The sequence below is a fragment of the Magallana gigas genome, chromosome 3 (genome assembly GCF_963853765.1).
Source record: "Magallana gigas chromosome 3, xbMagGiga1.1, whole genome shotgun sequence".
NCBI lineage: Eukaryota > Metazoa > Mollusca > Bivalvia > Ostreida > Ostreidae > Magallana > Magallana gigas.
In genome coordinates this window covers 55,638,875-55,699,822 of record NC_088855.1, presented here as the reverse complement: position 1 = coordinate 55,699,822, position 60,948 = coordinate 55,638,875, and the positions used below count along the sequence as shown (strand labels likewise).

At 34.4% G+C, this 60,948-nt stretch overlaps 3 protein-coding genes and 1 long non-coding RNA gene across 9 annotated transcripts; 3 read left to right on the top strand and 1 right to left on the bottom strand.

Moving 5' to 3' along the window:
- The first annotated feature begins 349 nt into the window (after nucleotides 1-349).
- Nucleotides 350-5,808, top strand: LOC105331222 (tyramine receptor Ser-2). Its single transcript, XM_011433332.4, has 2 exons — nucleotides 350-976; nucleotides 4,937-5,808. The coding sequence occupies exons 1-2, from the start codon at nucleotides 547-549 to the stop codon at nucleotides 5,659-5,661; spliced, it is 1,155 nt and encodes a 384-aa protein (XP_011431634.3). The 5' UTR covers nucleotides 350-546; the 3' UTR covers nucleotides 5,662-5,808.
- Nucleotides 5,809-12,253: 6,445 nt separating this feature from the next.
- On the bottom strand, nucleotides 12,254-16,584 carry LOC105331223 (uncharacterized). Its single transcript, XR_010712426.1, has 2 exons — nucleotides 15,244-16,584; nucleotides 12,254-13,791 (listed from the first exon to the last, which is right to left on the bottom strand). It is a non-coding gene; the product is annotated as an uncharacterized lncRNA (long non-coding RNA).
- Nucleotides 16,585-20,132: 3,548 nt separating this feature from the next.
- On the top strand, nucleotides 20,133-46,897 carry LOC105331224 (uncharacterized). Of its 4 annotated transcripts, XM_011433335.4 has the most exons (4): nucleotides 20,133-20,342; nucleotides 20,463-20,749; nucleotides 39,811-40,098; nucleotides 43,924-46,897. In XM_011433335.4, exons 2-4 carry the CDS (start codon nucleotides 20,653-20,655, stop codon nucleotides 44,292-44,294), a joined length of 756 nt encoding a protein of 251 aa, XP_011431637.3. In that variant the 5' UTR covers nucleotides 20,133-20,342; nucleotides 20,463-20,652; the 3' UTR covers nucleotides 44,295-46,897. The 4 variants fall into 4 exon arrangements, with proteins under 4 accessions (XP_011431637.3, XP_034338245.2, XP_065936562.1 ...); XM_034482354.2 differs by having other exon boundaries at nucleotides 20,133-20,749; XM_066080490.1 differs by lacking the exons at nucleotides 20,133-20,342; nucleotides 20,463-20,749 and adding an exon at nucleotides 34,848-34,878.
- A 567-nt stretch (nucleotides 46,898-47,464) lies between these two features.
- Nucleotides 47,465-57,670, top strand: LOC105317971 (uncharacterized). 3 transcript variants are annotated; one of them, XM_034482353.2, is made up of 10 exons: nucleotides 47,465-47,670; nucleotides 49,124-49,388; nucleotides 49,793-49,903; nucleotides 50,934-50,961; nucleotides 51,340-51,390; nucleotides 52,291-52,347; nucleotides 53,153-53,262; nucleotides 55,359-55,403; nucleotides 55,515-55,634; nucleotides 55,750-57,670. In XM_034482353.2, exons 2-10 carry the CDS (start codon nucleotides 49,175-49,177, stop codon nucleotides 56,943-56,945), a joined length of 1,932 nt encoding a protein of 643 aa, XP_034338244.2. In that variant the 5' UTR covers nucleotides 47,465-47,670; nucleotides 49,124-49,174; the 3' UTR covers nucleotides 56,946-57,670. The 3 variants fall into 3 exon arrangements, with proteins under 3 accessions (XP_034338244.2, XP_034338242.2, XP_065936560.1); XM_034482351.2 differs by having other exon boundaries at nucleotides 49,115-49,388; XM_066080488.1 differs by lacking the exon at nucleotides 55,359-55,403 and having other exon boundaries at nucleotides 49,115-49,388.
- Nucleotides 57,671-60,948: the final 3,278 nt, after the last annotated feature.

Here is a 60,948-nt window from a genome sequence, read left to right as displayed (position 1 = left end):
TGTAAAAAATACCCACTCCTCCTAATGCAATATAAAATACGTCGGATTATGTATATACCCGGTGATGAAATTTCATAATGGATACGAATTAGTAAATTATGTAGATTTTAAGCAGTTCTAATGAATGTTAAGTTACAATCTTATTAAACTATGTCTACTAAAATATATCTATTCGTTGAGGTGAACTACTTCTTTGTTGTTCTAACTGTATATTTGTTTGTCAGTAGTTTAAATTTATTCAGTTTTAACACCGAGGTCCTTTGTGACAGGGCTTTTCAGTCTGTCCTCGTGGGTCCTGCGCGCCGTGTGTTGTTAGATCTTCGGTTATCGATTGCTTTCCTTTCTCTTCAGATTCGTGACAGAGGTTCATCTTTGTAGAAGCTCTTTCACTTGTAACAACTTTATCGCATAAATTTCACCACGCGACAGGACCTGTACAGGGAAGTCAAACAGACAGGCAGCAACACCTCTCTGTTTGTCCCACAAAGTCCTCAAAGATTTGGAACCATGATTTTTTTCTAGGGTTCGCTGACCACTTTTCTCAATATGAATGCTTCGATGAGTGCGCTAACGATGAAGGACGATGAACTAGAGCCAAATGCTGAGCACATTGTGGAGGGGTGTCTGTTGACTGTCGTCTCTTTGGGCGCCATTCTCGGAAACACCACCTTGTGGATCATCATCAGTAGGAATAGGGAACTCCGGACCATCACCAACATGTTTATTCTGGGCCTGACCACGGCGGACCTGTTTGTGGCCGTTATAAACGTCCCTGTGACCGTGATTAGCCTGTTTATGGGCGGCTGGCCGTGGGGTGAGGCTGTCTGTAGGTTCTTTGGGTTTACAAACATGCTAACCCTGGTCACAAGTGTTATGTCATTGTGTAACATTAGCATCAACAGGTACGTGATGGTCTGTAAACCGATCTACTTCAAAAGGATTTACACCAAACGCAACTCCGTGCTGATGATTCTACGTAAGTATTTTGATGAAATCCTATTCTAATAGCATATGAAACATTTGCGAAAATGTTAATAAAAAAAGTACGTTGATTTATTGGTTTGGCATTACATATAGCTACAATTTGAAAAAAAAATACATTTAGTTTTACTGTAAAGTGCTAATGAGCACTGTTCTACCATAATCTTTACAAGAATAATTTATTTGACGTCACAAAATGTGAAAAAATACAATAAATCACGAATGTTATCCCCTGAAATCGAGCAATATTCGATATTTCAGCACGAGTTATTATTTAATTTTTCTGTTATTGGTGATGATTGTAAAAGAAAACGGACACCTGCTACTCAGTACCGTCTAAGCGTCAAAATACAACTAATTACAGAAAAAGCCCTCAATCAATGAAAATACAGTCTTTGAAATAATAAGCCGTATTTTGTTTTGGTTAAATTATTGTATTGTAACTGATACCCTTGTTTGAGTCCTTTTGATAGCAGAAGAAAATTTATGTATAAAACCAAGAACGTCCTCTGTGATGTACGTTATTTGTTACTCAAATTAATTCATCATTTAGTTCTAAAGACTTTTGTTGTGAGCATCGCTTTTCTTTGGTCCAATACCCTATCTTTAATCAATCTTGGTCAAACAACATATTATTCGACCTCAAAAGCAATTCCAAGACAATAATTCTGATACTAGTATTTGTCGTGAATGTTGGACCTGGACTGGTAGCCAATGTTTTAGTTGATAGCTTGATTGTCCAACAACATCAAAGAAATGGTTTTTACTATATGTTTGCCGTTTTAGGGAATGACTTGCCGTGACTATTTTGGACTATATGAACAGCCTTGAGAAAAAGAGCTTTTTTGGATATGTAGAAAACAATTCAAAACTTAAAGCTAAACTATATTTTGATTTTTTCATAACTATAGTTTATGTCTAAACGTATAACATCTAATCTTTAAGGAAGATCAGATGGATAATTGTTGACCAAATACCCCTCCGTCCCCACCAAATAAATGACCCCCCCCCCCCACAAAACAGAAAAGAAGCACCCCCCCCCCCCAAAAAAAAAAAAACAAAAAGAAAAGAAAATTATAAAACAAAACTTTATGTAACAATTCAAAAACTGGTCTTTTCCATGGAATATTATATTACAGTAATGGATATAGTGAAGTGTACCTTACAGAAACAACCGATGACTGAATGGCAGGGTTACAATAGACTAAGTCTAGATTTGTTGATGTTTGCGAATTTTCCTTTGAGTCATTATTGGAACTTGTTCTACCCCTGTGAATTCGATAATAATAAGAGATACTGACTGACAGCGTTCAACTAGCACAATAGGTGATATTACTGATTATAGATGATCAAAATCACATAAGCCCAATATTTCCAATTACCTACCAATGTCACTCACCGTCAGTTCATTAATATATTTCATTCATAACCGCTGACAGAACACAATATCTATAAGTGCAATTAAGAGTGCGCATATTTGAGCCAAATTAACCATACCGTGTCATAAACACGGGGAATCTGTTGAACTGTCCAATTTCAGTCATTCCGTGCCCAAGTAAACTATTCATAATTTCCCAACAAATGGTATAAGTACATCATCCTTCGACGATCTGTTCTCAAAGTTTAATTGTTTCCTTGGAGGCTAAATAGTACGTTAACCTGTTAAGATTAACATCGACAACAACAAAAAGCCTACAACAACAACAACAACAACAATAACAACACATCAAGTTTTGATTTCCCCTGTCAACCACTGCACGGTAACACATCAAGTGTTGATTTCCCCTGTCAACCACTGCACGTTAACGTCCTGATATCCATCTAATGTTGACAATCACTCAACATTTTGGTCAGTAGGAAGGTTTCCTTAGTCAAGGGAAACAACTGGTACGGATATTGTATATGTTTTTTAAAATGTGTATTTTGCTAAGGTTTCTTTTCTCAATTTTCCTTTCATTTTTTTAACACGTTCTTATTTTTAATAAAAATTTTCTCTGTTATAAGTGGTTTTGGTGGAGTGCAAAAAATTAAAAAAAAACCCATAATCAATTACTCAAACTCTTATCTAAGGCGTTTTATATGTACCAAAAGGGTTATCATAAGCTTTTACCTTCTTTGACTTCATGTAGAGGGTAATATTTTTTTTAATTGATTGCTAGTCCTTTATCATTGTTAATATACACAAAAACGACTACCTTTTTCAAACTAGATCCTATCACATATCATATAGTTATAATACATGTATGTACAGAAAAGAGATAAGTTTTTTACCAACCTAGGTAACTGTCGTTTATCCTTAAATAACAATTCATACATGTATACTTACATGTGCAAACTGGAAAACTTTATCGTTAACATGCATATACAAACTATAGTTAAAAAAGGATAACTATATCATAAACACACCGGTACAAAAAGGAAAACTTTATAATATTCCTGTACGTTCAAGGACAGTGCATACATGTATCTAAGAAAAGAGCAAACATTTTAGAATGTTATTAAGATTAGATTTAACAAACCTATGTGAACATTGTCTGATAAATTAATACATGTAGCTTCATTATAAAGGATAGTATAGCTCCCCTTAAGACACCAGAGATTATAATATATAAAAATATCATCGACTTGAAATAAACTTTGACCGTGTCATATTTTCAATAAGATGTTAAATATATAAGCTCGAGTGGATTTCGACCTAACGCAACGATATCTGACACTCTAGACTATTATGCTTCGCTGCTAGACATTAATTTTATCATTTTTAATAATTTTTTTTTATTTTGTTTAATTCGAAAGAAAGTACGCACATTAGGAACTGTCCTCTGTCTTCCTTATCGAGACAGAGTCTAATTATCTCTACCTTAGACATTTTGATGAAATTTCTTGCATATAGTTTTACTTCTATATCAGTTATTTTTAGATCAAAAATATTTTTTTACCATCCCGGTTTCCTAAGTGGTGGTTTCGAAAGTTAACACTTTCTAATTGTTGAATAAAGCGCTTTCTCCATATTTTTGTATTTCTGCCCTAGAGATTTCTTTTTCTTTCGAATATATGAAAACTGTAATTGTAAAAAGTCATCAAATAGTGAAATTTGAAAAAAAAAATGTTTACCTCGTAGATTGGTCCAGGGATAATATCAAAGTTGATTTTTTTCTCTTCAAAAAATTGCCATATTGTGAAATAAATATTGGTTTTTAAAAAATAATTTTTAACGAAATAACACTTTTAGCATGCTTAATATGTTTCTCTAAATGCTCTGTCTTTTAAAATTCATCGGCACCTCGAATAAATGAACTAATCATACGTTTTTCTTTTTTTACGCGTAGTTTAAAACACCGGGAAACGATGACATGTAAACGCCATTTTGGCTTTTTCTCCCTATTAAGTTCATTAAATCACAATTTTCAACTATTAAACGTTACATATAATGTAATTTTGTATAATAACAATTGAAAAGAAAGTTATGGCTTTGCTTACAGTTGCATGAAAATAAAAAAATGCGCAAAGTCATGCGCACTCGAAATGTACTCGGCCTCGTTAAACAATGTCTTAAGAATTTTCGAAAGCTCTCGAATACATGTCAAAACTAGTAGGCTCAAGGGATGTTCACTTATTTTAATAAAGGTTGATTTGTTGAAAGATAATTTAATAAAAAAAAATGAGCTGTTGCATAAACCGTTACAAATTAATGTCTAAGCATGAATATCAACAATCAATTAAACCTTATTATAAAGTTTCTCAAAGAGAGACTTCATTTGCGCTGTTATCCTGCGCGCAAGTTATTTTCTTGCTATACTGATTATAATTGTTTTCCATTATACAAAATGTACTATTTGAAGATAATGTATTATTTATTCTTTTCAACAACAAAGGCTTGTGTATAGATACTATTCTTTCTTCATACCGTGTAAAATATAGATTTTACATACAGTGACTGTTTTGTTTTTTCCAGTATGTGTGTTTGTGTCCTTGCTTTTATCAAGTCCGCCATTACTGGGGTGGGCGGAGTACACTTTCATCCAGAAACAAATGTTTTGTTTCTGTGACTGGACAAAAGCGCCATCTTACGCTTTCTTTATGATCTCTGTGTGTTTTGGAATTCCGTTTGGCGTCATGACGGTCTGCAACATATTTATATTTAAAACAGTGAGAGACAGCAAACGCCGGGTTACAGCAGTAGCAAATAGCGCCAATTCAACTAAAGTGGAAGACCCTGAACCGAATTCAAGTACTGTGATCAAAGATGACGTGTCAAAACCACATGATGTCACAGTTATCATAAACGACAGGTCCTCCACTTATCCTGTCGAAAGTGGCCGTGTAACATTTCAATCAAACAACAACATGCAAGAAGATGGCAAACAACTGAAAAGAAAAAACACCACCTTAACCACAATAAGAAAAAAGTCCAGATCTGGTAAATCTAGATCAGAGGAAATTCGGTTAGCGATGATCCTTGCTATAGTGGTAGTGATATTTGTGATATCATGGCTGCCGTATTGTTTCAGCATGTTGCTGGAGATTTTCGCCAAAGACAAAGTACACACTGCCTTCCACATGGCGACCATCATGTTGGGCTACTCCAACAGCGCCGTTAACCCAATCCTGTACGGGGTCCTGAACAAGAAATTTGGAGACGGCTTTAGGCGCCTGTTCTGCTGTTGTCGCAAATCGTGATTCCTTACAGAGATGGAGGCTAGCGCTACCACCCAGTATTAAATATGCACTCAAATTTCTTGTTCTGGTCAATTGTGATTAATAAGAAATGATTCGTTTTTATCTATCGATTATGTTTGGTACTTTGTTCATTGCTCTAAAATAGGATTAACAGTCAAAATAACATCAAATCTTTCAAATTAAACTACCTTTCTACAATTTTTCATCATTTGCACTATATCAGAGCGACATGTAAAAAATAGACTGTATATAATCTAAGTGTACCTGTCAATAGACGTTCCAAATATTAATCTGCCATTATATTGTATTGTCAACAGTGCAGATTACTAGGTATCGGCACTATCAGCACGATCTCAAATAGTTAAATTCTTTTTGTAATACATGTATTACTGTTTTAAATGTTATCAAATATGAAAATGTAAGAAGTTCTATTTTCTTTACATTTTGGAATCTTAAAGTCCATTTTTTAAAACTTTAATGATAAGAAAATATTGAACTAGAATACTCTATACATACAGTCAATGTTAAGCAATCAGCGTATTATAATTCAAATACTCTTTGGTATTGAACAAACATTGTGATTTTATTCTATTGATAAGCATATAAAAAAAATGACTAGTGAACGGTTATATTTATACACCATTTAATTTGCTACAATATTATAGAAGAAGATGTTATAAACAGAAATGTGCATATTCCTGTTTCATCTCTGTCCACTTGATGTTTGGTACTGTACACAGACGGGATCGAAGCAAACCTTCACTTGCGAAGCAACTTAACACGTTAGACAACTATCTTTCTTTATCGGCTGGAAACTCATTTAAAAAAAAAGAAGAAAGATTTAATGACTACAAACAACTGCATGTCAACTAATGTTAGAACATTAAAGAGCAAATTTAGAGAAATGCAAGTTTTTTTTCTACGTCTACAGTTAAGCTGTGTGTAATTTGATAAAGGCACAAATCATTTACAGGAAGAATGTTTGCTTCATAATTGAATCATTAAATTTTATTATTATTGAAAACTAGTTAATTTTTCAAAACTGGCTAGGAAGCGAAATACCGTGCATTGATTATGTATTCTTACATTTTTCCGGAATGTGTCCTTAAATGACGATCTTCATTTGCTTTCAGTTAAAATTGCTGGTTTCATTCTTTGTCATAACTGTGTATGAAATTCATTTACTCGCACTGTCCACACTGCCCATGAACAGGATAATGCATGAAGCTGGGCCGGTAGACGGGAACTGATGGAACCCAGTCGTAATCAATAGATTACAGAGGGAATGTAACAAAAAACAAACAGAAATAATACCAAACAAATGAATATTAATTATCTTTTCTGCTAGTTTACAATGGTATCTTGATATTAGATTCAGAACTGAGCTGGGTTTTTGTTACTGTCCCTTCAGCATTTTTTTTTTTTGGTTTTGCGGATGTTAAATGAATAGAAAAAGATGAGCCAAATGAGACAAAATTTGAGCGAAGGAAAGAAAATAGTATTATGAATGAACAGTTCTCGATACAATTGTTTACGTCATTTTTTTTTAACTAACTAAGCTAGTATGTGATGGGATAGAAACTCCTGCCGAGTATTGAATCACTACAATACATATACTTTTTATTTGCATCTCCTTGACCACATGAAAAGTGAAGAAAACTGATCCAAAAAAAATGCGATGTTGGTTTTAACCCATTGCATCCTAATGATACCAAATGAAATCAAATGATGCTCCAATAATACCTTAAAAGGGCCGTATTGGTCGTGGCCATACAGACTATAATGATCTTCTTAAAAAGAAAAGGACTGTATTAAGATAAAAGAAACTACTCTAATTTAGAAGCTAAAAACAAATGATTTTTTCTTTACTAAATAATAGTTTATAGCTAAACAAATTATGTCTGAAAATTGAAGGCAGGTCTGATGGGCAGCTCGCTGACCAGCCAGCCTCCTTAATGCAATTTAAGAACACTAGTGTATTTTATTAGAATCTTAGGAATTTAAGGAAATTCTACTTACTCTTGCTATTAGGTTAACCGTTTTCTGTCAGCTAACAGATATGGTTTTCAGAACTTTTAACGAATTTTGATGGCTTTTAAGGATATTTTATTCAGCCCAGTTCTTCATTACACTTTTTAGGCATCCTTGTGTGAATTAAAAAAAAACCCAAGTCCATACAGGTATTAAATTTATAAAGGGATTCATTGGCGTTCATTGGGTATCTATGGCATTGCATCTTTGGTACGAGTCATTTTAAACAAATACTTTGGGGACAAAAACTAGAACCCATAGCAGTGTAATGAGCTGATCACACAGAAGGTTATACCCCAAGCTACAAAACAGTTCAAAAACGTTTCCTTTTAATAGTCTTGTATAGTGTGGAAACATTGAAATACTGTTTAGGTTTATTTGGAATATCAAAGTATTCATCAGGGATATTTCAGATTAAGTTTATTAGGGTATACTATTGTGTACATTGTAAAATTATTGGGATTCGTAGAAATATCATTTGGTTTTTTTAAGACGATGGGGGAATAAGATTAGTCGTAAAATACAATTTAACATTTTTTCAATTAAATATATTTGATATGTTATAATACAAAGTTTACAAAAGGGTTATTTCTAACTATATTCGGTTTGAAATATTTCAAAAAACGATAAGAAAAAATTAATAATTCCTTACGTTTTGGTGGTATCGAGACAACAACCTAAAAAGCCAAGCTCTATAAAATCACCTTATGTCTGATGCTCTAACCACTGAGCCATTTCATTCACAACGATGTGCGTTGTTTAAATGCTATATGAGACGTTTGCCATGAATTTATGGACTTGTTTTATTTTTCTAAAACGCTCAATTATTGGGCTACAAAATGACATTTTTAAAGTATAGTGGGTCTTCTCTCCACATTTTTGTTGATTAAAATCGGGTTGAATTCCATTAAATCGCATTTAAACTTTGACAAAAATATGGAGCTCAGACCCACTCTTTCAGAAAAAGGCATTGAAGTTATAAAAAACGACACTGTTTGGAGGTTTTAACACGCATACGCCAGTTTAAATCAACCTATTACAAGTATCTAAAATATTTACAAACCGATGTTACGTCAAATATACACTGTTTATAATTATTTAAAAAAAATATCAGATGTAATGATATTTTAATTTTGAAGTATCTAATCATTCCTCATATGGGCATTTTACACGCCTAATTTACCCATCTTCTTTTAAATAGTAAAGATTCGTTATGGTATCGTTGTAGTTAAAAAAGACGATATTATAGGAGTATAAATGGACTTAGAGGGGGGTCAGTGGGAGTACCCTGGGGATCAGTGGGAGTAGACTGGGGATCACTGGGAGCACCCTGGGGATCAGTGGGAGTAGACTGGGGATCAATGGGATTACACTAGGGATCAGTGGGAGTAGACTGGGGATCACTGGGAGTACCCTGGGGATCAGTGGGAGTAGACTGGGGGTCAATGGGATTACACTGGGGATCAGTGGGGGTAGACTGGGATCAATGGGATTACAATGGGGATCAGTGGGAGTAGACTGGGGATCAATGGGATTACACTGGGGATCAGTGGGAGTAGACTGGGGATCACTGGGAGTACCCTGGGGATCATTTGGTTACACTGGGGATCAGTGGGAGTAGGCTGGAGATCAGTGGGAGTACACTGGGGATCAGTGGGAGTAGACTGGAGATCAGTGGGAGTACATTGGGGATCATTGGGAGTAGACTGGGGATCAGTGGGAGTACACTTTGGATAAGTGGGAGTACACTGGGGATCAGTGGGAGTACACTTTGGATAAGTGGGAGTACACTGGGGATCGGTGTGAAGAGAAACAACCCCACTCTATCCTCGCTGTGTTGTGTCTTATATTTGGGGGAGAGGTTGGAGAGTGGGGGATCCTTGTTTAAACATAATTCTCAAATTCAATTGAACAACCTATGAAATTTATAAACGAAAATATTTCAATTTCATCTCAAAAATAAAACTCCATATAATAAATTTAATATCCAGCTTGACATAATACAATAATTACTCAGCATTTTTCTTATGTTTGATATTGAAGCCCGATCAATGACTCTCTACATCCTAACATTAATGGGTCACTGTTTCGGCTTCGTCCGACGTGTTGTGTATTGTATCAACATGAAAGCTCTTCTGTTAACGTTATGAAATGAAGCGTGAAATTGACACGAAGTCTTATAATACCAGTTAAAACTCTTCACCGAGTACAAGCGATTAATTAGCAAACATCAGCAGGTCAGCGCTTCAGACTAGAGTATACAAAACATACAACACAGCTCTTACATCATGACTTCAAGGCTTGTAAAAAGAGTGTCGAGACAATAAATTAATTTTCAAGACCCATTACTTTGGAAACAGAACCAAACGTCTAGCGCATTTTTTAAATGACACATTACCATAGTAAAGTATTGTTTTGTACATGTCACATATATTAGTAATGGAACATCTGCTGAAACTGTAGAACTGCTTGTTTGTATTTTATATGGGTTGTTTCACCTATACTCTGCCCCGAGTTTTTGCTTCCACCACTTTTTGCTTGATATTTCAATAATAGTAAATACCTTTGTGCTCAAACTACGTTCATTCTCTTATATGAAAAATGTCAAGATTACTTGTTTTGAAACGCCCCCTCTACCGCTTCAGGTTTCAATGCACATCCAAAAATTGAAAGTCTACGGAGATTTTGAATTGCATCAGCCATTAATAAGCCTGGATGATAATGTTAAAAAATTGCGCGATGTATTCCGAGTGTATTCCGAATGGAGAAAAGATGTAAACATTTCCAATTACAAACCTCCGTAAGGAAATTGTTTTCGTTCATGTGAAATTTTATGAGTGAAAAGGGATAATTGTTCAATGAAGATAGCTTGGATATATTCCCTTTCATCGATTTCAATTGTATCATTTTCACAGGTATGTGTATTTTTTTTTTTTTTAAATCATCAAAAATTGATGGAAGCAATAACTTGGGACAGACTATAATAAAGAAGTGGGCCTTTTGTATAAGATACAAGTATATAGAAAACATGTGGTCCTTCAGGTTGTATTCCCTATTGGACTGTAACCAGTCGAAAGGGCTTCTAAACAACCACTCCCCCGACCAGATGTAGATCCACGGGGTAATTTTGCATCTTGATGTGCTTTATTAAAATATTAAAGAACCAATGAAAGCCTAGGCAAAACCAAATAATAATCCCAGTGATTGTTATATATCTGTTAACAAGTACATGTAAGTGGCACTACTTTCAAAGAATCATTATAATTCTAGCAATAAACAGAGCCGCCCCTGCTCTTTGTAACGACCTCTTGCCTCATGGCCAACACGTTTGAAGTGTCCCAAACTTTGAAACACCAAAGGTGCAATTGTTTTGATTTTGTCTTTGTTTTGCGGCCCGTGTACCCTAAACATTGCAAAAAGCGATGTAACCACACGGCATCGTATCCAATATCTAGCTCAGGGATACCCATATATCGAGAAGAACTCGTTAGCGCCGCCGCACGTGACAATGTTTTTTATGGGTGGTATTTTTCTGCCAGTTTTCCATTCTTTGAATCTCTGTGGCAAGGAAGTAATTAATCTCCCCCAAAAACTTATTGTGACATTGTGTTAATATTTAATGAGGTTAATTTTCAGTTTTGCTATTTCTCGCCCAAGGATAATCAAGGATGAACTATAATCGATCTTCAACAAGTATATCCATCAGTCGTGTCACTGTTTGAATTTTCCTCAAAAAGCAAGATACACATTATCATATCAATATTGTAATTTATTCAGTTCTTTGAACACGAAAAACTCTTAAAACTTCCCCAAATCAACGCCGTTTATACATGTTGTTACTCTACCGAACTGAACAATTAGTAGAGTTTATCACATCATTTATACAAGGCTACTAATTAGTTTGGCGATAAAAAAAAAATGCATTATACACCGCTGTTAATTCTTGCCTTCTGATCGTAAAACAAATCCGACCATATCGTGATCAGTCATTAACTTCATGAAACCAATCTGTTATCACAGAAGCAGAGAGAAATCAAAGAGCTTTTGCTGATCACAAAAAATAATTTTAATTGTTCAAATATGTATATAATACTTTTGGATGTTTATTCCAAAATAAAAACACTAATTAAAAGTACAGCTTTAATTATACTCTCTATTGAAGCATAAAATTAAGGCGTGTATGTAAATTTAAATGAGTGAACAAAATAAATGGTTTTTCTAAGATGAAATAAAATTTTGCGACCGTTATTGGTGAAATAAAATATTGGCTTAAAACTCTATGGGTTCCATACGGCAATGCATAGCGGTGTAGATGTCATCAACGGATCGTGATTATTGGTTTAAATTTTTTTTATTATATCAAGCTCCCTAGTTCTCAAAAGCGTAAGAACAAGATTCATTATTCTAAATAACGCCTGGTTAATAAAGTACTTACTCAAACGTCTTAGCAACAGCACACAGTTCATATAAACCTACCCAACAAACCCTTTTCTATTTCTGGCCGTTATGGTAGCATTGGTTTTGGTGTGTGGCAAATATAACCCAAAAATAATGATGCATGTTATATTATTACTATATGTTTATTAAAATTTCAATACATCAATTATTTGAAACTGCATTTTAAAACCGTTATTTTTTCCTTATGGGAAACCCAAAGTTGTTTCAAGCAGTCCACCAGCATGACGGTTGGGTACAGGATGTTGTCTTTCTGGCAGACGACCAGTGACCGGAAGTGACCGTTTTCGCCAACGTGATGAACACTGTTGCCTTTCCAGTTGGAAACAAGTATGGTGTTATTGAAATGACAAAACGCAACGTCGATAGGTATGAAATTACTGCTCTCGGGTCCGCCATGGTATTTAAATAAACAGTTGTGATGTTTGTCGATGGCAGTTAAAGTTTTCAAGCCTGGATCAGTTACGAAAAGAGCTCTACTGCCAGGATTTTCGGCTATCCTGTGGGGTTTTAGAAACAACGTCTGACCTTCGTATGACTGGGCTATTATAGTTTTCAATTTTCCTTCACTTGTTATGAGATAAACACGTCCTTCTTTGTCTGATTGACAGCAGACAGACACGGTGCCATCTTGGTTTGAACACAATATACCATGCGTTGTATAAGGCGACGCATCGAAAAAGACCTCAGTGCGGTCTCCGTCAATTTTCAGGATTCGAGACCCCTTATTTTCAGAGGCAAGGATTAACCCCGAACTTGTCGATGTCATGTTTTGGATATAAAATGGCAACTCTTTTGTCTTTTGCTTTTTGCCATTTCTGTCGTAGTAATGAATAACCTTAGCAGTTGAATATCCTACGATGACGTCATTCGAACTTGTTTGGATTATTCCAGAAACCTTTTGACCTTTTCGCACAGGAATGGCAGGAAATGCAGGTCTTGTAACGACTTTAACGTTGGTACTGGAGGGTTTCTTCTTTGATAAGTTGGAAGCTTCTTTGTTTTGGTTGAGCCCGGAATCCAAACTAAACTCCCATAAAGTGCATTGACATCCTTTTCGATTTCGTCCTCTGTGACGTTAAATTTGACTTCCGGAACCTTAAATGGAGGTTCGTTAGCAGGTTTAGCGTAACCCTTAACATCTTCAGCTAATCTTTTACATGCGTTTTCAGTTTGCACAGCTTTCAGTACATCGTTAGTTTCTTCGCTTGAACGTTGGTCACGAATATTTTCTAAAATATTGATTTTATCCAATATGATTTTTTTCTCGCGGTGTCCTCTGTCTTTAGCTTTCTCGATAAACTCGTCCAAATCCCGGCAAAGAATTTCATGATGAGCTTTAAGCTTGGCCTGGATGATGCTGTATCGTGATTCTAGTTGCCCTTTGACCTTTGATAATTCCTGTTCTACTGTGTCTGTCTGTGTGTCAATCAGCTCCAGTCGACGCCGAAAGTCTTGAATCATTGCGACTCCTTGCTCTATGATAGACGGTAGTCTGGATGACAATCCCTTGAGTAGAGAATCTGTCTCCTCTACGAAATGATCCGAATGCTCCTTTCTACATTTTTCACAGATTAATTTTTCACACGGATGGCAAAACCAAACAAGATCTTCTTTGGTGTGGAATGCGCATTTTGTGGACATCTGATGAGAAAGAAAATGATTCATGTATATAGAGAATGAACGAATAAGACTGATTCATTATACCTGTGTCTATATTTGTTGAACAATGGATAAAAGTAAGCATAATCACAAGCATTTGGTGTTACTCTGAATGACATTAAATTAGATAATTTGTCAAGTTCTTGTATCTGTTCACCGTCGAAAACTAACAGCCAGTCTGGAATGATTACTATAATTCGTCATTGTTATCTGAGTTTTCATCTGTAGTCCCTTGTGTATAATTTCACGGGGTCTATAAAATTTTCCACGCAATATTTTAAGCGACCGATTTCATTGCAAATAAAAATAAGAGGAAATGGTGATTCAGTAAGATGATATTAGATAAATAGTGAATATATCCTACAAATGAGACAGGGAAATTTGAATGTCAAGTATTCCCCCAAATAACTTACTACATTGACTGTCCCCTACGTACTATAAATTACTTCTCTTTACGGAATTGTATATTCATGACAATGTTGTTTGTTTGTGTAATCGATTCATAGGATTCATAGTGAAATCTCAATATTCTTGCGATAGAATATTACATGGTAATTATTCGATAATTACCATGTAATTCAATAGTCATTTTGAATAATCTATGCATAAATTTGTATTATATATACTCAGTAAATTGATTGGATTTACTTCTGACCTGAGTTCAGCGGGTCCAAGTGTACCAAGGGGCTTGGTTTTTACAAAAATAAGAAAACCTATATGCAGCTCATATTTTATTTATCTATCCAAAGATTTCATTGCATGGGGATTAAACCCATTTACATTTAATTAAAGTATGTCCCAAGTTATTGCCTTCTTTGTCTTTTGATGATTTTAATTAAAATAAACATATCTGTGAAAGAAATACAATTGAAATTGATAAAAGGGAAAATATTCAAGGTATTTTCATTGACACGTTTCATTTATTACTCACAACAGTTCACAGGAACGAAGCCAAATTTCTTAGGAAGATTTAAAATGGGAAATGTTTAATCTTTTCACCATTCGGAACACACTCGTAACACCTCGAACAATTTTTCAACGTTATCATCCGGGATATTTCGTGGCTAATGCAATGCAAAATCCCGGTAGTTTTTCTATTTTGGGTTCTGTATTAAAACCTGAAGCGATATAGGGGCGTTTCAAAATTAACATATAATCTGGAAAATTTTCATATTTAATTAGTGAATAAACGTAGTTTGAACACAAAAGTATTAATGAGTATCGAAATATCAAGCGAAAAGTAGTGGAAGCAAAAACTCAGGACAGAGTATAGGATAAGTTAGCAAAAGGCGTTGAGGGTCCTCAGCAACTCGTTCTTTTTACCAATAAACATGCAGATGATGGTGGCCAGACAATACGCACTCGTTACGTCTAGATTTCCATACCTGACAATGTGATATAGTGACTTAAGTATTCATTCTCTGTGGATCTTACCTTATAAAGTGGGACAAGCTTCAAAAGATGGGAAACATGGCGTATTGTAGCCGTTCAGTGAAGGTACAATGTTATAACACATCAGTACACCAGATGACTTATCTACTCGTACGTTGTAGCCACGACTTGTATTTATCGTATACTACCCGATTACAGACAAGTTTTATCTAACAGACACGCGAATGAGGTACATGTATATTATTGGAACCTGCATAGACATGCATTGACACGGAGATAAAACTTGCAACGCATTTAAAATAATTAGCCCTGCATTGCGGCATTAACCTACTAGTATCTTTAGGCAGAGATAACAAACTTGAAATATAAAATATTGTATTGAACTGTACAGGAAATCGCAAGTTAAAAAACTAACCAATCAGAATGAACTGAAAAATAAAAATGCTGTCAGCAGCTGAGATTCATGTCCAAAATAACTGACAGACTGTAGCGTGTACTATCAATTATATAGAAGTTTATTATCTAATGTCACGGCATGTACAATTAATTATACATAGAAGTTGATAATTTGATGTCACAGAAAAATGTTGTTGCGAGGAAAAGCGAGACAAATCTTGGACTGAAAAATTGAATTATCGCTCATATTCTAGTTATGTATCCTTTGCTAGCTGCAGAAACTGTAGCTCCTTGGGAAACTCGACATTGACGGTCCACGGTCCCTTGCTAATCCTTTGCTAAACGGACTGAGAAGCTATTTTAAATAGTGGCCTCTTCCTGCAGGCCATGAAAAGGAATAAGTTTGACCAAGAATACTTCAATACTGTTGACCTGACACTGATAAACCCTCATTCAAGTATAACCCTCATACAAAAGTATATGTAGGATCTATAGGCTTTATAGTATGAATAAACTGGAACGTCTTTTTGTAAGCATGTTTCAATATTAATTTCACCTTAACAGTAATTAACAGAACGGTAGAAATGTTAACCGTATTAGTGGCCGATTTATGATCATAGAAGTCCACGTTAAAACGTCATTTACCGACTATCATCAGTATCCAAATATTTTTCCAAAACAATTTGTTTAGAGAATTCTGTGAAAACTTGTATCATCCCTCTAACTATCGCCTTACTATGACCCAGAAGGTCACCACAAGGTTAAACTTGAACATTAAAAATACTACCTCGCGTCTACGACCAACCTATAGAAGCTTGTTGGCTAAACCTCTAAACCCTTCTCTGGTCATGATAAACACAAACTTTAACCTACTTTATATTAGCCTGCTGTCGTAAGGGTCTCTAGAACTTGAGATCTGAATAAAGGATTAAATGGGTTTTTATATGATGTTTTTTTTCTTGTGAGCTTTAATCCAGATTTGGGCCTTTTCACCCCCCCCCCCCCCCCCGGGAATAATTTTTTGATCAAACTTGAGCCTAATATCATGTCTAAAATCATACACAAGGATGTCTATGTAAAAAGACTGATATTACTGGATAACTGGTACTTGAGCACATGCTATTTTAAATTCACCGCTATTTTCATCTTTTTCCATTCATATTGTTTTGAAATGGGTCTGATTCGTTTTAAATTTTTTACCAAAAGATGCGCTACATATTAATATGGAGAGTTTGGTTGATGATGGCCAAATCATCTCTAGGAGAATTAGAAAACAGTCGCCGGAGCTTTTAGTTCGGGTGAGCTAAAACTATCTTAACTGATATATGTTCATTAGTTGTAATTAGTGTACTCTGGTAAGCTGCAAAAGTTAAAGAAAATAAAGAATGAATGACTTATTTCCTTTTCATTCAATACGAATCAGGTAGTGCCTTCAAACAAAGTAGTTCCTTTTATTGTAGAGTGTACATATCAGAATGCTCTACACATGTCAAAAAAGATTTGCAACTTTAAAAAGCAATTAAGTGTCAAATATGAATTATCATTGCAAGGAAAGAAATGAAATTGTTTGATGTATACCCTCTTTAAATCTGGTATATTCTCATCTTTTACTTTTTAAGTTTATCAATACAGACGTATTTTGCCGGAAAACGAATCGAACATCACGCCACAAAATGTTAACAGGGGAGAGACAATTTAATGAGCTTTCATTCAAGTGGTCCCTCGCTACTGAAGAAAAATAGGACCGGAGCAATGGACCTTAATATTAACATAACCGCCTTTGGAAAATGCATTAGTGGACAATACCCACAAATAATTGTTGAAATTGGCACATGAAAGTATAATAAAACAAATTGTTACATGCGCTTAAATTATGCGCGTACGGTTCACCGTAGAATTCACGTCGTTTCTATATAAAAGCATTAAATTTTCTTTAAAATTAAGACATTAAGTATAATAAAATAAATAGTACCTGTTTGGGAGGGTAACAGTTGAATTTGACACCCCTTGAAAACCATTGTAAACCTCCGCATAGCGTCTGTTTACAATGGTTTACAACATATTTGGATGAACAACGAAACAACCCTTCTATAAAAGCAGTGAAATTTTCTCTAATATTAAGACATTCAGTAAAATAAAATAAATAGTGCCTGTTTGGGAGGATAACAGTTGAAATTGGCACCCCTCGAAAACCAATGTCAACCTCCGCTTCGCGTCGGTTGACAATGGTGTTCATGGGGTGTCAATTTCAACTGTTATCCTCCCAAACAGGCTCTATTTATATAATGGATTCTTTTTGGTTACGTAACAAGTGTAGATTCATCGTGTGGGTGGGTGTAAAATGTCAGCAACATATGCCCGGAATTAATGCCGCGCGGTTTCTCATTTTACTGATTTGCCATTATGTAATACTTGAGATATGATTAACAGCACATATTAGGTAACATACATGTACCGTATTTGAGTACCACCTCTTGTAGTTTTATTATCGCTTTTTATAACGTCGGTATTAGGTGTCACCACAAATTGTCTAACTGTATATTTTCAGTAATTTAAAGTGAATTTGGACAACATTCAATTAATTTTCTTCCTTTGATTAATATTTTACATGGCTGCTCTTTGCAAAATTTTATGTTTGCTATCTCGGAGGGACAATAAACTTGCTACTGTGTTCATAGCCAGTACATATATATATATATAGGTATATATGTACACGTTTTTTCGAACTCTTTTAGAGGTTTTTATTCCAAGTTAAATACTTTTTCTTCACTTTATACACAAATAAACTGAATCTACATTTTAAGGTGTTTGGCTGATATAATTTTGTTTGTATGTTTGATAGAAGATTTCCCCATAAAATTGAATAACAAGAGTTGTTTAGAGGTTAAAAATCACACTATGCCTCCAACTGTTTCTTATTTTTTAAGTCATAAAATTCTTTAGATGCTACCTTCTCCTTAATATGAAACTTAAAACTCCTCTGACACTTATGGCACACCCTTAACTGTCATGTTGGGCAAATGCTACAAGAGCATGCAATGAAATTATAAAGCACGGATACGTTACAAATTGTATAGGTAAGAGGGTAATTGCTATGTCCACAAGTGGAGAATAAGTGTTTATTTAAAAAAAAAATTAAAGAACAAATCTAAACTCTGCAAATGACAAATCGTTTATTTATAAGAAAACTACGCCGATATTCTGTTTATCCTTAGTTTTGATAAAATTTTAAAAACCAATGTGTAGCCAAAAATAAAGTTTTGCTGTGGGAATGGAGTTAAATGAATGCGTTTGTCGGTAAAGGAATTGAAATACATTATACTAATGACATGTTTCCTTTTCAAACATACCGTATTATTTTTTGAATATTAATGTTTTGATTAAAACATTAAGAAAAATATTAAGAAAGGCAAAGGTGGTTAAAATAAATTAAGTTAGAATTAAATGGGATGCAGGCATTCATTTAGGAGTTGGTCGCTCAAAATTTAACCATCAGATCTACCTTAATCGTTTGAAATGATGTCATAAACTATGCCATATATAGTAAAGGAAAAATTTGAATATATTATAGTACTAAATTTTTAAACAGAGCTCTGATTTATACAGTGTAAAAATACCAAGATAAACCAGTTATCTTAATATTGGTATATGGGGAGTCGTTTATGGAAGATCGTTGTTGTTTCGTAACATTCAGAAATTGCTTATATACGGTGTATATATCAATATCACCAATTAATTACTTCTGAACTTTGCAACATTTCTTTAATATGAAATGCCAGTAACGCAGGTTCATTATGAGGATATATGAGTATAGACGTTTTTATGAAATTAAGTTTGTTTACTGCATGTATGTATGAGCGAAATTAAAACAGGAGAGTTTATGAGTGGGGCTGTAAGATAATGAACACTTCCAGGAAACAATGTAAACAAGCTGTCGGTGTGAGTTCTAGGAAAATATTACACCAATTTATTATACTTAAAATGTGATGAAGCGTCTACATATAACCGAACCTTTTCCTCAAAGAAAATAAAACAATACTATCAAGTTTCTATCTAATATTGGTCTTTGTAACTGATATCAACAAGCTTAATAACAAACGTGATCAACTCTCCTTTAGCTTTTGGACTATGACGTCTTAATGGGGGTAGGTACTAATGTACTACAAGAAAACAGTATCAAATAAGGTTATAAAACCATCTCGATGTCTGACTCTTCATCATTATGACTACATACGGGAAGATTTTATATTCGATTTATTACACAGAAGTCACCCGATTATGCTATGCGATAAAGACGCTGCCAGCAGGCGAAGTCATCTTTAGCTATTTCAGTACTTGGAGTGCTAGTGACATCATTTTACGTGGAGTTGAAGATTGAACAAAGAGTCATAGGAATACTTATTAAAGGAGGAACTAAAAAGTTTTTCAAAAGTTTATATCCGATGGCATCAAAATGAACAAGTTGATAAATCATCCTTTGACATTTAGGAGATCATAATCCCTACATCAGGACCCGTCATCTTCTTTTGTATCGCTCGTTTTATGATCATTAGAGTTAATGAGGTAAAATTGAACGAATAAATTTCAATCTATTTCAGACAAAAGCTTGTCGCTCGCTCACAGCCGCCGCGGGTTTTACTCGTGAAGATCAGAGAACACTTCACGCTGGAGATCTTGGGTCGGGATCCGGCAAAAGTCGGGATATCAGGAGATGTCCTTTCCTTAAGGCCCGGATTGTCTTCAAGGTACTACGTGCCGTTGGCATTTGTCTTATGAAGTCTTAATTTTGTAAGAGAATCGATTGACGAGTTATTAATTAACACCTTTAAGTTCCGTGCTATCTCGATCAAACCTTTCAATACCAGAGACGAAGCTCTGCAAGAGAAGTGTGGATCTCTGGGTGACCGTATTTGATGTCGTATGAGGAGTTTAAACAGAGCTCATGACACCACCTGCACGTTACAGCGTAATCACACTGATTCTGGATAAGATTAAAGTTTAGTTCCGTCAGGACCAAGCTGTGCCTTCACTCCCTGGGCATTCGTTAAGGATGGGATGATGATGACGACCATGACAGCGTGGATGATGACGATTGTCCTCCATGCAGTGATCAGCGTGTGCTTGCCCATCAATGCCCGGATGTACGTGCAAGGTGAGTGTTTCACTATCCGGTCAAAATAAGCACTCTGTGAAAATGCAAGGTATATTTGGTTTACCTGTATGCAGATTAAAGTAATAAACTTTATAACCCATCACTGAATAACATAATTAAAATCAAAAGTGTAAAAGGTGATCATAGATATGGGGTTTTTTTTATCAGTCAGTGGTGGGGAAATACTGCCTTTTTCTTTGATGTCAAATTCGTATTTAATATTTTTCTTTCTGACAATTTGGTTTTAACATTTTTCGATGGAAATTTAGTTCAATGATTTTTGTTTTAAATGAATGCAATATTTCATGGTTTTTCGAGTCATGTCGATTTATTTACAAAGCTTAAACATGTTTGGACTTTTCTGTCTACTAAGTTTTCATTGGCTGATATTTATAAAATAATGTATATAACGTTGAATTCATTATTAAGATTAAGCTCAAATGTATGATTTATAGATAATTATATATTTATTACATTTGAGTCAGAGGTTGTAATATTATCTCATTAACAGTTCCCTATTTTTGTTGATATTCAATCCCTTTTTTACTTGTTCTTTCTATACAATATATAATCCCTTCGTTCACTCTGAATCACTCTGAATGGATTGTCCTATACTTTGCGTTGGTCACGCGTGGTAGAAATGGAAACATTTGGCTTGTATTTTACAGATTTAACCTTCTATTTTAGAAGCCTAAAACAGTTAAGTCGTTTGATTGATTTATTAATTTGAGGTTTTAATTACCGATTCATCAGTCGATTTTGATTGGTTTTATGCTATAAAATACTGCTCTTTTTAAAATAAACTTAAAAATAAAATATGATATAAACATCGTCATGAAGGTTGAATCGTCTTACTATAGAACTCAATTTTTCTAAAAAATGTTTTCTTTTACACAAGATATGTTGCACTTTAGTAAACTACAACAACAGCATGTCCGACAGCAATGGAAAATACTTGAAACAGCTGCCAACGAGAATAAAACAGAACAACATAATGAGCACTATAGTGGTAGTTTTGGGTCTGAGTTTTAGGCGGATGTCGTTATTTGTGAGCATCTTGAGCTGTGTGGTGAAATCCTGAGAGGCGAGTGTTCGGATCGTTGTTCTGTGTACCAAACGGAAGGGGAGAGCACCTGTCGTCATGTTTGTTTTTATTTAATGGCAATCACAATCCATGCAGTCATTAACGAAAAATGTCAGAAATGCAAAATCAGATGTTTTAAAAGGCCTTCACTAGAAGGAATACATCGATGCCCTACAACTGAGTTAAAAGCTTTGATCAGCTGCTATGAGTTGTAGATGGTAATAGAGTGCATTTAAAAACGCGTGTTGAACAGAATCACAGTTTAATATGAGTTAAACATAGAGTGTAAGAGGGTGAAAATAAGGATAAATATGAATTGCTTTTACATTTATTATTTATTAGACCCCAAGTTAGAAAGGCACGTTGCTGTATCAGGTTTTTGGGTTTTTTTTAAATTATTAAATAATTCATAAATCCACAATTTAACTACATTAATAACATGTTCCGTGTTTACAGCTGTTTCTTGATTAACTGTACTTCTGGCACAACAATATTCTATCTCTCCATTGACGTTCAGGCACACCTTAGAAATGTTTACCTGTTACCTTATGATGTATGTCACAAGAACAGGTGGAGCTAGTATTAGCATACACAGCATGCTCAGAATGCCAGTATTTTCATATAAGATCATTAAACTTTGTAAGATTCTTAACATGGGTGGAAACTCAAAGCAAACCAACGACAAGAGCTGTTTGTTATAGTTTATTGTCATTATTAATCAGATCTATAGTTGGTTTTCCTCTGCACAAGAATGAGCCTATTTCAAAGAAAAAATACATATTCAATTTACTATTCAATTTAGTATATAAATTTACAAATATGGTAATAGGAAAAGTGTTTGTTTTTTATAATACAGTATCTATTTAACAATTACTTAAATAAACACCATTTAATATTAATATACGAATAATGCTACTAAAATAATATCTAAAACTATTGTTTGAAGTCATGAGCATTTCTCCGTTTGAAGTTGTAATTAACAGAACAAATCACACTAAATGCGCGCTTCATCCAGTATTACCTTATTGAGACGCACTTGTACGAATTAAAATACTTTGCTTTATGACATGGTATTTTTTTCAAAACAAACAAATACTCTTTTCAATACTAAATAAACAACACCATTTTTGGTAACTTTTTCGAATAGTCCTTTTCTAATAGTCAATTAAAACAACCGTGAACTAGACATCATTGAAATGGTGACCATCTCAAACCGCCGGCTGGAATGCTCACATTAGAATAAAAAGAATTTTATAGGACTTTGCTTTGACCACAACCTCTGGCTTAGATATTTTGCAATTGACAAAGAAGTTACTGCAAACCCCTTACCTACGGTCATTTTTGTGGTTAAATTTGGGCAAGATTGGGTAAGGAACTATGGAATGGAAATCAAAAAAATCTGCGAGAACAGTCACATAATTTGACCTACACACATGATTCAAGGTCACTACCAAAAAGCACTTTTATGTATACTGTGAGCAAGATAGGGCCATGGGTAGAGAGCAGATAGCAAAGATAAGAAATTTCAACGAGGTCTAATATATTCTTGCCCTTTGACCTAGAAATATAGTTGAAAGTCACTGCACAACCTTTGACCAATGGCACACTCATGGTAAGGTGTGAGCCAAGACAATGATTTTACATATAATCATGGTATGATCTTTATCCTACAGAAACTTGGTTCATGGTCAATTCACACTCTTACATGCACTCTGGATGAAAAGTACGAGTCAGACTGGACCAAGTTGAGAACAGCCAAGTGGTGTCGGACGGACGGACGGACGGGCGAACTCATCACTCTAGGGCGCTCTATATCATTAACTATATTGTAAATAGCGCTGCATGTGTTGATGCACACTAAAAACAAAATTGGTCTATTATTTGGTATATATATATAGATTATTACGAAACTGCATCTTAAGCGGGTGCCACTTTGGCACTGGAATAATTATCCGACACAATGTCAAATCCTGGTTATTATGTGTGATATATTGACCTTTCCATATGAAAATAATACTTCCTATAGGAGAAATAAATTTCCTACAGGAAATTTTTAAAAATCCTAAAGGATTCTCTAGAATTATATTTCGTATAAAACAAAAGGTTTTCCTGCAGGAATTTTATTCAAACAAGTAGTTTTTTTTATAGGAAATAGAGATTTCAAATCGGATTTTAAAATTCTACGGGAGTTTTGTACAAATCCTACCTGAATTTAAATTTCTTATGGGAAAATTTTTCCTGTAAATTTATTTTTTAAAAGGTAAATATCTTACCTGCAAGGTAAGATACACGTATAACAAAGTTTGCTGTGGATTCTGTAAGCAATGGTCTATCATTTTTTCGATACATGCAGCTTAGAAGGGTGCATAAAACGCCACATTGATACTGGCATAATTATCCGGCACAGTGCTATTATCATTATATGAAAATCCCATAAATCCAACACTTTATTGTATTTTTGCTGTCGAAGACGGTCATTTCTGTCTGAACTGATATAAACAATACCTTGCATAGCTGCAGGCATGGTGCTCACTGGTCTGAAAAATTTGGATGGACGATAAGAATGCTACTGTGCGATCTATTGAAAAACTATACATGCATATTTATTCCGCACATGAAAGTGCGCTGTTTCCCGATTTAATGTTTCATTTCTTCTATGTGTATATTTTCCTTTGTTTTATCTCTTTTATTTTACTGAAATTGACTCTTTGTCCTTCTGTCTGTCATATTGGATAAGGTCATCAGTTTCTTTGATATCCTTTTGTAATGGTGGATATGTCTTGTTAACAATGTTGGGATGTCCAAAATATTCCTCTATTGGCCAGACTGGTGGAAGTCTTTTGAAAGCCAATTTATGCAGAGAGTTTAGAGCAAAAGTGAAGACAAATACCATGCCACTTTTCTGTTCGGATGGGAAAGCTGTCCGTCATTTCTGTTCTAAAAGATAACCTTGATTGGAGTTTTTTTGTTATCAAATGTAATGAAAATGGTTTTAGCTAGGATGTCATGGTGTGCAATTAACTAACACGGACCAGGATCATACATTTATATACTAGCAAATGCTTTGTTAAAATCAATGAAGTTGGCATACAATGTTAAGGTCCATTCATTACTCTGCTTCAAATTTTGCCTTAAGAAAAAGATCTTGTCTGAAATATGCCGTTCCTTTCTAGACCTTTCTTGTCTGTTACGGCGGCGTGAGTCTGCTGCAAAGGCCATTCTGTTCAATGTGGCTTTGATGCGAATTGTGTTGATAACTGTCTTCATCATCCAGTTATTTGTGTCTGTCAGATCAACGTTCTAACATAATGGTAATATTGATAAGAATGTTTTGATGCGATTTCTCAGTTTTAAGTCAACAAATTGGTAAACGATCAAATCGGCGTCAAAATTCCGAATGGATTTGTATTATAAAGTATTGTAATGGGTATTAGTAAAACTCTATTTTATTAGAGTTTTGTTTCATAAATTTCAAGATCCAGAACACAATGGACGTATAAAGGCATGTTATTAGATATACGGGTACATCTGGTTTAAAATAACCACCATAAAAGTTTTACGTTGACACATTTCATGGGGTGCTTTTTGTGTTCCACTGAAAAACATAAGTTCTCTACAAGCCACAAAAGGCCCAAAGGCCACATAGCGATACTCGCATATATTGCTGTAAAAACATATTCCCAACCAAAATGTACTGAATTAATGATGTATGCAATTATAGGGCTTCATACAATACACCAATACTAGTACACAATATCATAAATGCATGCAGATTGTAAATTAGTTCACACTTAATTTAATTCATACATTCTGTGTAATAGTCGAGACACGATTTCAACCTACGAAATCTGTTTTCTGATGTAAGAACAAGTCGACAACTACCGATCCTATAGCTACAGTAATGATGTAAGTACTAAACCTATATCTTGATGCATGTATGATCTCAGTATTTTGAGTTTTTATGTTTTGCTTTTGATCTGCTTTTGATCCAAGTGACTGTGGAAAAGAGTTCCGAGCTCCATGATGGACAAAACAATAAAACAATTCACGACTAATTACGACAATGTTTTCGGCATTTGCATGCTGCGGGGTTTGTGGGAGATTGGTCTCAGGGTTCCGTCTTTGATCTCTTTTGATAATGTGGGAGAATCAAGAAAAAATATCTACATAGGTATATTCCTGTGAACCTGATGAGTTTTCCTCACGATACAGATCACAAGCAGACGACAAATCACACCTTTAATCCGGGTTCTGTCGGAACAGCCTCCAGCTAATGATTCCACGTAATCAGTTTATTCAGCTTATGTAGATCATTGCAATCAACTCGATCTTGAAGTCACAGCTTACACCCAAACATATGACTAAGAGTGCATTTTATTCATGATAATGTTCATCTTATGCAATCAACGTCATTAAACTCAAATCAGCAACGATGCTAATCTTTTCTGAAGTGTTTGAAGTTCCCAGTGATGGAATAAAAATGTTTTCAGGTCCAGATCGACCAGGCAGTCTCAATTTAACAAATATCCCCAAAGTTCTTAGAGGTACAACGTCGTTGTACTTTACGATAACACAGAGACCGCTGCAGTCGTCAGCGTAATCGCTGTATGGTCATCAGTGAGACTGTATTGGACATCTTCTATGTCCATCGTCAGGGAGTACCATCACCAATGGACCTTAGTTAAACGCAGAAAAAGCCTTTTTAACACCACACAACCACTTGTTGACTTCTCTCAGATATTGCTTGGTTTTTACAGTTAGTCGATACTTCCCCTTTTGAGTGAAGCGACTCCGCCATGTCGGACGTTTGAGTTCTGGTATCATCCCGAGCCCGACCATTGTCGTCTCACAAGACGACGGCTGATTTCCGGGATCGATGTTCTTTACCGCTCGAATGTCCCTTTATTTAGAGTTCTAATGATCTAAGTCAACACACGCCCGTCGGTCTGTTTCCACTTGCTTCCTCTGTGTTCTAATGATTTATTTGGAATCACAGAGTCCCATTGTTTACCTTCTCAAATATGACTATATTAATATTATGCTTTAAAGTTATTATATTGATTGTTTTCAGATACCGGATTTTGATTTCTGGTGCAGACTCGACTGCGGTGGCAGGGGACAGTTTCAAATTTATTTTTACAGACTAGCTTAATTAAACTTCAGTGCTATTAAGTAGTTTTTATTTCTTGCATTTGTTGGAATTTGAATGTTTTGAAAATCTTCCTAAGTACTCGGTGTTTTAGGAGGACTCGATGGTCATGACCTTTTTAAGACTGTATTTCTTTTAGAAGAAGAGCTCTGTATAAAAATATAGAAAAAAACCCCCCATATTTAAAAAGTCAACATTTCTGGATTTTCTCTTTCGTTTATAACTGTTTATAGGTAAACGAATCCTATCTTGAATATTTAAGTAGATCTGACGGTCAATTTGTTGACCGCCTAGCCTCCTTAAAGTTCGACACGAGCACTGACAAAGCGGGGTACGGCAGGTCTTAGGTAGTATGGGCATGGGTATGCAATAAGGTGGTAAGACGTAAGTAACACGTCTTCAGGTGGACTTTGTTTCTTTTGTCAGTTTATACGCCCACCAATACAAAAAAAACCTGATAGCAACAATAGGCTTGTTTATAATCACTGTTTGAATATGTGTACATCTTTCCGCCTCCATGGCAACAGAGAAACAATATATTGAATTTCTTATTAGAACCGATAAATTGTCCTTTGGGCTACACTTGTGATAGCCGATATAGATAAATGACAAAATTGTCGTTTTATAAGATAATGGTTTGTTTATTTTCAAAACTCGTTACTTAGATGATTGCTTATAGTCTGAAAAATTGGAATTTAATCATCACTTAATGTTGTGTGGTAGCAATCAGCAAAAAGTTCGTATTACAGATTTCAAATTAATAAAACAGTGATCCTTTTTTTATATCTCCGCATCCCGGATGTGTGAGAGAGCTTCAGTCCAACTGAGAGCAAATAAATCCGATAAAATATAGGGTCTCATCGAGGTATCGCCTGTACACCAGAAAAGGCACTACGTATTATTAATATCACTAGTAAATCTCTATACACGCCTCGTTAAGGCAGGCTACAAGAAGAATAATTAAGAACCAATGAGAGAGAGCAGTGTATCTCGTCACAGGAATCGATAACTAAGCTATACATCTGTGTGATACGCCGGGTTTTATTTTGTTCTTATTTGTATGTAATATATTGATCAAGGACCCCTTGACCACTTGTTAATACATGAACATTGGAAGCGTCCTGAAATCCTAGAATTTACCGGAGAACCATCAAAGTGAGTACTTCTGCTAATTTAGTAATAGTGTCATTGAAAGGTAATTTGAAATCTGAGTTCAGAATTGCAAAGAAGGTGTTGCAGTTCCAATGCTATTTTTACCTAAGGGAATTGCAGATAAAATGGAAAAATCAAAGTTACAGAATTCGATGTAAATATGTTTTGCATGCAAACGTTATACACAAAAGAGTGTAGAATTTTATTTGGAAAGTTTGTACTAACTTTTATAAAACTATGAAATCGATTTGAAATTAGTGACACAGACAAATTTGGCAGATTTCACGCACTAAAAAAAGGGAATCCTCATTGCTGTAAAAACCTTCCTCCTTGAAACAGTTTTGATTTAAGGTCCTCCGATCCTCCGCTTCATAGTATATTTTATCATAACAATGGTATTTATCCTTCAAACTTTATGAATGAAAAGAAATAAAAAGAAAAATTAAGCATTAAATAAAATTGGGTGACTTTGTGGTAGCTTTTAGAATAATTCAATACGTTTTGATTAGAGCGAATTAATGTTTACCGATACTTGTAATCACACCAAGTCACTGATTTCGTCTTTGTCTAATCGGATTATTTGATTTACACACTTTAACAATATTTTCCAAACTGCTATGAAAAAATGCAAATACTTCAGTAATAAGGTTCAGGTATCCGAGCCAAAAATGAATTTCCGATGGGAGTAATACAGGTAAATATATTTATCTCGCGAGATATGACTGCTTTGTTCACCTCCTGTAGGGCTTTTGTATTTGCTAGGGATAATTAGTTACTTTTTATGCATTAAAATGCATTGATCGAGAATGTTGGTATTAGAACTATTGTAGTGACTGGCAAATGTATCTACATCCCATAATACCTTAATTCCTAACACCTGCATAGGTCAAATTGTAGGGGAAAATGTACTTATACATGTATGTACAAAAGAAAGCACGTGGGTATTAAATATTAAGAAAGGTAATTAAGGTCAATGTGTGGTAGGAAAATGTTATAGAAAAAAAAACCATTAGAAGGACTTTACCTACATTGTAAATTCTTCAGTCTTGTCATTATATTTTATGTATATAAAGACTTTAAAGAGCACCCCACGTGGATCTGACTTTTAGACATTGGTCACCCGTACGCAGTTGTATTTATGAATTCGATGCCAGCATGGTTCATTCGTTACCCATTTTCAGTGGTTAGACGTTATATGCTTTGGTGTCATCGAAAATAAACTTGATATAATTGATATGTTCGTTTGTCTATTTTAAGCAATTTGACATATCAATTGTTAACGTAACATATCTCTTCAACAGTTGCTGGGTTTGTATTTGAAAAGGTTGTTATAGGTATTACTGATTTTCTCGTGTATTTGATTTGATGCTTTACTGTTGTAGAACATACTTATACAAATATTTTGATCTTGGGAGTCAAAAGATGAATTTGTTTATATATTGCTACTTTCATACCCATGATTAAACGAGTCTCGTTTTCGATGGATCAGCCATAAAAGTAAATACATTGTAATTGATACCTTATTGATAAAAAAAAATCAGACATTAAAAACGATGTCCTTTTACAATTTGCTTTGGCGCGATAAGAAACATTTCTTGCGAACATGAGCGAAGATTCATGTCATTTGAAGGCATTTGGTGACTTCTTGGTCGAATTTAAAGAACCACGACAGGACGTTCAACAACAATCAGCCAATCAATCATGTGTCAATTCTAGGCAGAAACCTTTTGTTTCGAGTAATAACCTTTATTCCATGATATGTACTTAACTACGCTAAATACAAGTTTTTAGATAAACATTTGAACATATCGTACCCATTTATATAATTTAATAAAAAAGGAAACTCCTTAAAATATTTAACTTTTGGATTTTTCTTAAAACGCAACTGTATTGTTTGTTGAGTCGGGAAACCCTTTACTGACACGAATCCTTTTAGAAATTTGGTTCCTGTGGTTTTTTATGATCCCACAAAACCCGCCTTGACTGTAGAACCCCGTAACAGTTACTTATTGAAATGTCACGGGTATATTTGGGACATTTTATACCTGATTGTTTCTTCACTCATGGAGAATCGCCGATCGATTTTAACACCGCCTCATTGCGAGTGTTTTGTTTGCGGAGTTCAGCCATTAAACTCCCGCCCTCACCATTTTGTTTCCGTGTTGGATAGGATTGATGCTGATCTTCAGCAGACGGCTTTGAACTATTCTATGAACAGGTTTTTGCTTTCTTTCTATGCGTGTTAAAAGCTAATTGTCTGAGCTACAGAAGTGGATTTTGCGGTTTGATTTCGTTCGATGACTTCGACATCAGATCGGGAGAGTGTTTAGGTCGTTATTAAATGGTAAGTATCGACTCTCAGATAATCTTTAATCTCTTTTCTATGCTGATGAAAATCTCGCAAGAGAAACAGAATAGTGATAAATTAATACAGTTTCCTCGTGGAAAACTACTTCATTTTCTGAAGACAAAGGCAATTCTATTTCTGTGCTGATTAATCATCTTTAGGAAAGTTTTCCGACGAAAACATATAATTTATAAAACGCTCATACCCGAGATGATCCATCAGCGCTGTCAATGTCTTGACATGAGCTAGTGCTAATTGTTTCGAGTGATGCTCATACTTATTTTTTGTACATCTCATCGATTTCGACATTGACTAGAAATAGCACATGTACATTTTCTTACTTACAACTATATCCAGAAATAGGTATATGATGAAATCTTTTATTTTTGTGGTTGTTTTAGTTAAAGATAAAATGATCTGCATGTAGAAACATTGCGATTTCTTTGAGATATTCCTTTGATAATGATTTAACTGAGTTTTAATGAATAAAAGTAATGCATATCCCAATAATTACATGTTATCTTAACTTCGGATTATCATAACCCTATAACTAAATTTCTGAATGCAGTAAGTGTTGCTAATTCAGACATTGCATCATATTTGATATACCTATCAGGCTTTTAAATCAAGAACTTGAACTTTATTGGATTTAGAGCGATTTTAATTACAATGTATAGAAGAAAAAGCCAGTTTCGACAAAATAGTTTAGCATTACGTAAGGCTGATGTAAAAACTCCATAAATCATGTCAAAATCCTTTTTCTAACGTGGAGGTTTGCTCGTAAATATCTGAGCTCAGCTGTTGAGCCAATTCCTGCTGTAATCAGGCCTAATTGATGCTAATTATAGTCACGGGGGAAGGACGTGCGTTCTGAGAAACTGTTTGGATTTTTTACATAGAGACTGAGCACCAGGGCCATTATTTGTCAGTTGTTATTAACACACTTATGGAACTCTGAAGAAACAAATCACTCTCTTGTCATCTGACTGTTATTTCTCACATTGATGTCATTTTCAATCAGAATGGGCTCAAATAAGTCGATATTTTATCTTAAGTATAAACAAAAAAAATATATTTCGCCAACCCAAGTATGATGATTTTCCCCCTTCTGTCGCACGGCAATTCACATCCGAACTAAGTACAAGTCAATGTTACGCAAGCTGCTCCGCAAAATCCATACCGTTAATGGGTTTGTCAATTAAAATGTCAGTTTCCACGCTAATACAAATTGCCGTCTGTTTGCTGTTGCTGCCGTGGCCTGTGTTAATATTGCATGAAATGCTCGTTAAGCATAGTACTCCGTGATATACCCGGTGATGGGTTATTGTGTCCCAAAGAGTTTGGGTAGACCTTTAATGACACTGAATCAGACCTTCGCTACCGACTGACCAGTGATGTTAAACAACTTTATCTAGAATTTCTTAATCTACTGGATGAATGAAAACGTAATGGATTTCCATTTTTTCAACGCTAAAATAAATATATTTGAAATCGCGTCTACGTACTTGTGGAATGCACGTATTTGATGCTAAAAATCTTCATTTCCCGACACTCGTCAAAATTAATGTTAATTCGATGTCGTTTGGAACATCTATCAATGCATTTATTTAAATTCACATATGGTTTGCTCTCAAGATTAATTGGAAAAGTTTTTGATGATATAGTGTTCAAATTTTTAATGCTAGTATTTAAAAAAACCCGAAACAAAAACAAATAAGTCATATACACTGTCTCAGTTCATTTTTGTAAATTCATTAATAAACATTTTTACCTATTATAAGAACACATTTTAAAGATCAACACTGTCTTTTAAAAGTAATTAATTTCTTTACTGTTTTCATCATTGCGAATCGACAAAAGTAAAAAAAAAAGTATGTAAGAATTTATTAATAAAAAAAATCTGACATTTCTTATTATACCTTTTTTATCTTCTCTGAACACTTTGCTCAAATGCTACGACAAATCTCTCGAGTGCTTTCATGTTGTTTACAATTCTAATTACTGGTAGACATTTCCACCATCTTGACAAAATGGAGGAACCGTATCTTGGAATATTTAACGAATTTAAAGGTTGGGATACTTATAATTAGAGAAATAAGCGAAAAGTGTTGCAGTTGAATCCGGGACATACTTCATCAGAACGCTTTATACAGTCACCGCTGGGGGGGGGGGGGGGGGGGGGTAGTAATAGCGCCACGGGGTCTGCATATGTTTTGAGATCGTATTCCTTCAGAAAGTGCAAGAAAAATAGGAATAAGTACAAATCAAATCTAAAAGTATACCCACGTTGGTGGCATGCATCTAGTAAGTAAATATTTGCGAGGTCTGTAACTTACAATGAAGATAATAAGAAATCATAACAATCATTTCAGAAGACAAATGTTATTCGATTCTTCTCGTTATTAAAGACGACAGGTTCTGATTATTATCAGGAAAACTTTTATGATGGAATAGAAATTACGCATGCGTTCATTCGAGTCCAATAGTTATATGATATTGTCCATATCAACTTATTCGGATATTTCTGATAAATATTTCAATCTTAGTCGCCAGCCATGCCTAACAATTCCTCGGGGAAAATCGGGTGAACGCGCTGTTTATTGAATTCAGTAATTTTTGGCTCACTATATTTACCAACCCCGGAGAGTGAAGTGTGTTAAATTTTACCATTTTTATTTTCGGGTTAAAATATTTTAGAACCATAAAATAGGAACAACTGAAGTTAAATTGTAATTTTTCTATCAAATATTTAAGTGGATATGTTAGAAAATGAGGGACTAGTGCGCGTTTTTGTACACAATAAATTAGTTAAATCAATTTAATCAATTTTAAAACAATAGTTACCCACAATAGGCGGTCTGTAAATTGTTTTTAAACACGTTTGGAAATGTATCGCTGTCTTTCTAACCGAATTTCCTCACAGAGTCATAGTTTTTTTAATTTGCTATCCTTTTGTTAAGTTCTTAGCAAGATTAATCTTAAATAATTGGTCCTTCACAGAATCTCGCGACAGTCCCTCAAATTTAGTCATTTCTTGACTTTAGTAGTTAATAATGATCGTTTTTTATACAAGGTATCTCCGTTTTATATGTGAGCATGATTTATGTACATGTGTGTATGGGTACGATCGGGTTACTAAAGGCTTAGCATAAATTCTAGATCTAGACAAAGTGCTTTTTTCAGCTGTTGCCCTTGTCCATTTATTCAAAATCAGAGCCTGTTTATGACGTGGTTCTGTAGGTTCTGTATAGCTTGTATACCCGGCACTGTCCACGCATCCTATCATGTATAACTTAATGTTTGATCATTAGAGTGATCTACTCAATAGAAGGATTGATTTGTTACTAAGGCGGCTCCAAGGGGGTTTCAGTGAGTGTCTCTTAATATTGCAGTCTTTGGCGAACATTGTTGCTCGATGTCATTAAAGTTACGCAGCAATATCACATTTTAGACTTCCCCGAGGAAGGTCCACTTAGATCAATTGAAAAACGATAGCAAAGGAGTAGGTATTATTATAATTTCCAGGGGGACGATTATGATACGTCTCTGATAGCAGAATTCGAGAATGATGCAGCAACAGTCGTTGGTTTGTTCACTCTCGGTCCCTGATGTACAATATTTGATGCATTCATATGGCACTTTTTGCAGAGTAGTTCCGCAAGGATAGAATTAGTCAACCAACCTCTCGTTGAAATCTGCGTTGGCGTTAATTGACCACCTCAAAGCTGTAATAACTTTTATCAGGGTGCTATGATATTTTAATCAAGAAAACATATACTCTGCATGTTGCATTGATTGGAGGAAGCATGCACATATTGTTTAAGATGTCGTACGATCGGGAGCGTGTTTTTTGTCCTCTCTCTTCTGTCTGAAAACCTTTAAATTTGGTTGTAGATAATTTTTGACGCCGCTTACATGTCAACTCTTTGAGGTTAGCTCATCAAAATAGATTGTTAATGTTAAGAATATTATCTTGATTATGCTCAATTCGAAAACGCAGTGTTTGTCTATCTATTCTTAAACAATTTCTCCGTGAATTTCTAGTTTTTGTAGAAAAATAGTGCCCTTTACTAATTTTGTAACAAGTCATTGTGTACACAACCATTTCAAACAGTCTAGACTGAAAATTCGTGAGGAGCAATATCCTGGAACTTTTCACAACTTTTACATGTCGGAAAGTGTGGTTCATTATTATAACGCTCACGTGTTAGGTCTTAATTTGATTAAGAAGACTATATCCTCAACGCATCACTGTTGCGATTTAATGGCATGGTTTTAATGTTTTTTTCCGGACTATCCTTGGTTCGCCTTTGAGAAAATAGTTTTGTTTGTATTCAGTGACATCTTGATCATAAGGACGTTGTTTAATTGTTGGGCGTTGATGTATTGGAAGCCAGGTAGTCAACAATCGCACCAAACAATCTTATATTGAATTTACAGTTTGCCACAATTGATTTAGCATTCTGATACATCATTGATTTTCATTTTACGCCAGATGTAGTTAAAATTTACAAAAGTTTTAATGCTATCTAAAGGTGAGTGTTGTGTTTGACTTGTTTGCGTAAGTCAAATAAAAACGAAGAGGTGACTATCTTTCAGGACAAATGCAATTATAAAGTATGTATTATTTAATCATAAGTTTAACAAGTGCTCTCTTTTCTCCTTCTCTCCACTACCTCTTGTTCTTAAACTGGTATTAGAGACGTTTTGGTTGTTTTCTTGTATCACATCAGCTGTAAATTGGTTGATTGGCAATAATTGGACGGAAGTTAAGAACCAGAAACAAACAAGAAGAGATGTTAACGGTAAATTTACATTTGAGAATTCGTTTATGCTGTGGTGGCACAGAGAGGCAATTCTTTTAATTTCGTTGGCAAGTGAAACCCTGGAGATCTACTTAAAGATTCTTGCTTACAAATACATCAAGGGAAAGATAATCTTTCTTGGTTAAAAACCTGAAATTTATAAATTTGAATATTTTGTCTTGGCATATAAAAACATTTTAAGTGAAAAACAGATTTCAAGGGTATAAAAGGTAGAGTTTCGTTATTCTTATCTCCGACCTTCCTAATTACACTACATATATTTCTTCAATGAAAATGAATAACATTCTAAGTGTATCTATTACGATATACTGGTGTGAAAATAAAAATTGAAAATTTTTTAAACATTGGATGGTTTCCTTTCTTCTATGTTTGATAAAAGAATCCATGTTGCATCAGTTTTTGACATTTTTAAAAAATGAATAAAAGGTTTTGGACAGAGAGAATAACATTTATCAAACTATTGTAAGATTTGCTCAGGTATTAAAAAAAAAAATTCAACATTTGACTAGCCGACATCACAATTTTGATCTATCACCAATAATGAAATCAAACTTGTCAGTCAAAGAATGTTTCTAGAAATGAATTAATTTAACTGTTGGTATTATCTGTTTTCAAGTTATATAATTATGCCCCCTTCGAAGAAGGGAGGGCAAATTGCTTTGCTGCTGTCCGTCTGTTTGTCGGTAGGTCGGTCGGTCGGTCCACCAATAGTTTCCGTTCATTTTTCTTCGCAGAAGTTGAACGTATTGAAATAAAATTTGATATACAAATGTATTACGATAATATCTAGGTTAAATTTGATTTTGGGTACGATCTTTCAATTTTTCACAGAGTTATGTCCCACGGACATAAAAATATCCAGTTATTTGTAGTTTCCGTTTATTTTCTTCGTGGTTGTTTCTAAGGGAGGGGCATAAGTGTTTCACAAACATCTCTTGTTTTAATTTGATGTTGCCAACAGTTATGGATGATAAGAATTTTCAGAACAGTTGCAGAATCTCGACCCCGCCGACATGCGGGCAATCGGTTTTTAGAACGCAGTTCGCAGTTCGCAGTTCACAATTGAATAGTGAACTGCGTTCTATCTAGAACGCAGTTCGCAATTCAAAATTTAGAATTCATATTCGCATTTCGCAATTGAATAGTGAACTGCGTTCTATCAAGAACGCAGTTCGCAATTCAAAATTTAGAATTCATATTTGGGGCCCGATTGCCTTATATGCAGTTGAATAGTGAACTGCGTTCTATCTAGAACGCAGTTCGCAATTCAAATTGTTGAATAGTGAACTGCTTTCTATCTAGAACGCAGTTCGCAATTCAAAATCTAGAATTCATATTTGGGGCCCGATTGCCTTATATGCAATTGAATAGTGAACTGCGTTCTATCTAGAACGCAGTTCGCAATTCAAAATCTAGAATTCATATTTGGGGCCCGATTACATTTTTGGCAGTTCGCAATTGAATAGTGAACTGCGTTCTATCTAGAACGCTGTTCGCAATTCAAAATCTAGAATTCATATTTGGGGCCCGATTGCCTTATATGCAATTGAATAGTGAACTGCGTTCTATCTAGAACGCAGTTCGCAATTCAAAATCTAGAATTCATATTTGGGGCCCGATTGCCTTATATGCAATTGAATAGTGAACTGCGTTCTATCTAGAACGCAGTTCGCAATTCAAAATTTCGAATTCATATTTGGGGCCCGATTGCCTTATATGCAGTAGAATAGTGAACTGCATTCTATCTAGAACGCAGTTCGCAATTCAAATTGTTTAATAGTGAACTGCGTTCTACATGTGTATCTAAAACGCAGTTCGCAATTCAAAATTGAGAATTCATATTTGCGGCTTGATTGCCTTATATTCAATTGAATAGTAAACTGCGTTCTATCTAGAACGCAGTTCGCAATTCAAAATCTAGAATTCATATTTGGGGCCCGATTGCCTTATATGCAATTGAATAGTGAACTGCGTTCTATCTAGAACGCAGTTCGCAATTCAAAATTTAGAATTCAAATTTAGGGCCCGAATGCTTTATATGCAATTGAATAGTGAACTGCGTTCTATCTAGATCGCAGTTCGCAATTCAAAATCTAGAATTCATATTTGGGGCCCGATTGCCTCATATGCAATTGAATAGTGAACTGCGTTCTATCTAGAACGCAGTTCGCAATTCAAAATTTAGAATTCATATTTTTAGAATTCATATTTGGGGCCTGATTGCCTTATATGCAATTGAATAGTGAACTGCGTTCTATCTAGAACGCAGTTCGCAATTCAAAATCTAGAATTCATATTTGGGGCCTGATTGCCTTATATGCAATTGAATAGTGAACTGCGTTCTATCTAGAACGCAGTTCGCAATTCAAAATCTAGAATTCATATTTTGGGCCCGATTGCCCGACATGCGCATATATATACATTTAGGTAAGTTGGACAGCAGACTTTATTACGTTATGACGCCTTAGTCTATCAGCGAATTGTTTCAGTGTAGTCTCTATGTTTATATCACAGTTTCAAGAAATGTTTCGCACAATACGCATATGCCAGCGCGACTGCTAATTATTATGTATCTGTAATAATTGATCTCTCGCTGTGAATGAGGAAGAAGCATGGGAAGATGTATGCAAATATCAAGCTGTCTTCAGGATTAATTTTTTAGGGGAATTGTACAATAACATTTCCAGAATTACGTAAGGAATGTTTACAATGAAAATTCTGAAAAACTAAATTTACAACGCAGGAGAAAATATAAGGACTTGCAGAGACTACAGAAGCTCTTGAGATGCGGAGGTCTGTAACCCGATGACGACAGCAGCTGGCGCAAGTCCGAGAGGAAACACCTGTAGCATTGATTTTAATGTTCCAGCTTTGTTGTATAAGGTCACGGTGTATTTATTGCTATTTTTTAATATCCCATAGGCTATTAAATCTTTTGATTACTGCATCAAATGACCATCACGTGGTTCATTGTAATGACTTCCAATTTGTATGATTGACAGAACAGTTTCCTCTGGTTTGTAAGCGTCGATGAAAATCGATTGAGCAAATTTCATACTACGTTTTGCAACCGCAAAGATTGGAATAGTTGCTTTCCGTTCGCCCGTCTGTCTGCGCAAAAAAACTGATTGCCACTCATCGATGTTATGGCTAAATGACTGTGTTAATTTTATCATATCTGCTTACTACAATTTCAATTGTATTTTGTAAGACAGCAGGCAGAAATCCCGTTCCCACTCGACCAGTTTTGATCGGATACACGAATAAAATTCTGAAAGGATCAGAAGCGCTTAACGACTCAAATACGGCGACCTTCCTTAAAGAATTTACTCTGTGTCAAAGTCATATACGCGATATTTGTAAAGTTATTCAATGTATTTCTTTGCATTTCATTCCTTTGTATATGGAAAATATGTAGAAGATTTGTATAGTTGTTTACTTATATATGAATACCTCTATCACAATCTAAAGAATCGCAAAATCCGTCTCGCTGTTTGGTTGTGGGTGTATGAGGGTGGATAATTAGAAACATGCGTATCAAATATAGAAAACCTTGGAATCAACCCTCAACAGATTGTCATTCCACAATCTAACATTGCCTATACGTGCTGGGCGTACCCAAAGACGTTGCTTCATAATTCAAAAGATACCGGTATTCAATAGTAATACAATACAGCTGATTTAAATATTAAGTCAATTTTATGGGCAAAAAACTTCAAAGCATTCAGCTTCTTTATTTTTTTCTTTCTTTAAGAATCTTATATCCAATACCAGATTATGTTAATCAACTGATTACTTTAATTTTGAAGTCAATAATAGACAAAAGCGTCAGGATCGACTTTTAATCACAGGATACGTTGACTTGTTGTGCATTGTTCGTAGAATAATGCAACTTTTTGATAATAATCAATCCTTATATTTTCATTTCTGTCGGGGCTAGTGCGTCAAGTAATGAACGATGCTATCAAACTGACGATGTACATTGACATCAGGCTACATTCCCCGATGAACTTTATAATTTTCTACTTCTCTCTTGTTCATAGAAAGACACGATCAGACATTTGTGATTCTTAGATAACACACAGTCTGCCTGCACTTCCTGTGTGTGCTTGTATATAACGCAAGATACTTGTGTACTTTTAGCAAGGAGAAGAAAGCTTATATCATTTTGTATATCTAATGACGTGAAGCATTTTGTAAATAACACACAGCTTTAGGGATTTTATCAGAATTCAACAGATGTAAAGGGATGCGCACTTAGGACTTCCCATACAACCTCAAGATCTGTTTCAAATATCTCTTTCACCATTGTCTCTTTTCGATGATCTCTTTGGTCTCGGGTACTGTGTGGACAGGTTTTCCAATTTCCGCCGGTTGTTTACGGAGATATTAAGCGCCGTCAGACAAACGGGAGTTGACAGTTATCAATAGCGATTTCGGATTTGATGAATAATAGCACTAAGAGTTCGGCTTAACTATCCACTTGCACTGATTTTTTTATAGGACTTGTGGCGCCACCTGTTGTTAACGAGACCGTAGTGTCGGGAACGGAAGTGAGGATTTCGTGGGTGATCACGGAGAGTAATTTTACCGCCGCCGCCTTCCGGATCTACTACGAAGCGTCTGAGCGCCAGGAAAGTGTGACTAGGACCCTCGATGGTGGCCTCCGGTCCGTGACGCTGCACCACCTCTACCCGGTGACCACCTACAAGTTCTTAATGGTCACGATCGCGGAGAGTGGACTCTTCAGTAACGCCAGCGAGTCGGTGGAGTTCACCACCGCCGATCCAGGTAAGTCAATCTTCGGCCACACCGGCGGATTTAGATTAACTACTCATCCAAGTGAGTCGATTTAAGTTATAATCCAGGTGACGGTTTCGGTTTGATCCATTTAGCAAGATCTAAGAATAAGTTTAGAAACGATAACGAAAGAGTTTTAACTTAAAACTGACGAACTCATAACTTCTTAGTGACCTTTCTTTGGGTGTATTTGTGTCCCCACTCCCTCCTTGGACTTATAACAAATTTATATTCTGACCTCAAAGTACATGTTTGTATTGTGAAACGAAATATTTGTTCTTTTATTACACAATTTAACAGACGGAATTCCTGAAAAACTCTACAAGTTGTTTTAATTCATGGTATTCACTTACATGTACATGTAATACTTTCTAGACCTGTGGTTGTAGTCTATCGACGTATAATAGCTTCTTTAAAGTTACCAAATGCATATTACAAATGTAGAAGCTAAAGATCATAATTAAAAAGAGCGTAAACTTTTGAAATCTTATATTTTTACATTTGTAAATTTAAATTCTATTGTTTTCTAACACTGCATTATATACATGTAAATGAGTCAGTTTTGACAAATTAGATTCCAAATAGAGTGTATCCTGTGGATGCCCTGGGCTACAGTAGACGAGGTTTTATAATAAACAGGATCACACCTGCGGGTGTTATACGTTAATCATTCATAGAGCAGGATTCCCGGAAGGGGACTGTTTGCGTTTCTCTACCAGCTGTTGCTAGGTATATACTGAGAGGAACATCCGGTAACGAGATATATAACACATGCACCAAAAACTTGATACTAGCTCCCCCGGATTTCTTCATTGCCTCTATGTATTTTCATTAATTATTGAATAAAAGATATTAAACTATTCTTTTTTCTTTCTCGTGGTTTACTACTCACCTTTCCATTGTTTTTTTTCCCAAGTTTCTTTTAATAAAATAATTGAACATGACGGATGTTACAGTAATTGGGTTTCAACACAACATCATTTTTATCTGCATGTAGGAGACACAGCCCAACGTGGATTATAAATTGATTAACGTTGATGTTTGGGTGGAAGAAGAATAAAGTATTTTACATCTACATGTAATTAGACAGGATAGCAAAATTACTAACAATATACTAGCTTACATTGTTATCCTGTATTCTTGAGTCATTTAGAAGAATCGTAGGCCAGTATCGTATATACATATATTATATAAATAGTGCCTGTTTGGGAGGGTAAGAATTGAAATTGACACCCCGAGAAAACCATTGTCAACATCCGCTTTGCGTCGGTTGACAATGGTATTCGAGGGGTGTCAATTTCAACTCTTACCCTCCCAAACAGGCACTATTTATTTTATTCTACTGAATGTCTTAATTTTAAAGAAAACTTTACTGACTATATATAAAAATGAAGTGAATTCTCTGGCGAACCGTTCGCGCACGTAACAATTCGTTGTGTTACCAGTTAACAAGTGCGTTGCTAACGCTGAGGGTGATAGAACGGATTATAAACTGCGTCTAAACCAATCAGATTTCACTTTGTAACATGAAAGTATAATAAAATCAATTATTATACTTTCATGTTAAATACTGAAATCTGATTGGTTTAGACGCAGTTGATATTCCGTTTATTAACCTCAGCGTTAGCAACACACTTAGCAACGGATAACACAACAAATTGTTACATGCGCGTAAATTATGCGCGTACGGTTCGCCGTGGAATTCACGTCATTTCTATATAAAATCAGTAAAAAAATCTCTAAAATTAAGACATTCAGTATAATAAAATAAATAGTGCCTGTTTGGGAGGATAACAGTTGAAATTGACATCCCTCAAAAACCATTGTCAACCTCCGCTTCGCGTCGGTTGACAATGGTTTCCTCGGGGTGTCAATTTCAACTGTTACCCTCCCAAACAGGCACTATTTATAAAATATTAATTCACAATTCCTAATACACCATTGAGAAAGCAAAACCATTTTGTTTTGTTAGGTAAGAAAATAGGATTGACTGTTTTATGCACATATATAAGCATTCACACTAATATTGAGAATTCAATTACAAAATTCTGGTTAAGTTTATACTTTTTCCCACGGTTAGTAAGAGAATGACACTGCAGTTTTTCGACGAATCGAATGACAACCATGGCAGAGAGGGTCGTTTGTCGCTTAATATTATTAATGGTGACTCCATGAGAGGCTTTATTCTGCTTAGTCATGTCCGGTAACGTTGTTATGAAATCATCCTCTAATTATTAGTCACATCAAACATGTTATAAAGCAAGAAAATTGCCAATAAATACATGACTTAAGAGCATTTTCCTATTTCTTTTTATAGAAAATATAGTATTTTTTAGACAAATAGTCTGTTCATAATACTTCGTGTCTTCATAATCTTTGAATATTGACACGTTAATATTATTAGATATATACTGTGTCATATCTGTCTCCACAACAAAAAATTTCAAAACAATTATAATCGTAAAGTATGGTGGCATATCTCTGCCCCTTGTGTGCAGGTTATTTTTCTACTAATTATGTCGACATGCAAGATAAATATGTTGACATGCAAGATAGTTATGTCAACATGCAACATAACTATGTTGACATGCAAGAAAACTGCAATCAAATAAGAGTTATAAAAAATCTCAAATATCGCCAACATGTGACATCCAAGATGCTAGATACGCTACCTATTGATGTCAAAATGCAACTTATTTATGTTATCATGCAACTTCTTTATGTTAACATGCAACTTATTTATGTCGACATGCAAATTATTTATGTCATCATGCAAGTTAGTTATGTTAACATGCAAGATAAATATGTTGACATGCAACATATTTATGTCGACATGCAACTAAGTTATGTTGACAAACAACTTATAAGTTATTTATCTTGCATGTATAAGTTGCATGTCGACATAAAAAGGTGGCATCTAGCATCTTGGATGTCACAGGTGGGCGATATTTGAGATTTTTTGAGATTTAAGATCTTGCATGTCAACAGAGTTATGTTGCATGTCGACATAATTATCTTGCATGTCAACATATTTATCTTGCATGTCGACATATTTGATAGAAAAATAACTTGCACACAAGGGGCAGAGATATGCCACCATAGTAAAGCAAGGTTCATTGTTTGTTTGTTTTTTTTTTAAAACTTTTTCTTAATCATATGCATATTATTTTTCATTGACTAAATGTCTTTACGCGATATTCAAAATAATAGATAGCAATCTTATCTAAGCTAATTTTAATATTATTTTAAAATTGACAACGTTATTGAAACTGGCAGCTAAATCTTAAATCGTTTCAATAATTTTAAAATCAATATATCAAAGTAAATTTTGAGCAGATATCCTTTGCGTTTCTGTTGTCGAGATTTGATGACCAGTTTCCTTTTAACATCATTCAATAAATTAAGTTAATTATGATATCATAACAGATGACATAGACTTTGCACGCGATATTTTACAGTAATAGACTCGACGAATAATAAAAGGCTAAAGAAAAATATGATCAATACAATCCTACAATAAATATTGTTATTTTGTAGAAGGAATAAAAAAACAGTTGGCTACAAGAAAATTCACGACAGATTAACACAGCAGTATACTTGTGTAACCTTATTGCTCTCCGCTTTTTTTTTTACACTTAATGGAGATCCTTTAGTTATTTTTCGAAATTTGATTGAAGGGTTGTTTGCTTGATGTTCACCTATTTTAGACAATTTTGTTAGAAATTACATACATGGTACAATACTGAGTTTATGTGAATGATTTTTGGAATCTGTGAGTTATTTTAAATTTAATATAACAAACGTTTCTTGTTTCAGAGGAGACAGGTCGTGTTCGAGTCGACACATATGGCTTACGACCGGAGGAGGTCATTTTTATTCTGATAGTCGTTGCCGTGTGGATCGTTGCCATGGTGCTTTTTTACAAACAATGGGACAGTATTCGGATTCTCCAGCCCAACGAACCCCGGTATAAACACAATCCGAAAAACCTCGAGAGTATACGAATAGTGAAGAGACCACAGGATAGTGTGATTTATAAAAACTACAGCCGGAAGTTGTCTATCACGATGGATGAGAGAGAGAAGCGGCGGTTACAGAGAATGAACACGGAGCCAGTGCTCCCCAGTGTGTCTCGCTTGAGTGCACTACCCACAATTCACATGGAGGAAGCAACGACAGAAATGTGACGTCATTTTCTTTTTCGATAAATCATTCATATTATATGTCGTCATCTTTACCGAGGAAGACTTTGTTATCCATTGTAAACAGTAAGGGAAAACTGGGTTTTGTCGCCGTTTTTTTTATCATTTTGTTCAAAAGTGATGTTTAGTTTTTGATCTACAGAGAGAAATCTGATGATTTTATATGACAATTGACGCGTCAGTTCTGTTGGGATTTTGTAAATCATTTACAACTGGCTTGTGTCAAAAGGCAGATAAAAGGAAATTTCATGAATGGACTCATAATTCCGTACAATGCAAACAAATATACACAAGCATTTGTACGTAGAGAAGGAATGCATTTCGTTATGTCTCTGAACTATTGCTGATATATTATTTTTGTACATTTTCATTGAGGATGACTGCGATTGTCTGAATTTTGTTTATTCATTTTTATGGTTTTAGGTTCTTTAAGGATCAAGATATTGGTGAACCAAGTCCTCTTCCACCCCACCTCTCCATGGGATGTGGGGCTAAGAAAGTCTGATCATTTTACCCCCTGTTTTTACTTTTGCTGTCTCGAGCAATGCAAAACCCGAACATGATACTGCGACTTCTGCCATGCATTTTGCCTGATAGGAGAATTTCCTATCGATCAAATGAAGCAGTCAGATTTGAGCGAGTAAATCGCGTGCAGGTTTCAAGCTAATCACCAGCCAATATAATTATACTGAACGTAATTAAATCCACTTGATCCGTGATACATTTAAGTGCATACTCCTATGCAGACATGTACACGCAGTGGCCTGTCCAGGTTATAAACGCACGATACTTACCACCAGTAAAAGTGCAATCAACCGCCAGGAGGTGCATATAAAACGTGCAATGATGGAGACTCAACAAGACCCCCCCCCTCCCTCCCCTCTCTCTCTCTCTCTCTCTCTCTCTCTCTCTCTCTCTCTCTCTCGTTCGTACGCGTCGCACTAATTTTTTAAGTGTCAAATCTTAAAATTCTGATAAGAATATATTTCAAGTCTTATGAGACATTGTTTCCTGAAGTTGTGTTAGAGAATTGTATACATGTATGCTTGGTTTTATTTTTTAACGTTCAAATTGATTGTCCATCGTATTCAATTGCAGTGTAAACATGTAATGGCAGAAAATGGAAGTATTATTATAGCCATTATTAATTTGGATCATATACATGCAACCATCATCAATCAAAGTACTGAAGAACTGACGGGAGTTGATTTTATCGATGTTTATTTACTTTAAAATCAATGATATGTTATTTTGCATGACAAGCTTTAAGTACAGGTAGTTTAATCTATATTTGAATTACGCACATTTTATAATATTATTATTTTCGGACTTTTTCGACACAAGAATGTTGATAAAACCCCATATGAATTTAAAGATAGAATAAATTCAATCAAACTATGTATCAGTGATAGAAATATTTCTGGAAAATTTATGGATCCAGGCAGTATTGAACCCTCGTCTCGTTCAACCAAACGCTCGGCTGTCGCCGTTAATCTCCGACAATCAAGAGAGACTCTCTACTTGTCGGAGATTTACGGAGACAGCCGTGCGTCGAGTTGAACGAGACTATATTGAACTCTGGCGTAAGAATACATACAACTACAAAAAATATCTAAATTGTTCGTACCATTTAAAATCTGACTATTTTCAAGGTATTTATGAATAAGTTTCCTTGAAAAACAATGCTTTTGGCATACATTATTTCGAATTTATCAATTATTCTCAAGAACTAAGTCTTTCAGCGGCGATGATTTGTACTGTGGTCCAAACACTGTTTCACTTTCGGTTTGTCAGAGTAACTGCATAGAAGAGTTGACTAAAATCAACTCCCCAAAAGTAAATGTACGTTTGATTCCTTTGCTAAGTTCGACAACTCTTAGGTCGTTGTTTAACGCATTTCATTTGCGTCGTTGATAATCTATTATGTATAAACAAAACAAAGAAACGTTGTACGGTGTTAATGAATTTTTGGATTGTAACATATAGTGGGATGGGCTGACAAAATATTTCGCCTGCTTTTCAATGTAAAAACTGACTTCAAAAAGTTTAAACTCCTGTATTTTGAACAAGTTTTTTTTTTGTAGGCAAATTGTGTTCATTTAAAAGAAGCTATTGATAGAAGTTTAAATGCATCCTCAAACTATTACGGTACGAGTTTAGGTGTATTTGTTCATGAACGGTAATTTACTTAACGTTTGTGAGGCTATTGCATTCCATATTGATTGCCATCAAATATTTTCCTTATGTTGTGCCTTGTACATAAATTACATACGTTTTCTTCCGTGAAACTCAGATAAGTAAATAATTCATGACCACCCATCAAGAAATCTACTATAGAAACCACCATCTTAAAACGTTTATTATCCTAATTTTTGACACCTTATCCAATATTAATAAACGACTGTTACATGCTGAATACGCTATTTCATTTAATTGTCATTTTAGTGTTGTATTTTCCATTATCACACGTGGTTATCACGTGATCTGTAAAATGGCGACCGCTCCAAAGTTTTACGTTTTTTTTGTATGAAGGGAGAATTGTAACATGAAACTGTTGTTATAAATATCAATAAATTGTTATACTTGTCTATACGTTTATGTTGTTCTTTAGTTATAATTACTGATCACGACAAAGGGAAGGAAACATTGTAAATCATGTCGGAATATCACCATAAACACATTCATCATTTGGCTGAAAACTTATTTTAATTTTTTGAACTGACTTCTTATTGTCATTTTCCTTTGCATTGTGTTTTTCGGTCATTTGCATTTGATACAGAGAAATGGAAAATAAAGAATACTATTTCATTTCAGATAAATGTAGATTGGAAATTGATAAATAAATAAAGATGATAAGATTTCGAAAGCTAACAAATAGAAGAAAGCTAACAAATAAATGGTTGACGGTTTGTTTGTCATTTTTTCATACACAATTTTATTGATTAAACTGCAAATGCAGACATGTCATAATCATGTGTAGCTACTGTCACAGGCCACTTCATCATGATGGCTTGAGAACTGTACTTAGTATGGGAATGCAATCTTCATTCCTTTTTCACATCCTTGTATTGCGGAAATGTTAAGTACGAAAAAATTAGTCGTCAACTCAGAAAGCTTAAACTGTTTAAGTAATTTGATACACAGGATAGAACAATTTAAAGGGACTTAAAATGGTTTTTGAAAAATCGTATTCATCAAACTAAAAAAATGAAACTGAAAGTAAAACGTACAGAATCCTCAAACCTGAATCAATCCATAGTAATAACATGTAACAGGAAAAAGTGAATTAATTGTATGACGAAATGAATTCAGCTTGGACGGACGTCTCCGTTGTGTGACAAAACTTGTGGACCGTGATAAGGTATAATACCCCCAATCATTTTGTTAACACGTTTAACGATACATTGTACCTGTATTCAGGACGTACCTGTGAAACAGGCCTGTTTTTTTAAGATGTAGATTGGCATATTGTAAGATGTAAGACAGGGTGAAGATAGTGGGCCGTGATACGAGGCTATTATGTTCTTATTCACCAGTTCAACCGAACATAAATTATTTATAAAATAAAACGCAAACACATAATTTATAGGACGAGCTCGCATGCGCGAACGCAACAGGCTTTAATAATCATATGCATGTATATAGTACAAATTTAAGTATATGGCTCTTTATCTCTTTACCTTCATGTACAAACATACTCATTCTACAGAAGGAGAAAAAATCATGTAAAAACAAAACTGACAGAAATTCAATGTTATAATTTGGAAGGGGTGGGTGGGGATAGTACCTTGCAAAGTTGCATCGAACTTCTTATAACTTAAAAAAAACCCGAATCCTCAAAGAATGATTCCTTATTCCTTATTTAAAAAACCCAACGATGACCAAAAGTGGCATATTCACAAGATGAGCAGAATATTCCCCTTTCTCTCAACATCTAAACCTTAAACACGAGGTAATGATTTCACAATCCAGTAGAGGCCTCATTCTTCATCCTTGTGAAGCAGTCAGTTTGTCTGGTAATTGCTCTTAATCAGACATGAAGATTTTTAAAGGTAAATGCAGAATCACTCTGTGCGCATTGATCCGCCTAAATAAACCAAAATTCTGCAATAGATTTTCAATCCAAAATTGAACTATAATATTTATTTGGTTATTTTGAACTAAATTATTTTTTAAAAATGACAATGTTATAGACTTTGTGTATATGGAGCCACTTGCCATAATGCGGAGTGTCGTTATTTTCCTTCAATTTGTCATGGAAAGTACTATACAGACTCCAGGAAAAGTTAGGAACATTTATATCATTTTGAGGTCGATTTATGAAACAAAAACAACTATAATAATTATAGTTTGCTAACCGTTTCTATTTTTGAATAAATACTTTAAAACTTAAGCATATTGACAATTTTACATAATTTTAATTCGAGTATTAACGCGGATCGGAAAGTGAATGATTTTGTAGATCACTGGCTCAAACTGTGTTAAGATACAATATTTCTAATGGCATTCATGTTGAATGTGTGTACAATGTTTGCCAGTGACCAAGAGTGGTGGCTGTATTTGCTACGGGCATGAAGAACTACCATACACCATTTTCTTAATAAGTTCAGAGATTTTAACTTAGAGATCGACTGAGTTATCGAAGGAATACGGAATCATTCTTTGAGTATTATGAGGTGATAATTTAGGTCGTAGACAAATCCATTAAAGCCCTCAGCCCCTCGGACTTTATTGGATTTGACCACGCCCCGACCTAAAATTTACCTCATAATACTGAAAAAAATCCTTATTATGTATAAATCCAGATTTTACAGCACGCCAATTGCCATATACATTTATGTTGCCTTTCCTATTGTTGTCGTGGTATGTGGTCCTTTCGGATTGTTGTCCTGTTGTGTACAGTGTTTTTTACCTCTGGAATCACGTTTGAGTACCGGTTACGATGTCCTGATACTGCAGAAAAATGGCAGGAGAACTCGGAAAGCTATATTTGTGACGGCGACACCGTGTATCATTGTATGCAAAACAGGGAGGGGCGTTATGTGGTCTTCTGTGCCTCCAGCATTTGGATACAACCAGGTATCTACTTTCGATATCATGTTTTAATGTGTCATTGAACGTTCTTTATACATATTAGATTGGTTTAAATCATCATCATCCCTCAAATTATAATAGAACCTTTTTAGGTACAAAGAGGTCATACTCATGTTAGTGTATAGGTGATACACCCCAAACTTGTGACATACAACTGTGCATTATTTATTTGCACTGTCTACTAAAGAATTACTTTAACGGAACAGCAAATTCCTTTGATACACAACAACAAAATATCTTATGAGCACAAATCAAGTGGCATATATTGACTGAGAAGCCTGTTATTCCTTGAACATATCAGGAGGAAAGATATAACAAAACAGAAAAACACATTTAAAATCATGATGGCAAAATTTACACATGCAATGGCCAAGTTTGTATTATTGCAGATTACTGTCCTGAGTTTAACAGCCGGGCGTCTGCCATTGATGTGATTCTGTGCCCAGGGGACCCAGAAAGATGTCCAGAGACCGTGTACCTGTCAAATGCAGTATACCAATGTAGGTCAATGTGCTCAGTATAAGTTATCTTTACAGGTGAAATGTATCAGGCCGCATGCCAGTATAACATGTGTAATTTGATGTGTTTATCATCGTTTCAATTTAGCTATCAGGATAGGATAACGGTAATTATTTTCACAAGGCATGGCTGTACAAGCAACAAACCTCATTATTCATGTTGTTATTTTTAACTTACTTGTACATACCAACTGCCTAATCAAGTCTTTCTGTTCTCCGTTTCTTTTTAGTTTTTTATGCATGAATCCATTTACTTGGGAAAATGCTGAAACACACATTTCTTATATAAAAATCTACATTTTTATTAAACAAATAAGCAGTAAGTTAAAAAATTCACCGGGATCAAATCCTGTTAAGCCCAAAGGGCTTCTCAGAAGACCAACCAAGTTCATATCCTTGTGAACTTTTTAACATTGCTGTTTAATACTTATATTTACTGTTACAAAAAGGCAAATCGTCCCAAAATGCTAAAATTACATAGTATTTATGTTTACAATAATCCACCGGACAAGCAATAAGCTTGTGACGTCATGAAAGAGTCAACATAAAATTGAATGTTTTCGTTGATTTATAAGGAAGCATAAAAGCAAATGTAAATATTTTACTTGATTTACGGAAGTTTCCTAACCCCATTGATTAAGTGAAAGCAAGGTGGACGCGCTCATGCGCTCTCACACTACTTTCTTAAAAAGTTTAATTTTAAAATATGAGCCTTGACACTTCAGAAAAACTTGTTCATACGTATAAAAGAGGTACATGGACGTCCAATGAAAACTGAACTCTAAAATTACGCTGATTAAATTTAATAAAACCTCGACACATCAAGAATTACTTGTATATTTTACATGGGCGTCCAATAAAAGACTAACTATGAAAAACTTCAAGATAAATTGACTAGATCAAATAGTCACATCTATCAACAAAACATCTTACCATAAAAAGGATGCAATAGTATTGTTTCTCTTATTATGAAAGCTTCTCCTTTAAAAAAAAAAACGTAATTTCATTACAGTTCCAAGTTGCTATCGACCAGAAAGCAGGTAAGCTTCACAATTTCGATATCACTGTGAACTTACATATTTCTTATTTGAAACAAAAGATAGATCCTTTACAACTTGACATAAATGTAAGGAAAAAAAGTAAAGATGTTTCAAGTAGTTATAAGAAAAATTAGAACATAAAGCTGTCTTGATTGTAAAAACGGTTTCTTGTCATAATGAATCATTTTGCAAGGTTTGTAACTTACTTTTTGCAAATTTAATACTGATAGGAGTATTATTTCACCTTTCGAAATAAATATAAAAATATCAGAAACTTCCCGCAAAGAAAAACCTTTTATATGCAATGTGCATATACTGATTGTAACAATAAAACAGAAATTAAGTACTCTTCTTCGAAAATCATATCGTTTATTTTAGCTTCAGAATAACGACACTTTTACCAGCAACCGCAAAAACAACAACTTGGAAGTAAGTCAATTTTCAATCAATCTTGAAAGTTTTTATTTGACTTTTAAAAAATAGTCTTTTTAGATTTTTCCCGTTTAAATGCTGTTCTTTGTTTTTATCATAATTTAACAAATGTTTTATTATTTATAAGTGCATTATTAAGAAACATTCCCTGAATGTGGTATTTATAGAGGATGGTATCGCCATTTGAAAAAAAAAAAACCTTTCGTAAGAAATATTGCGCTTTGACGCGTTATTATTGAAATAAAAGCTAGGAAAAGTAAATCAATAATTTTCAAATGAAATATCATGAGATCATCATAAAGTTTAAGTGAGTTCCCATTTCATTGATACCATACACAAATTCATGGGAAGCAAATACTCCATTCGTGTGAACAAAATTTATTTGGGTTTGAAGGTAATTTGCGAGATTTTTATCTACATGATTGTTTCCCTTCATGAGAATTATGTCCATGTTTACTATGTTAAATCTGTAGCTATTGTAAGAGCCTAAACGCACAGGCACCTGACGTTTTATATTTTTCTCATAATAAAAAATATATACCTTCTACCTAATAAGAAAATATATACCCGGTTTCAAAATGGCGGCGATGTGTACATTACGTATGATTAGAAAAAGAGGGTATATATTTTTGATTCTGAAAAATATAACGTCAGGTGCGTTAACTATACTGTGTGGTTTCAGAAGTCTAGTCTATGAAATCAAACAGTATCACCATTCTCCGAGTTATTCAGCCGTGTGTTTAGAAGATTTTTTAATAATGACGAATATTTAAAGAACAAACAAACAAGTAGAACTCTTTTGATAACATCATGAGTAAGAAAATAGATGCTCGATGCCGACGGGTAATGATACATGAATTACTTTTTCTTTTCTTTTCTTCTTTTTTTGATTTTCAGTCCAACCTTGAGTACCAATGTTTCACAAATTCCAAGACTACACAATGAAAACGACGGGTATGTGATGCCTTACCTATTGGTGTTGAATAGTAATATGAAATCAAGTTAGTGTATGTAAATATAGACCTTAAAGGGGCATGGTCACGATTCTGGTCAAAAATTATTTTTCCAATTTTAATATTTACAATGCTTCAGAAAGGCATTTTAAAACGGCAACCCAAATTTGTGTGTCTTTTGTTGCGTTACAAGGGAGTTACAGAGTATGAAATTCTTCGCTATGTAAACAAAGCGTTTGTTTACATTTTGAATGTTAAAGTAACAATTTCAGTTTTCAACCTAAAACGATTGAGTTAAACATTAGGAACTGTTTATCTATATCTAAAAAAAAAAATAAAACGATAGACAAATAAGCTGAAAAAAAAAGATTTTTACTGGTATATTGAACCTATATAAACAAAAACAGGACACGAGCCTTGTTTACATGACAGAAAATTCTGAGCGCTGTATCTTGCTTATAACTCTACGAATGACTCTCAAATTTTATTTGATAATTAGAAATGCATTTCTAAAGCATTTTTACTAATAAAAACATTAAAATAGAATTTGACCAAAATCGTGACCATGCCCCTTTGAGGACAAGTGCCTGTGAAGGATAACTTTTTTTTTACATCAGAGTATACCGATGTAATTAAAACATAAAACCTCTGATATCGGACTAAAATGTTTAGATTAATATTGTGGAATAATGTTAGAAAAATGAAAGTTACAGAGCAATATGCTTTGTTTTGTCTTTTCTTTTTTTTTTTTTTAAAGAAATTGCTCTTGTTCTAATATGTTATTGTTGCTTTTATATTTGTTTAAGGTCGGTCAGAGTGATGGTGGTATCTATCATTGTAGGAGTCATCTTTCCTTTTGCCGTTTTAGGTCTTCTTTGTTTCTGTTTTAAACATAGAAAGAGAGAAACCAGCAAAGGTAGTCTCATTTTTAATGGCGATAATAGTGTTAGCAACTCTTGCGATGAGTATGTAATGCTTGATCAAAATAATTTCGTTTAATATGAGGATTTTTATGGCTTACGGCCATCTAGTTGCCGGATAATCTTTACGGCAAAGAGTTCAGTTATCTGAACATGCGCGACAAAAAATAGTTCTATTCGATTGTTGCAAAGTTAACTGTTTGATGTTCATAATAATTATCTTTAAGCAAGATTATATTTTCCATATGTTATTATCACTTATGTTATTGTAACCAATATGAATTGACTTTATTTAAACAAACTCGAAATCTGACGCGAATGAATATTAACTGCAGTGTTTTCCGTAGGCCATTTTTGCATAGAGGTATAGGCCCCCGCCATGCATCACACAGTGCCGCCATGCTTTCCGCTATGCATACTTACATGTATTATAAGCAAAAAATCTTTTCCCAATTATTTCAGATCCTAACAGTGATAAGTAAATGTAAAGTTGTCGTTAATTATTTCAATCTTCATAAAAACGTTTGCATCCGCAGAGAGCGTCGCTAACTTCGATCGACATCGATCTCAACAAGGAGGAAAGTGTTTAACGGTTAAAGAACTGAACTTATGATTGAGATATATTGATACTGGGATTATAAATCGGTAATACATGCATAAATAGAGGGGCAATTACTACTTGTTTTAATATAATGTGCCTTCTTCGACACCTCCGCCATTATCGAATGTTGGGGATTTTCCAAGATCTAAAAATAGCACAATGTTCCCTCGATGGACTTACCTTGGTTGTGCTATGATTGAACTGTTTATTTGTAGTAAAAATATTGGAAACTTGAGACCAAATGTACTCAAATAAGAAAACAATATGCAGTTAAGCTTGATTGCAAGTCATATACGGAAGCGATGTCACATTACTATAACATAGAGACATCGTATAGTATGCCTCTGTAAATGACTGTGTACACATGTCAAGTGAAGATAGACTGACTGCAAAGTTATAGTGCAGTAATTAATTTTAATTAAATTTGGTGTCAAAACAAGTTTGCTGTAATTGCATAGTTCTGCCTGTTCTTGCCCTCCCCCCCCCCATAGTTCTGCCTGTTTCTTGCCCTCCTCCCCCCCCCCCCCCCCCCCCCTCCAAAGAGTTTATATCTCGGTACAAAGGGAAAAAAGTAAAACAGAAGGTGTTAGAACTGCCTTCTGAATCTCTATTTCTTATAAAAGCTTGCGAAGGTCAGCCTCTTAAAAAAGTAGAAAAAACCCCGAAAAATATGAATAAATATACATTTATGAAATACAAATAAAATGGAATAATACTTAATTGTTGGTGTAGATTTCATGAGAATTCATTAATTATAGTACATAACATGCAGTACATTTCATCATTTGGTTATATTTTTTTTACGCGCAGTGAGTTCGCGCTGTTACGTCGCACCGTGCACCAACTCTCGCGCAAGTTCATAGTGCATAGGAATACAAGGTATACTGATATTTGAGAGCATGTTGGTTTTAAGTGTTTTTGTGTCCTATATAGTTGAATGAATTTACAGTTAATATACTTCAGTCATTGGATAAAAGAAAGAAACTAATTGTCTCATATCGGAGTTTGAGTCTGACATCATCATTATTATTTTATGCAGTCTATGATTTTCCTAAAAGCAATGGGGGTTTCAATCAATTGATAAAAGAGGCGTCTAGATTTCAATCCTGTCTGTTTCGGTCACTAAGGTTCGACCAATCAACAAATGGGGCATGTTGATATTGGTCCTGTTAGTTTTTATAGATCTATGGATTACATGTAGCTAGTTACTTTCTATAGAGCTATAAATAAACTAAAGTTTCCGTTAGAAATAGAGGGAATCATAGATTACTCGATCCATGTAAATATAGTCATATCAAACCCGTAAGCCATTATGGCCCTTCAGGCCTTTGATTATTTAATTTGAAATAATCATTCTCGGGATTTTTGTAAAATCGCTAGACATAAGAATCAGTTTAAATGGTATGTGAACAACATACTAGTACCCTATGTCATCATATATATACACTTGACATCAAGGGTAAAAACTAACCGTTACAATTTCTTTTTTAGCTATTCCAAAGTATGAACTCAACATGCAACCATTATTTATAGAGGGTATCTACAACGTTTATAGTATCTACACCAATATGCTATTTATATTATTTTTTAGTTTTTGTAATAGATCAGTTTATTGATCATTTTTTTTCTTAATACCCCATTGTGTAGAGGAAACCTCTTTACTCAAATCTGAGGACGACAGACATACTGAGAATCAAGAGATTTTTAAAGCTGATGAACAAAAAAACAGTGAAATTAAAGATACTCTTGGAGGAAAAAAACCTAAAGGTATAAATTTAGAACGAAATGTCTAAAAAAAGTTATATACCATTTAGTAGATTTTTTGATTTTGTTGTATTTCGTTATTTTTGTTAAAACAGCATATTATTAACGTGTGTTTCAGATTTATTTTGCAAACCAAAAGACTATAACAAAGTAGTTGATACTATAAAAAGTGAAGGCGTTACACTGCTTATTGGGAAATCTGGAAGCGGCAAAACAACCATGGCGAGCTTCTTAGCAAAGACCGAGTTCAAAGAATACAAAGCTATTTACATGAAACCTAAAGAAACAAACGTTCCGAAAGTAAATACAGAAAAAATACTCATATTATGGGACGACTGCTTAGGTGTGTGGAATACGACAAATAGGACAGATGACCGAGTGTTTGAGGCTTTGATACGACTGATTCAGCTAGTGAAAGATAACTCTGAGAACATGAAGGCTATTGTTTGTATTGACGGTTCATCCGTCGATGAAAATCAATTAAACAAGTTAAAAGATGATGTATTTTGTTCAGATTTAGACAAATCCTATGAATCACAATTGAAAAAAGAACATTTTAGAAATTTTTTAGAACTGAAAATACCAGTTGTAAGAGTTTCTGCGGATGTTGGTTTCCCCTTACTCATCCATCTGATTAAAATAGGATTTTGTGCTCAAGAGGAGAGTTCTTCTTCAAGGCTTTTAGAGGAACCAGTCGCTTATATACGTGATGACATTGACAGTATTTTAGTTAAACAGAGTGACGATTATGTAACGTTAATATATGCTATCAGTAACAGTTCAACAATTGATTTGAAGAAAATCAATAAGAAATTATTGGACAAAATACAGAGAGAATGTCATAGGATTGTACATAGAAAGACTGACGACACACATCCATCAAGCGATTCAGAAGCGGAGGAAAACACAACTGAAGGGACTTGTGAAAAAGCTGATCATAATAGGAATATAAACAATCATTCTACAAAAGGAAGTCGTGAGGAAGTTGGGTTTGAAGGGAGTTCAAGTGAAAACCTAAAACTAAATAACAGAACAAGTTCGATTGATAAAATACAGGAAAAAGTTAAAGGTATAGAAAAAGGTAACGTTACCAAACACATGAAAATTGATATTACTAAAAACTTGCTGAGATATCTTGTAAGTGATAAAACATCCGAATACAAGATTCGTTGTCGGTTCCTGGCCGAGTGTATTCTGCGCTATCACATCGAACACGTAGGAAGAGAAACTGTACTAATGGAGGGCCCCGAGGAAGTACGAACGGCTGTTGAACATCTATCAGAAATATATCAGGAGGAATCAAATAATACTTAATGTTGAATTGTTCTTATTAATTGTTGTAATTGATCAACGAAATATAACATATGTTTTCACTTCACATTAGTTAAGATTAATACCTGTGCCTTTTTTGTCCATTATAAGGTCATTTATTTTCTTATTAGTAAAGGAGAAAATGCAACAATATACTCAAGAAGCAGTGTAATTCAGATGTGGATTCTTAAAAATTCCAAAGAACTTGTAGAAAATTTAAAATCCTAAAAATTTACTACAACCAATAGCATCAAAACATATGTCTTTTCTACACTTTATACAACTAACCCTACGATAAATCAAAGTCCAGGCTTTTAAAAAAAAAATGGATCACGTAAATTGTTCTACCTTGGCATCAGTCATTTGCAAAACCATTTTTCAAAAACCATTTGAATCGTTCACAACAGTACTCTCAAGTAGACATGAAAAAGATGCTTGAGTTTCTGACAGCATCTATGTTGTTTTATGGAAATTAGATCTTCCAAAAATCTGTTGGAATTCCCATGGGTACCAATGGCGCCCCACTGTTAGCAGACCTATTTTTGTATTTATATAAAGCAGAAATTATTCAAAAACGTGTACGTGAAAATAATAAATCACTCGCTATGGCATTCAGCTCAACATATAGGTATATCGACGACTTATTGTGAATTAACAGTTGTTACTCTCCTACCTACGTAGAATCGATATATCCAAGTGAACTTGAAATAAAAAAAAATAACACAGAATCTGCGTCATCTGTTTCATATATATTTGGATATTTTACTTGAAATGGGCATTGATGGTAACCTAAGATCAAAACTTAATGATAAACGTGATGACTTCATTTTTTCTAAGGTCAACTTTCTTTACTTGTAGCAATATACCTTTATCACCTGCATATGGAGTTTTTTCTCTCGGTTAATTCGATACTTAAGGGCGTGCTCTACAAATGAACAGTTCATATTTAGGAACAAAAATATTAATGTGCACTGTTGCTAGTCAACCTATAGCAGCATTAAATTTTACTTTCAAATGACTAGGTCAATTACCTACGTTTCATGCTTAAAACCTAGATTGCTTTTTAAAAAACCGTCAAAATTGTCCACTCTAACCAAGTATTCCTTTACTTTGAAATTATTTTTCACTTGAAGAAAGCTTGCTCACTTGAACTTCAATCTAGAGATGATTTAATCTAGGATGTTGCTTCTTATATATCCTAAATCTATCAAGTGATTCCTGAGAGTTTAATGACACATATACAGAAACAACAAGTAAACATACATGCAACTTGATGAAATTCGTAACTAGTAACCGATTTCACTATGGACGTGAATTTGAAATTAACAAGACTTAAAGTCAAAGAGCAACCTTTAAAAATACCCGAGTCATTGCATGGTAATGCCCTGTATGTAGTAACACTTGATTTATAAATGATTAAAAGAGATATCATAATTTGAACGAAATATCTTAATTGTCCCCCGCCGCAACACGGAGTGGGGACATAGAAATGCCGGGCATCCGTCCGTGTGTCCGTGGGTCCGTGTGTCTGTGCGTCCGTGCGTCACACTTTTTTGTAAGCGCTCTCATGCCTACAAATTTTGACGGATTTTCATTAAATTTATACCAAATGTTTATATCACTAATATCTTGGTCAAGTTCGAAAATCAGCATTGGTCGATACTTTTTGTTGGAGTTATGGGACTTTGACTACAATAATGATTCCGTTTTATCAAAAAAATTGACCTTGTACACATGTAGGCGCTCTCATGCCTACAAATTTTGACGGATTTTTATTAAATTCATACCAAATGTTTATACTACTAATACCTTGGTCAAGTTCGAAAATCAGCATTGGTTGATACTTTTTGTTGGAGTTATGGGACTTTGACCACAATAATGACTCCGTTTTATCCAAAAATTGACCTTGTAAGCGCTCTCATGCCTACAAATTTTGACGGATTTTCATTAAATTAATACCAGATGTTTATACCACTAATACCTTGGTCAAGTTCGAAAATCAGCATTGGTCGATAGACTCGATACTAGTATACTGCTTGACCGGCGGGGGACCCAGGAATTCTATTCTTGTTTATGATTAATGTACACTTATGTATATAAAGGATAACGTTTGCTCAGACAATAATTTTTTTTTTGTGTTATAGACCTCTGGCTGGATTTTTAAAATTTGGTTTATATTAAGTATAACTAGTAAATTAACTCTTCAAAGAAGAAGAGGAAAAACATTAAAAAGGAAATAAAGTTAAATAGAGATGAGCACAGGTAACTGAAAATTAAAAACCAAATTAAAAAAATTACGAAGTTCAAATCATTTATCATTTTTTGAATTCTATCCACTTTTGATTCAATATTACAAAAATAAAATTCCAAAATCTTATGATTAGATCTCAAAACCAGTAAAAATGGTATATCTCTTGTCTTTATTCTACTTGCAATTACAATATACGAGATCAATGGTCAATTTTTGGTGCAGTCTAGAGTATTTTTCAGTTTTCCCATGCGGTATGCTACTATATGTATACTAGTGAATTGATACACTTGAAGAAATCAACTAATTTAAGTGAAACTATTGCTACTTATTTAATCAGAAATTCCTTTGTTTTACCCATATGTCTACATATTTTGTTTTTTTTTAATTTTCTTACAATAATCAAATTAAAAAATGTATATCATTAATTTGATTAATTGCTATTTGTGCACTATGATGATGACATTGAACTTTGCAATAATCCGATTAACAATTCAAACTCTGAGAATAACTTCATACTTTAAATGTTTTATATTTTTAAATGTTTTATATGTTTTACATGCATCTGTCAGCAAATACTTCAGGTTCTGTGATTTTGAGAAAACATCATCTCTTTGAATGTTTTGCTACTCAACAAATTTGACGACGCATAATATTTACCAAGACAACAACAATTTTTAGGAGCAACACTAGGCAATCTTTAGTAGGAACTTTTAGAATAAGATAGAGTATTGCATTGATTTATATAAAAAAAAACTATCATATTAACAAATAAGCCAAGTATGGCTTTTTGTATTCCCGTTGTAGCAGTCATTTGAACGTTTCTAGTAGTAGTTATACACTTTAAAAGGGAAAAAATTCGTTTCTTACTGTGTACCCTCTTATACAGGCATCTGATCTGACCACAAACTGCAGGGCCAAAGGGGTTCTTACTGTAACAGCTTGACACCCTTTGACTTTGCCCTTAAGGTAGCTCACTACACCCAGACTTTTACTTTTTAAGACACTACGTCACAATATAGCGATCTAAATATCGTTCGATTGGGTTGTTCATCGTCGTAGCTCAGTGGCTAAAGTATTGGGCTTCTAAACCGCAGATCAAGAGTTCGAATCCGCCCGGAGCTATTGTTTATGTTAACTGAATCAAATTTTTGAAAATGTAAATGTTCATCCAAAATTGCACATTTTTTGCCTATTTTATTAAATACTTCTTATCCATTATGATATCTCTCATAATCAAGTAATTTTCTGCTGATTTGAGAAAATATTTCAAGGTGTAGTGAGCCACCTTAAGCATAGACCAGACCACACCTGAATCTGCATGTATATACAAACAATCTGGAGGAGATCCAAGGTACCCTTTTTCAATTAATTTTCAAAAAATCATTCATTGCTGCCCTCAAGTGGATAGATCTTGAAACTGAATTATGATAGTGTTTGAGTAAATAGTATTATCATTAAGCAAATATTTTTGTTATGATGTTGTCATGCAACCAAATTTCAGAAATCAAATGATGTATGGACGTAAAAACATAATGATGGACTGATATAATGTCTATTATTATTTTTTTTAATCTTGAAAAAATATTTAAGAAAATGTTCATACATATTTATCTTTAAAAATAAAGAAATTCATTTTCACCACACATTTGTTTTTTAGATGTAACATTTCCTATTTGACTAAAAGTTTAATAACTGGTCAGTTTTAAAACATCATAGACTTACTGAATGACAAATTTATACATAAGATATGAAATA

Coding starts and splice junctions, on each gene's coding strand:
- LOC105331222 (XM_011433332.4), top strand. CDS start 547: ATGAATGCTTCGATGAGTGCGCTAACGATGAAGGACGATGAACTAGAG. Junction 977..4,936: donor CTCCGTGCTGATGATTCTAC/GTAAGTATTTTG, acceptor TGTTTTTTCCAG/TATGTGTGTTTGTGTCCTTG.
- LOC105317971 (XM_034482353.2), top strand. CDS start 49,175: ATGTGGTCCTTTCGGATTGTTGTCCTGTTGTGTACAGTGTTTTTTACC. Junction 49,389..49,792: donor CAGCATTTGGATACAACCAG/GTATCTACTTTC, acceptor GTATTATTGCAG/ATTACTGTCCTGAGTTTAAC. Junction 50,962..51,339: donor TGCTATCGACCAGAAAGCAG/GTAAGCTTCACA, acceptor CGTTTATTTTAG/CTTCAGAATAACGACACTTT.
- LOC105331224 (XM_011433335.4), top strand. CDS start 20,653: ATGATGATGACGACCATGACAGCGTGGATGATGACGATTGTCCTCCAT. Junction 20,750..39,810: donor TGCCCGGATGTACGTGCAAG/GTGAGTGTTTCA, acceptor ATTTTTTTATAG/GACTTGTGGCGCCACCTGTT. Junction 40,099..43,923: donor GTTCACCACCGCCGATCCAG/GTAAGTCAATCT, acceptor TTCTTGTTTCAG/AGGAGACAGGTCGTGTTCGA.